This window comes from Nelumbo lutea, chromosome 4 (assembly GCF_056320005.1).
Source record: "Nelumbo lutea isolate HS-2025 chromosome 4, American lotus-T2T, whole genome shotgun sequence".
Taxonomy (NCBI): Eukaryota; Viridiplantae; Streptophyta; class Magnoliopsida; order Proteales; family Nelumbonaceae; genus Nelumbo; species Nelumbo lutea.
In genome coordinates this window covers 87,620,133-87,692,221 of record NC_142687.1, presented here as the reverse complement: position 1 = coordinate 87,692,221, position 72,089 = coordinate 87,620,133, and the positions used below count along the sequence as shown (strand labels likewise).

At 37.3% G+C, this 72,089-nt stretch overlaps 1 protein-coding gene and 1 long non-coding RNA gene across 3 annotated transcripts; one reads left to right on the top strand and one right to left on the bottom strand.

The window, feature by feature from the left end:
• Positions 1-27,409: 27,409 nt before the first annotated feature.
• LOC148861593 (uncharacterized) lies at positions 27,410-29,205 on the top strand. The gene is made up of 2 exons (XR_016094904.1): positions 27,410-28,205; positions 28,959-29,205. It is a non-coding gene; the product is annotated as an uncharacterized LOC148861593 (long non-coding RNA).
• A 5,917-nt stretch (positions 29,206-35,122) lies between these two features.
• LOC148861592 (sucrose nonfermenting 4-like protein) lies at positions 35,123-61,065 on the bottom strand. Of its 2 annotated transcripts, XM_088984637.1 has the most exons (14): positions 60,736-60,990; positions 59,793-60,604; positions 59,531-59,618; positions 47,399-47,584; positions 44,617-44,751; positions 44,448-44,507; positions 43,769-43,858; positions 42,524-42,658; positions 40,208-40,349; positions 39,965-40,135; positions 37,598-37,661; positions 37,441-37,510; positions 35,899-36,016; positions 35,123-35,800 (listed from the first exon to the last, which is right to left on the bottom strand). In XM_088984637.1, the coding sequence occupies exons 2-14, from the start codon at positions 59,927-59,929 to the stop codon at positions 35,709-35,711; spliced, it is 1,488 nt and encodes a 495-aa protein (XP_088840763.1). In that variant the 5' UTR covers positions 59,930-60,604; positions 60,736-60,990; the 3' UTR covers positions 35,123-35,708. The 2 variants fall into 2 exon arrangements, with proteins under 2 accessions (XP_088840763.1, XP_088840764.1); XM_088984638.1 differs by having other exon boundaries at positions 59,793-61,065.
• Between the last annotated feature and the right edge of the window lie 11,024 nt (positions 61,066-72,089).

Sequence of the window (72,089 nt, the reverse complement as noted above, 5' to 3'; positions counted from 1 at the left end):
TTGCCTTCTGAGTAGGGAGAAGATTTCTATTTAGTGGGGGTGGGAGTGGGAGGGAATCGCATGGGAAGACTGAATCAAGCTAACACATTTTCCTTTCATGGGTTTTGGGGTGGGGAGGGTAGGGTCAGGGAGGATTTTGCACTTTCATGTTTGGGGAGGGTTAGGATTCTCAAAATCCAACCCGCTATGGGTTTTGGGGCGGTTACAGGTTGGGAGGTTTAGGAAGGTGAGTCAGGTCTAAAATTTACAAGACCCTTGTTGAACCCACCCCATTGCATTCCCTAGACCTAGTCACCGGATCGAATAGGTCAATGGTCAAATTGGTTAGGTTAAACGGTTCTTGACCAAGACAACGGTTTTTGGGTCTTGACCAACCGAACCCAAAATCTTGGTTGGGTGATGGTTCGAATGATTCAACCGACAAGGTCAATAGCAGGTTGAAACCATTGATCTCCACCATTCATTTTTTTACCCAAAATCATTATTGCCCAATGGATTTGACCATTTTTAAATCCAAATTACCAAATAACCCCCAAATTATGAAAATGCCCATCAACTTCTCAAAAACTCATTGCAACAATGATTTTGAAAGATTATTTAGGATTTAGTTAGATGAATCGTGAGCTTTTTTTTTACGGAAAAGTACAGATAGGCCTAAAGCATATTTCTGATTTCCACTGCAAATTTATAAACATTCAAAAGGTCAAAAAACCACACTCTATGCACCCATAGCTGCTCGTGAATTGGTATCAATTCCGACCTGGCACCTACCCCAATTGTACTTTATGCCTATGAATTTTCACCCTGGGCTAAATCGTCATTTTCCCTTTTTTTAAGCCAAAGCACTGGTTTTTGAAAAACTGGTACTAAACCGATTGGTAACTGATAAGTTCAGTTAACCGTTGGTTTTTCAATTTTAAATTTCATAATATTATACATAATAAATACAAAATATTATATAATCAAAAATAAATAATACATTATATATTATAATTATATATATTTATAATATATAATGCATATATATTCATTTATAATATATTTTTTTATAAAGGAATATATATGCACTATATATTATATACATATAATTATAATATACACATTATATATTTGGTTTTTTTGAAAATACCAAGTCAAAGCCGAACAGATCTGTTCGATTTTTCATGATTACCCTAGATTTGAAAGTGATGAAGGGCGATTTGGCCCAACCTAGTAATAGGGGGACACGTGGACGCAACCTAACTAGTAAGATGACAGTTCAGCCCAAAATGCCAAGTCCGCAACAAATCGAGCACGGATAAACAAACCACCACGGGATGAGTTCACCTTGGTGTATGTTCGGATCAGGACCACTTTGATCCCAAGGCACTTCGGCATTCACCCGAAGCTAGATCTAAAGAGCGGTAGCTCAGGTAGTATTAACAAACCACTACGTGACAACCCCGAAGATCTCATCATCAAACTTCGGGCCTCGCGGGATCACGCCACATAACAGCTAGTGTTATCTCCCCCGACCGATTCGGGCGGACTCGATAAGCCCCGTCAGTTATCCCCATTATCGCAGAAACGGATCTCATCGTGTCGAGGATCCCGGAACCACTCCGCGAAACCCGCGAGGATTCCACTATATAAAGACTTTACCCCCAGAGGTGCAAGGTATGTATGATTTCTTGCTCTCAAGCTCTCTCATTTTCAAGCAATTTCACCTCGCTACTAGCCTACTGACTTAAGCATCGGAACGACCTCGCTGGGTTAGCATCCCGGGGTTCTCTTATATCCTTGCAGGTTCAGTCCGCCGTCCGTCTGGATGCCAGGTCACCTCTAGCTGGGAGCAGTCAAATTGCGTTCAATCAATTGACGACATCTATGGAAAAACTCTACTAGAAGCCTCTTTCCACCAAAAATCTCAAACTCAAAATCAATGGAATCCTCTAGCAATGCCGGACAGAACGGAGAAATGAATGTCTCCGGGGGCCAACCTCAGGTCCCAACTGTGTGCATCAGTCAGTTTACCTACCGCTCTCCACGGGTGAGATCCCTACATTGACTATGCCTCAAGCAACTGTGCCCATGAATGCCCCACTTCCTCTTGTAGTGGGTGCGACCTTTGCTGAACCAACTCTAGTTCCCCCTAGAGTCGGACAGAATCAGCTCGATGGCCTGGTACATTATGTGTGGACTATTCAAGCCCAAATGCAATAGGTCCAGCACATTCAGCATTACCGGTAGCAGGTTTTGCACCACAACTACTAGTAGCAGTTCCCACCACTATAGCAGAATCAACATCCGGTTCCACCTCGGCATCCGGCAACACAGCAGAGCAAGTCTCACCGTCAAAACAATCGCCCTCTTCGCCGGGGAGAGATTTCCCAGTTCCAGAATCCTCTCGGGAGCCAAAGTCTCATCTCGCGGTAGGAGGGAAAGGCAATTTACTCCTCCCGCCTCGCAGCAAGTGAATAGGTTGGTAGACACTCAGCCTGCCAGAGTTACTTCACCTCGGCCCTCGCAACTTGAAGGTTCACTTACAGGGAACTGGTTCGGGGTTCTGGCCGCAGACTCTAGACGAGGCCCCTTTGTCCACAATAGCCAGCATCAGTAGTCTGAGCAACACCATGCTAGGACATTGCCCGACAACACTGAGGTTAGCAGCACCAATGCAGAGCCAGTCAGGAAGTAGCAAAGGTGGCATCCTAAGGCACGCCGAGCAGTAGCTCTAAGTCAAGTCATCGGACCTAATCAGCCCGAGCAGTCGAAAGGTAAAGAGGAGGCAAGCTTCGAAGCCACGAAGACCACTCCCCTCCTCTCTGTGTCATCTCCTTTGTCCTCCAAGCTTTTGGCGGCTTCGATGCCGAAGGTCTTCAAAGTACCTCCGCTGGATAAGTATGACAGGTCATTCGACCCAAATGATCATGTAGACTCCTTCCAGTCCTAGATGCACCTAGCTGGGGCTGACGAAATCTTGCATGTGTGTTTCCTTCTCCTTGACCTTTCAAGGAGTAGCTCGCACATTGTATAGAAACCTCGCGCCAGGGACAATCAAGAGTTGGGCGTAGTTCATATAGATGTTCACCTCGCACTTCTTCACCAGCAAAAAGTGTTCGAGGTCACAAGAAAGCCTCCTCAACATAGTCTAGAGGGAGGGGGAGTCGATTCGGAGCTACATCAAATGCTTCAATGACACTTGTTTATAATCCCCGACCTGGATCCCGCTATAAGACTCATGACAGCGAAGAAGGGTATTACCCACAGGGAAATCAAGTGGCACGTAGTGGCAAACAAGCCCAAAGACATCACTGAATTCCTCAAGCTCGCCGATCAATTCATCGGGACCGAAGAGGAGATGAACCAGAAGATTGAAGCCCCAGCGGAGAAGAGAAAAAGGGAAGATGACAACCCGAACAACGGCGACAACAAAAGAAGAAAAAGAAAGTCCCCGACCGGGGGAGGAAATAAGTCAGATCAACGTTCCCGAACTCCTCCAGTTGAAAGGACGAGCTACACGTCCCTCAACGCGAAGCAATGGGAAATCCTCATGGCGATCAAGGACGCCTCTTATGTGAATTTGCCACCTCGGTTGAGGAGAGACCCTGCCACTAGGAACAGAAATGTTTATTGTCATTTTCATAAAGATCATGGTCATAGCACGAGAATTGTAGAAATCTCCACGATGAGATAGAAGAATTCATCCATCGCGGATACTTAAAAAATTTTGTACAAAAAGATTACAAAAACCAGACTGATCGACAGGAGGAGCAAAGGAGAAATGCTCCTAAGTCCAGCAGCAGACAGAGTGAGCTGCCACAGAGACAACTATCCGAAGAGAGACCGATCTGCGGAGTAATCAATATGATTACTAGCTGGTCCATTGTCACGGGCTGCACCTCAACAGCAGGAAAAGCTCCGGTTCGCGAACTTGAAAGTGAGGAGCAAAATCCACTGGAGCGACCTAAGCTTGAAGATCCAATATTCTTTACAGAGGATGATGCTCACGGAGTTCAGTATCCCCATGACGATGCCCTGGTCATAAAGATGAGGATCAACAATTTCGGGGTGAATCGCATCCTAGTTGATTCAGGCAGTTCAACTGACATCTTGTTCAAGCACGCATTCAACAAGCTCCAGCTCCAGGAAAGCATTCTCAAGCCGATAGACACACCCTGGTGGGCTTCAACGGAGAAGTGGTTAGACCACTAGGTCGAGTCTCAACACCTGTAGAGGTCGGCACGTGGCCCAACATTATGAGATTCGAGCATACATTCCTGGTGGTCGCGACTCCCTCCCCATACAACGCCATAGTAGGTCAGCCTATTATCCACGCACTTCGCACAGTGGTTTCCACCTACTACTTGGCCATGAGGTTCCCTACGGACTACGGAGTAGGGGTAGTGCGAGGCGACCAGCTCGAGTCTCGTAAGTGATATGTCACCTCTCTCAAGGGGAAGGCCAAGCTAGTGGCTGATATTGAGCTCAAGCGACCTGTGGACTATCCGAGGGAGCGAGCTACGCCAACTGAAGAGACGGTCCACATCCTAGTCTCGAAGGAAGATGCAACAAGAACTCTCCAGATTAGTGCATCGATCGAGGAACCACTCCGTTCTCAGCTGGTATATTTTTTATTTAAAAATTTAGACATATTTGCATGGTCCATGGTAGAGATGCCTGGAATAGACCCTAGTATTATAACTCACAAATTGAATACTGATCCTTTAGTCAGGGCAATTATACAGAAATCTGAGAGAATTGTTCTTAAGGAACTTGACAAAATTTGTTAAGAACTCCCCCCTCAACTTTTTGTCTCCCTGTATGTAACTAAACATAGCCTTATAGTCACCATAAAAAACGAAAAACAAAAAGGAAGACGACACACAAAATGTAACTAAACACAGAAGAAACGGTCGCAATCCCAACTTCAGCTGCGGACCCGGCTCGGGCACTACAGATTGGTGCTTCCATCCAGGAACCTCAACGAATCGAACTGGTGAGTTTTTTACTTCAAAATTTAGATATTTTTGCTTGGTCCGCGGCCAATATGCCCGGTATTGACCCCAGCCTTATAACTCACAAACTTAATACTGACCCTGTAGTTAGACCCATTAGACAGAAGAAACGCAACTTAGCCCCAGAACGCTGGAGGGCGGTCGACGAGGAGGTCAAAAAGCTCCTGCAACAGACTTCATTAGGGAAGTTCATTACCCGAGCTGGGTAGCCAACCCAGTGCTGGTAAAAAAGGCAAATGGCAAGTGGCTCATGTGCGTCGACTACACTGACCTGAACCGAACTTGCCCAAAAGATTGCTTTCTCCTCCCCAGAATTGACCGCCTAGTGGACGCGACCTCGAGACATGAGTTGCTTAAGCTTCTTGGACGCCTACTCGGGCTACAACCAAATCAGGATGGACCAGTCCGATGAGGAAAAAACCACCTTCATAACCGAGTTTGGCCTATACTGCTACAAGGTCATGCCCTTCGGACTGAAGAATGCTGGGGCGACCTTCCAAAGACTCGTGAATAAGCTGTTTCAGCCCTTAATTGGCACGAAGGTAGGATGTTATGTAGACGACATGGTCGTTAAGACACTGTTTTCGCATGAATTAATACAAGACTTAGATTCTGTCTTCCAAATTCTGCGTCAATTTAGCATGAAACTAAACTCAAACAAGTATGTCTTCGGAGTCACCTCGGGTAAGTTCCTAGGGTATATCGTTAACCGGCGCGATGTTGAGGCCAACCCGGGCAAGATAAAGGCCATCCTAGATATGAGACCACCCCGAAAGGTAAAAGAGGTTCAGAGGCTAAATGGCCGCATAGCCGCTCTGAGCCGCTTCATGTCCAAGTCGGCAGACCGCTGCCTGCCTTTCTTTAAAGCAATTAAAGGCAAAGGATTCGAATGGACCCGAGACTGCAAGCTCGCGTTCGACGAGCTAAAGAACTACCTCGCTAGTGTGCCGGTCTTAACCAGGCTCGAGGAGGGTGAGATCTTGGAACTGTACCTCTCGGCAAGCGACGAGGTGGTCAGTTCGGTACTAATAAAAGAAGTAGATCGGGTCCAATGACCCATCTATTATGTTAGTAAAATTTTGCAGGGAGCAGAGACGAGATTCTCGCAGATAGAAAAGTTGGCATACGCATTGATAATTGTAGCTCGGAAACTCCGCCCATATTTTCAGGCTCACACTGTCATCGTCTTGACTGACAAACCTCTGAGGCAAGTCTTACTCAAGCCCGAGGTTTTCGGTCGGCTGACGAAGTAGGCCATTGAGCTCAGCGAGTACGACCTCCAATATAAGCCACGAACTACTATTAAGGCCCAAGCCTTGGCAGATTTCATCGCCGAGTGCATGTTTAGCCTCGAAGTCCCTAGGCCGGTTGAGCCCGAGATCCCCAGTTCGGGTGAGCCCAATGCTTCTAGGCCAATAGAGTCTGAACCACGTGAAGTAGCAGCCAGGGTGGCATCTCTCCTAGTTAGGCCAAACGCGAACTGGGATGAGGAGCCCTGGATCCTTCACGTAGATGGCTCCTCGAACCAATAGGGTAGCGGGGCTGGAATAGTCTTGCGCAGTCGGACTGGCCCTAGTGCAAAAGGTAAGAGCGAAACACATAGTTATCTGCAGCGATTCCCAACTTGTAGTCAACCAGGTTACAGGCGAATACGAAGCACGTGAGCTAACTATGATCGCCTATTTGGAAAAGGTAAAGGAGGCTCTGCTCAACTTCCAGTCACACTTCATCAAGCAAATCCCGAGGTTAGAGAACACTGAGGTCGACGCCCTATCCCGGTTAACCAGCATCAGTCACAACACCATGAGAACCGTGTACATAGAGGACTTACCTCGGCCTAGCATTCTCAGTGGGGCCGAGGAGGTCACTCCCGTCCTTGAAGCAGAGCCGAGCTGGATCGACCCACTCACGAGCTTCATGCTAGATGGGACCCTCCCTGCGGACCGCAATGCAGCCAGAAGGGTGCAGTGTCAGGCAGCCATATATGTCATAATAGACGAACGGATGTACTGACGGTCCTACACGCTCCCCTACCTGCGTTGCTTGTGACCTGCTGAAGCCGAGCTCGTTCTCTACGACACTCATGAAGGTCTGTGTGGAGGACACTTGGGTGGCAGGGCCCTCGCCCAGAAGGCACTTTTGACAAGGGTACTACTGGCCAACAATGAAGGCAGAGGCCATCGAGCTCGTCAAAAAATGTGACAAGTGTTAGAAGCATGCCAATATCCATAATCAGCCTGCCGCCGACATCAAGCATCTCATCAGTCCATGGCCCTTTGCATAATGGGTCATCGACCTCCTAGGGCCATTCCCGCCATCAACAGGTGGGAGGATGTTCCTAGTGGTGGCAGTAGATTACTTTACAAAGTGGGTAGAAGCTTAACCTCTCGCAACAGTTACAACTCAAAACGTACATAACTTCTTTTGGAAAAACATAGTATGTCACTTCGGGTTACCTCGGGTACTGATCTCCGACAATGGCAAGCAGTTCGAGGACATCAAGTTTCAGGAATGGTGCCAAGATATGGGGATTTAGCAGAACTTCACATCGGCCGCACACCCGCAAGCAAACGGTCAAACAGAAGTGATGAACAGAGCTATTCTCCACAGACTGAAAGACGGATTGGCGCATTTCCTGACTTTTTGGCGCTCGAGAAACCCGGAAATCTCCTAATGAATGCACACTTCACGCTATCAGTCAAACGGTTCGAAGTATGGGTCAAATCCACCTGCCACCTCGCGAACTCCCTGTGCCAGGGCAAGCCCCTTAGCGCGAGGAGTGGGGGGCAATTAATGAAGGAAGATTTGGCCCAACCTCTTGACCACCCAACACGTGGTAGAAGCAACAGCTCGACAAGGCAGTACACTCAAGGCGCGAGCTCCGAGAGGAGGAACCAGTGGTCCGAGCTCCCCAAAAGGAGCCCAAACTCTCCCTTTGACCCCAAGCCTTACGAGGAGCACAAAGGGCAACAACCCGAACTGGCCCACCCCAGGGCAGTTCGGGCCACACCTCTATCCATAATCAAGACTTCACCCCGCACACCACTCCAGCACTTTGTCTCCAGGCTGCCGAACTGAACAACCGTACCTGACACCAAAGGAGTTCGTATCATGAGGCAGCACACCTGACTGACTTAGGATCTGACGCTTGACAGCCGCACTTCAACCGCCACCCCCAGTCACAGAGACGGCTCTGACAAAGAGAGCAGTGGCGGTTGCCTACCCCAGCAGAGGTGATGACACCCGAACTGGCAGAAGTGCAGAGGTAATGATACCTGACCTGACAAGAGCTTGGGAGTGAGTGTGCGAAGTGGTTATAAAAGGCTCTCTTCCCCCCAAGAAGGAGGTACGTGATAACTTTGTGCCATCTGGTTTTTTATCTTGCCTTTGAAGAAATACTAACTTCAGCTTCGGAGCACTCTCACCGAGTTCCTTCTCGGAGATTACTCGCTTTCTTCCTCGTTTCAGGCACCTTTTGCTCCAGCCAGAGGCAAGATCGTTGACAGCTAGGACTGGCCGGATTGCGGTCCATCAGAATCATTTTGGTCCTATGGTTTGCAATTGATATTCTCTATCATCTAATTCATTTAAATTGAGTTTGGTTTGATAGTAAAACAAGAGGGGAATAGAAAGTTGAGGGAAATTGTTAGCAAACCTAATTAAAATTATTTAAAAAAAACTATCGAGTGAATAAAATCAAAATTTTCTTGTTGATGTGCTATTAGAGAGAGGCCATTTGGTTTTCCAAGGCCTCTTATTTTATTACATGTTATTATTACATTTAAAAAAGACATTTAAGATTAGAGAGACCTTTGGGTTTTCCAAGGCCTCTTATTTTAATGCATGTTGTTATTACATTTAAGAGAGAGAGAGAGAGAGAGAGAGTAATAATAGAAATCAAGGTTTTTAAAACCAAATTGGACATTGAATCGGTCAGAGGTCCAGTTCTCAAGTCAAACGGTCTGGCTGTTCGAATCAAACAGATGACCTATTTTGACAAAAAATTAAAGAAATAAAACAACCAAATCCGTTGGGCAGTTCAAACCATTTGATCGCCCAGGTCAGCGGTTTGTTGACCAAATCAATAGTTTTTGGCGAAATAACAGTTATGGGGTAAAACGGAACTGGTTACCTGACTGGTTCTCAGTTTTTCCAATCTAGTCTGGTTTTGAAAACCTTGATATAAATCAAATAGTATAAATAGGTTGAGGTTAAACAATCAAAAATTTATTAATTTAAAAATCCACTAAACTTTCACTAAAAATAAATAGGGTTAATAGTAGATAAGGGCAACTTTTTGCCCTTAATATCAATAAAAATACTATTTTTATATAATAACCAAAATAGGGTATCTTTTTTTGGGAAAATATCAAACAAGGGCAGTGTCACTGTTGATCGTCTTACTCTGCCTCTATGTAAGTCCTCCGGCAATGGCCTACCAACCTACCCTCTACTCGGGTGCTTGACCTCCTTCTACAAGAATCATTGCCATCTCTTACACTGATACGCAGACCTCCTCATGGAATCCCTGATGTAGACAATCGTGGTACGTCGAACGCAGGGCCTGCATGAGGAAATAGACGGGTTTTGTTCAGATGAAGTACATGATGGATTCGTTACTGAAGCAGTTCGAGTTCAAACTAATTGGGTTGGAGGAGCATGTTTTTGTTCCGCTCTTGATGGCACACATAGCTAATGGATTGAAGGTCCTGGTCCGGCTGAGAGGTCGTCACTTGCCTTAGAGTTATCGACGGCAAACATTAACAGAGAAGGGTTTGCCATGACGAACAAGACTAACTCATGGCTTATTTGAGGGCAAAGATAAAGTGATTTTGAATTCTCTGTAAACGTTAACAGAGAAGGGTTCGCCATGAGTTATCAGCAACAAACATCACTCGCCATGAGTTATTGATGGCAAATGTCACTTGCTCAACACAAGTTTACATAGGAGGAAGACGAATGCCCTTATTTTATATTTTTCATAAAAAGATATCTCATTTCGGTTATTATATAAAAAATATTATTTTTATTGATGTTAAGGGCAAAAAGTTTCCCTTAACGGCAATAAACCCAAATAAATATTAACAAAACTTAGTAAATATTAAAAATGTGTTTCAAACTTTCAATTCCACTTAAAAATTCAACTTAATAAACACTAATAAAAATAAGAAATATAAATATAAAAATATTAATTGATAGTTTTAATAATATTATTAGATAACTTATGAGTTGAGACCTCAATAAACGCTGATAAGAAATATTAATTGATAGTTTTAAAAAACTAACAATTAATTAAAAATCCAAAAAAAATTGATGAAAACAAAACATAATTAAAATAATAAAATTAATTAAAAAATATTAAAAATTAACAATATTTTATATAATGGTACTTATTGAAAATATTTAAAAAGTAAAATTAATAGTATTTTATTATTAAAAAACCGAAAATAAATATTAAAAAAAACCCAAGTCAGAAATTATTCAAAAAACATTGAAAATTAGCTATAATTTTTATTAAATATGGTATTTATTTATTTATTTATTTTATTTTTACTGAAAGCGAATGCAAATTAATTTTTTTGTGACTAATGAAAAAACACAAAAAATTAAATAAAAATAGGAAAATTATTTTTACTGAAAATACTGAAAATTATTGAAAAATACTCATATGCAAAACTTGCTGAATAATAATGAAAAAAACACCAAAAATTAATTAAAATTTCGAAAAATCTGAAAAACCTAAAGCTTAATTAAAATACTAAAAATAATTAAAAAAACTAAGTTAATTGTATTTTATTGCAAAAATACTGAATAATAATGAAAAAATTAATGTATTTTAATTATTAATAGTAATATAATTAACAATAATTATTTTTAAACTGTAATGAACAGCAATTATAATTTATGCTATAAATAGTAGAAAATTACATTTAATTACCAAAAAGTTATATTTAGTCACCAGAAAATTACATTTAATTAGTTTTAGCCATGAAATTAGCAGTATTTCTAAAAATATGATAATTTCCAGAAATTACTGAATAATAATGAAAAAACACCAAAATTTAATTAAAAAGCCAAAAATTCTGAAAACCTAAAGCTTAATTAAAATACTAAAAATAAAAAAAATTAATTTAATTGTATTTTATTGCAAAAAGGTACTGAATAATAATGAAAAAAATAATGTATTTTCATTATTAATTGTAGTATAATTAACAATAATTATTTTTAAACAGTAATTATATTTCAAGCTATAAATAGAAGAAAATTACATTTAATTTCCAAAAAGTTATATTTAATTACCAGAAAATTACATTTAGTTAGTTTTAGCCGAGAAATTAGCAATATTCCTAAAAATATGATAAATTCTAGAAATTACGTATTTTAAATAAATGCAATAATTGAATAATTACAATATTTTAATAATTAAAAATAAAAAGTAACAAATTGTTTACAACTTAACCTAACCCAATGAGATCTACAAATTTGCAGGCTCATGCAATTATTTTCTTTTGTGTTAGGTCTAGCTGAGATATGCACCATGCCTACACATTATCAAGGATAACTAGATCCAAAGTCTAATATGGTATCAAACTTTTAAACTCCAATGGTGGCTTTAGTAGATAAGGCCCAAGCTAAACAACCCCTAATAAGCTCAACTTAGAATTTATATGCAAATATGGTAAATGTTATTATAATATTTAAATAATAAATTTTATATTAATATATATAGAAATGTTATATATTTTTTATACTCGACTATAATTAAATAAAATTTTTAATTTGTAAAAAATCATAGTTTTATAATTAACATGGGCCTCTTTATCAACAAAAAATGTGCAAGCCCAAGATCGAGCTCGAGCCTGGCCCAACCATCGGACCTAGATCTTGAGCTTGAGCCTAGCCGTTATATAAAGTTTGAAGTTCGATCTATACACAAAATGTCTTATTTTCAATATGCTTTTATAAACTAATATAATATTAATTTAGCAATAATTTAATAAACTAATAAAGTAATTTATATTTTGAATAGTAAATTAATATTATTAATAATTTAAGAAGCATATATATGTGCATATTATATTTATTATATATAACATAAGTACTTTTTTATATATAATAGTATTGGGCCGGGCTTATTTGAGAAAGCTCGAGCTCGAGCCCACGAGCCTGAAATTTTGTTCATGCCTAAAAAATAACGGGTCAGATCGAGCCATCAGGCTACCTGTCCCATGAATAGGTCTAATTGTATATATAATTTAAACATATTTTTCAATTTGTAAAAAAAAAATCAAAGTTTTATAATTAACTTGGGCCTCTTTATCAATAGAAAATGTGCAAGCACAAGCCTGAGCCTGGACTAACCATTAGGCCTAGATCTTGAGCCCGAGCCCAGCTTATATAAAGCCTAAAGCTCGAGCCTGATCTGTACACAAAATGTCTTATTTTCAATATACTTTTATAAACTAATATTATATTAATTTATTAATAATTTAATAAAGTAATAAACTAATTTATTTTTCCTAATAGTAAATTGATACTTATGAATAATCCAAGAACCATATATATATATATAAGAAAGCTCGAGCTCGAGCCCACGGGCCTGAAATTTTATCCAAGTTTGAAAAATAATGGGTCAAACCGAGTCGGGCTATCGGGCTATCGGGCTACCTGGCCCATGAATAGGCCTAATTGTATATATTAACAATTGTATACATAAAAAATCATTTGAAATAAAAATTTAAATGTCTTTTTCATTTTCTATAAGGACCTCTCATTGCTTGGCCTGATCCGTGGCCTGGCCTAGTCCAAGGCTTGGCCCATGAACAATTATTAAAATTTTAGATATTAACAATAACTATGAATAATTTTAGTTAATTAACAAAAAAATTTTGATTATTAATTTAATATTAATTAATAGTAAATAAAATTATTAAATCTGTCAGAGTTCCCGTGCATCGCACGGGTCCCTGCTAGTATATATATTAAAACAAGGTAGTGAAGAAATTTTCTCCTTTTTTTGAATTTTTTATGTTTTATTCCATGTCATTTTTAAAGAACCAATGAGATGCTCTCATTCCCCAACAATCTGAGATCAAATCAGCCCTCCACAAAATTCTCCCCCACAACGTCCCACAGCACATCCCCGTCGTGGCAACATATCTTAATGATAATAGAAAAAATGATGATGTCATCATTGGGAGATGTTCCCAATACAAGGCAGAGATGTGCTATGGGACATTGTGGGGGCTGATTTGAACTCCAACAATCTCTTCTCCTAAAGTTTATCCTAAACTACTTCCCCCAATTTCTCCTAAATCATCTCCAATTCCTATTTATCTCCTAACTTGTCTCTAATTTATTAGAGAATTTCTCTCCAAATTATCTCTAATTCCTATTTATCCTCTTTGCCACTTTTTATCTATTTCTATCTAAATAAAGATTAAACTAAAATTTAAAAATTATTTAAATATTTTAACAAATTATACAATAACTATAAAATATTTATTAAAAACAAAAAAAGAATTATAATAGATTTAATAATATTCATATTTTTACAAAATTAATAATGAAATTATGTAATACCAGTATAAACTATAAAATAATTAAGAAAAACAAAAAAATAATTATAATAGATTTAATAAAATTCATATTATTAATAGTTTTATATTATTATAAATTTCATCACAAAATTATGTACTAACAATATAAATCATGATTTTCCAGATTATACAAATAATATAAATTTAACATTAAAAAAATAAAATATTATTTAAATATTTCAATGACTAAATATCTTACATTCAAATAATGAGTATTTTTAAATATTTTATATACTATTTAAATATTTAAATAACTAAATATTTAAAATAACGAAATATTTAACATAAGTGTATTTTAAATAGTTAAAATAACGAAATTATGTAATAAATTAAAAAAAATAAAATAAAAAATCATAACAAAATAATATAACTAATAATAATTTAAAATTTTTACAAAATTAATAATGAAATTATGTGGTAATAAAATAAATTATAATTTTATAGATTATTAAGTTCAATTAATAATTATAATTATAAAATTTAAATAAGGATATTATATAAATAACTAAATAATATTTTAAAAATACCAATTTCACATATATCAATTAATAATTCTAGAAAATAGCTTTCAAAGAAATAATATTCATTAATAATGATTTTAAAATCTTAATCTATATTTATTATATATTTAATATACTAAAATTAATATTTATTGTATTTTCAGAAATTATTTATAGTTTTTTATAAATATATTTTCAATAATTATGTATATATCTATATTTTTTTTGTTATTTAACAGAAAATTTTTAATAGTTATTGGATATTAAAATACTGTTATTTAATTTTTTAAATTTAATTTATTATACTTTTTGTATTTATATATTGTATTATTGAGATTACAATATTTATTGACTAACTTAATATATTTTTAGTATTATTGTAATTATTTTTTATTAGTTATTTATTTTATTTTCATTATCAATAGATTTTCAATTATTGTGCATTTCACTGTAAATTTTTAATAATTATTGGAGATTAAACTACTTTTATTTATTAGAGATTAAAATATTAATTTATATGAAATTAGGAGTGTTGATCATGGCCCGAATTTGTTCGGTTGTAGGGTATTTGGCCAACCAAATCGACATGGTCAAGTTAGGGAGTTGGTTAACCGAAATCTACTGATCATTAGTGAAATCAAACTAAATCGAGTTGTATTGGTTTGGGTTGATTTTTGGTTTGCTCAATTGGTTTAACATATTACATTGAAAACTTAATTTTAAATTTTAAAAATTACATTAACATTATTCAAAAATAAACTTATAATATAAAATATTTGAGACTAAGAAAATATGGGAATTTCCTCACTTTCTTGTCTCAAAAAATTATATTTAAAATATATATATATATATGTGTGTGTGTGTGTGTGTGTGTGTGTGTGTGTGATTGGGTCTTTCGATTTTGGTCAATTAATCCCAATTTCAACCGGAAATATTAGAAACTCAGCAATACGGGTCGAGTTATTTGGGTTGGTTGGTCTCATCAGTTCGATGAACAAGCTTAGCTGAAATAAATTATTGTTATTTTTGTATTGTAAAAAGTTATTAAAAGTATTATAAAATATAAAACAATTGTATACTCTTATGTGTTTTATTGTTTAGCTTTCCTTAACAAGCCCCATTCATCGCACGAGTCTCTGCTAATGTAATTTATGTTTCTTAATTCAGTTTTTTATTTTTTATTTATAAAAATATTAAAAATTGCAATTTGAGGCCAAAAGGGGGGTTTTTTCATGAAAATAGCAAGGCAAGGTGCCAATGGACCGTTGGGATGCATAGATCTCGAAAAATTACCCAAAATAAAAAAACCCTAACTGGACATCTAAGTGCAAAGTTATGGCCTCCGAAAGTTTGCATGCATTAAGTGTGCAGCCCACAACCCAGTTAGGGATGGAAATTTCTACCTTAACCAGTGGGTACCCGCCCCTACCCTCCCCGACGGAGCGGATTTTTTTTTTTTTTTTTTTTTGCTTAAGTGATGGGTTTTGGGGTAGGGACGGGCCCATACAGGGTAGGGTACGGTATTAGGTTAAATCCGACCCGCATATTGTTGGAAAACATATAAAATTTATGTACTAGGTCACTAGGTGTTGAATTTAATAATATTTTGAATCTTGTGTGAAGGATAATTGCTAGTTTATGTGTTTTTTACATATCCTAATCAAATAATTAGAAATCTTGATGTTCATTTGTGTTATTTTAATTATTTATTGCTTATATATGACAAGAAATAATAGAAAAGAAGATGTGGGTTTTAAACTCAACTTGACCCTACCCTTGAATGCGGGGAGGGTAGGGTCGGGGAGGATTTTGCAGTTTCATGTTTGGGGAGGGTTAGGATTCTCAAAATCCAAACCGCTATGGGTTTTAGAGCGGGTACAGATTGGGAGGTTTAGGAAGGCGTGTAGGGTCTAGAATTTACAAAACCCTTATCGAATCCACCCCGTTGCCTTCCCTCGAACTGGTCACTGGGTCGAATCGGTTAGGTTAAACGGTTCTTGGCCAAGACAACGGTTTTTGGGTCTTGACTAACCGAACCCAAAATCTTGGTTGGGTGACGGTTCAAATGATTCGATCGACAGGGTCAATAGCAGGTTGAAAACATTAATCTCCACCATTCATTTTTTACCCAAAATCATTATTGCCCAATGGATTTGACCATTTTTAAATCCAAATTACCAAATTACCCCCAAATTGTGAAAATGCCCATCAACTTCTCAAAAACTCGTTGCGACAACAATTTTGAATAAGATTATTTAGGATTCGGTTAGCCAAATTGTGAGCTTTTTTTTTTTTTAATGAAAAGTACAGATAGGCCTAAAGCATATTTCTGATTTCCATTGCAAATCTATAAACATTCAAAATGTCAAAAAACCACATTCTATGCACCCATACCTGCCCGTGAATTAGTATCAATTCTGACCTGGCACCTACCCCAATTGTACTTTGTGCCTATGAATTCTTACCCTGGGCTAAACCGTCATTCTCCCTTTTTTTTTAAACCAAAGCACTGGTTTTTGAAAAACTGGTACCAAACCGATCAGTTAACTGATCAGTTTAGTTAATCGTTGGATTTTCAATTTCTAATTTCATAATATTATACATAATAGATAGAAAATATTATATTATCAAAAATAAATAATACATTATATATTATAGTTATACATATTTATAATATATAATGCATATATATTCAATAATAATATATATTTTTTTATAAAGAAATATATATGCACTATATATTATATACACATTATATATTGGGTTCTTTTGAAAATACCAAGTCAAAACCGAAACGATCTGTTCGGTTTTTCATGATTACCCTAGATTTGATAGTATCCCTCTTTCCTGGATATCCTTCTTCCATCTCCCCTCCCCCTTGTTTCTCGGTCTAAGATTTCATTGACGATGAAGGATTTTATCCCATTTGTACCTTGGGTTGGATCTGGTTAGAAACCCCACCTACATCAATCGACTGGCAGGAGATCCATCGGCATAGGAAGATCCTGAAATTGTTCGAACACAGCATCCACCATCGTTTTTCTTTTACATTCCAGAAGATCGCCGGTTTTAGGTCACATTGCAAATAAGTCCCCAATCAGGTGAGGTATTCCTTCCCCGTATGTTTTTATCAGTTCTTTTAGTATATGGTATGTATTTTGTTTCTACTAGTGTGATAGGTTCCAATGAACTTGATCTATGTATGTTTTCAAAGAATAGAAAATTTGTTATATATATATTATATAAATTTCTTATGAGAAGAAGAAGAGTTTTAGTAAACGGTGGTTAACCAAATCGGGTTCCTTCTTAGTGAGTCCCAACCCCCATCTCTCCGGAAATAAATGAATAAAAGTAGAAGCAAAATAGTTTAATACAATAATAAGATAATATGTATTTACATATAAAAGAATAAGGTGGACAATAATATATACATCCAAAAGGAAAAATAAAAGTGAAATGAAAAATTGAAGAAAATGATATTAGAGTGGCAATTATGTCAAATAAAATGTGGAAATATAGAAAAATAGAAGTAGTAATAAAAATAAAAGAAAAGAAAAAACATGAAAATAAGAAAAAATACATTAAATATATAAGTAATAAAAAATATAAATAAATGAAGATGTGTAATAAAATAAAAGATAACAAAAAAAAATGTGCAAAAAGATAAATAAAGTAAAAATGACAAGAAAAAGCAAGAAAAGCAAAGGAAAAGTTTTTCTCTTATGATAATTTGTTTTTGGCTTGTTCCCTTGTTGTTGATAGTGTTTTCAACCTGCCGTTAACACGACCGGTTGAGCCATTTGAACCTTCACTTGGTCAAGATTTCAGGTCTGGTTCGAGTAAAACCCAAAGAAATGCCAAAAATCATTCGACCTGGACAGTTGGGCTGTTGATCCAGTCGACCCGGTGACTGGCTCGCGAGTTGCATAATAACAATTTATGCAAACTTCGGGAGGCCATAGCTTTGCACCCCGATGTCCGATTGAGGTGATTTTTTTATTTTGGGTAACTTTTCCAGATCCATGTGTCCCAACAATACATAAGCACCTTGCCCTACCATTTTCATGAAAAAAAAAATAAAAAAAAAACCCTTTTTGGCCTCAATTTGTAATTTTTAATATTTTCATAAATAAACAATTAAAAACTGAATTAAAAATTAAAAATTAAATATAAAATAATACATATATAATATCTAAATCATAGCTATACATTATTTATTGATAAAATATGTATCTGTACATATATATACATATATACACATGTCTTTATTGATAAAATATGCTGATGTGGCATGGTCTAAACCGTTTGGCCCAGTTGGTCGAATTGGTGACCCATGACCTAGAGACAAAAATAGTTCGACCTTTGGGTCGGCTTTTAAAACACTGGTTGTTGCTTAATATTGGTGTTCCTTTGATATTCAATCTGGGTCCCACCTATCGAACCCGGGAGTGGGGTGGGGGTGCCTAACCACTCCCCTCTCCCATCCGAGTCTTACCTAAACTGGTTTAGCCAGTGCCTTGGGTTTGGAGTCAATATTAAATGAGAAATGACTAATATTATACATATTAGAGAATATTCTATATATTATTTATATAAGTATATTATATATAATATTTATATTATATCATCTGGTTTTTTATTACAATTTAAATCAAATCGGATTCGAATTGGATATCTTGTAAGATATTCGAATTTGAATTCAAATCATAATCTTGAAGATCTGATGTATTCTTATCTGATTTCTTATCAAATCGGGTTCGACATACCCTTACCAAATCTAATCTGATCCAATCGTGTTTGGTCTTGATCAAGGTAGATTCAGTCCCTACCTGATAAATAAATGCGTAGATGAGTTCTAATTGTGTTTGACTGTTTCCAATTTGTTGTTGACTCAATTAGTTGGACTTCTCCCAGGACACACTTACCCATGTTCTTTTTTTTTTGTTTAATTTACATGGGTAATTGAGATTCTTTACTTTCCAATGTTCTTTTGCAACACCCACTTCTTTCATAAGTTGTTATTTTTTCACCTCTTGCCAATTTTACCCTTTGTGTTAGTAAACCCCCAAAGAAACTGGTTTCTGCTTACTCCTTGCCTAAGCACAACCAGTGGCGAAGGCAAAGCAATGTCCAGAAATGCATCCTTTCCTACTTAATATTTCTCAAGCATATCCTAATATTTCTCTTTTCAAAAATTCTTTCCAATACCAATTACCGAGCCCTCTGAACTTTGCTAATTAGAAATCATATCGAAACTGATATAGTAAAATATTGAACAACAGTAGCACTGCACCACCTCGTAAAAGGATAAGCCTCAGATAGTGTCCTTGTTGGTGCAATATCAAGTACTTAGCACTTTGGATTCTGTTGGTACTCTTGTTGCCAAACTTGAGATTTATTGGCCAAAATGAATTGTCCAAAAAGTTCCAAGTGTGGATAGAGTTTAAAAGATGAGGTGCTTATAGAACTGAAATTCCTGGAATGCTTCCAAAAAGATGTAAAACATGCAATTAAAATCCTCTTGTCAACATGGTTTTGTCTTCATCCAAGTTCTAGAGACAAATTGGAAATCAACAATCTTCAGTGGCATTAATTTTTGGGTCCAATAGGATGGATGATATGGTTGGGAAAGAAGATAGAACATGATACTACAAGCCTTATTAGTATGGGAAAATATATAATGCAGAAAAGATATTGTATGGAAAGAGTTTTGGCCAATCAAAACCCACTCATGAAATTTAATAAATAACACCATATTCGCTACCACGTTTATAATTCCAGTTTGTCGTTCGGTTGTTTTTTGGATATTATATCTTTTCCATATCATAGTCGAACCCTATTAGTATATATCCAATCAACTCAATTAATTATCATAAAACATTTATGTTTCTTTCTTTTTCTTCCCCTTCCCTTCCCCTTTTCTTTTCCATTCCATTCCTTTTTTTTTTCTTTTTCCTTTATTTTTTTCCTTTTTTTGTCCTTTTATATGAGGTGTGCATGAGGCACATGAGTCGTACGCCTCTAGTATGCCCTATGAAAAAAGCATATGAGGCATACACCTCTAAGGTGTCAACGCCACTGGCCTATGCCTCAGGGTGTTTTGGGGGCGCCTCAACGCCTCTAGGCATACACCTTCCATGCCTTTTAAAACACTATTAGGGACAACATCAATTAGCTTTACTTATCTATCCCCATTTATTTTCATCTCATTTCATAAGAATAATTTGCATCCAAAATCTATTGTTTGCTTTGAAATTGCCCTGCTCTTTTCCACCCTCCACCAACCCACACACACACCCCTTCAGTTCATAGGTTTTACCTCATTCAATTTGCAATTGCTCTGCAAATTATTGTTACATGCCCCTTGTTTGACAGGTACAACTTTCATAGCCACAATTGATATATTATCCTTGTTGATTCGTGAATGAGCTAAGGGATCTCCCCTCTCCATTTTTGTTTCTCAAATTAGTTAGCACCCACCTTTTTCAGCGGGTGAACCAGGTTTTGTTTAGGGTTCAGCTCTATGGGTCAGAGTTGGTATGACCACAACCTAGACCAAAACCAACCCGTCACCATCCCTTAGGCTGAATTAATTTCATTTTACATACTATTAACATATATTACAAAACCAAGATAGAAAGTGGTTGAATTAAGGGGTGTGATTAGGGATAAAACAGTTGAACTATGTATAATTCCACCATTAACATTTTTCTGAGTGGCTTTTGCCTTCTGACTAGGGAGAAGATTTCTATTTAGTGGGGGTGGGAGTGGGAGGGAATCACATGGGAAGACTGAATCAAGCTAACACATTTTCCTTCCATGGCTGTTTGCAAAATATAGTTGGAACCTTATGCAACTGTTGTTCTCCCCCATAACCCACTACAAGTAAGAATTGTATAACCTGGTTGGAATCATAATACAAATTGTTTTTGACAACTGAATTAATAATATTCATATTATTATATAGTTTTATATTTTTACAAATTTCATCACGAAATTATGTACTAATAATATAAATTATGATTTTCCAGATTATTCAAATAATAGAAATTTAACATTAAAAAAATAAAATATTATTTAAATATTTCAATGAATAAATATCTTATATTCAAATAATGAGTATTTTTAAATATTTTATATACTAAATAAATATTTAAATAACTAAATATTTTAAATAACGAAATATTTAACATAAGTATATTTTAAATAGTTAAAATAACGAAATTATGCAATAAATTAGAAAAATTAAAATAAAAAATCATAACAAAAATATATAATTATAATTATAAAATTTAAATAAGGATATTATTTAAATATCTAAATAATATTTTAAAAAAACCAATTTCACTTATATCAATTAATAATTCTAGAAAATAGCTTTCAAAGAAATAATATTCATTAATAATGATTTTAAAATCTTAATTTATTTTTATTATATATTTAATATACTAAAATTAATATTTATTGTATTTTCAGAAATTATTTATAGTTTTCTTATAAATATATTTTCAATAATTATGTGTAAATCTATGTTTTTTTTGTTATTTAACAAAATATCCGTCCACGGAAGGGTGTATGGATTGTTTTTATTACTCAGAAAAGTAAATGTAGTAGTACACAGTAGTAAGATGAGACAACCATATTATCTTCTTCTCCTCCTCATCCTCCTCTTTTTTCTTACTCAACTCTCCCTTTCTCCCGCCTTCACATATATTTTAACCACTCCAAATTGTGTCTCCTGTGGCCAATGATGCTGAGGTAAAAAATGTGGAAATGGGACCATTGTACAAATCCCATTTCTGCAAGTATCCATCATCCCATATCTGATTTGTTGCTGGCTGTGGTTGTAGACATTGTGGTAGTTGTTGCTTGCTGCTGCTACTATTCAACCCCAAATACCCAAATATCATAACATGGATCACATTATACACAAGATACACATCATTATTTTCTTGTTGACTTGCTTGTAGTGTTATCTCCATGGGCTGTGGTTGTGGCAATAGTGGTTGTTGCTGCTGCTGGTAGAACACTCCATCAGAGTAGATATACTCCTGCATAAGAACTGCATTGTCCTCTTGTTGTGGTTGTGGTAGCTGTTGTTGTTGTTCTTCAATGTCTACACTGGCATGAGCTCCGGAGAATAGCTAAGAGAGTTTTCAATCATCTCCACCAGTTCATTCATTTCTATCTCCTCGCCTTTCTTTTTTATCAGCACCTTCTTTGTTGTTCTCTTTAATTCTACAGAGGACCCACTGTTGGAATTTGCTACCTGCTTGTCCATCATCTTCTACAAGGCTGAACTCATGCATAATCCAGTTGGTTTTTTCTCCAGATTTGCTAGATTTCTTAGTATCCTTCTTGTATCTGTAGAACACAAGACTCTTCTTGTATCCCACAATCTTCCTTTTTTCATCAAAAATCTTTTTACTGCCTTGCGTAGCCTTCCACCAACCTCCTTCCTTAATAGGGTGAGTTACCACACGATTTGGTCTTGATGCATTCTGTGATTTTTTCTCTCTTGGAACAAAGTAATACCTTTCCTTTATCAAACCACCGTAAGTAGGAACCACTGTAAATGCATAAATTAATTAAAACATCAATAACATCAACAACATAGATAAAAATCATGAGCTTGCCTTATGGGTCAAGCTCCTATAGTGCAGATAATAAAAAAATGATGAGCTAATCGCTTACAAATTTCCCAAGGAAGCTTATCAGATCTGAAAAGTAATTTGTAAAGCAATTTGGTCTTTGTTGCCAAAACAAGGGATTCAAATTTACAGCAATGCTAAAATTAGCATCTGGAATTGTCCTTGGATCTATGGTGGAAATAATTTTAGAACTCTGGTAGGAGGTCAACCAGTTAGAGGGGATCAAGCTCTAACTGTGAAAGAGCTGATCATGAAGAATGGGGATTGGAAAGTGAAAAAGCTAAATCAGATGTTTTCTTATAAGGAAGTTCAATTCATTTTAGGAACCCATGTCTTCAGAACTCGGGGTAGGGAAATTTTTCTATGGCTAGGAGCTCCTAGTGTTAAATATTTTGTAAAAATCTTTTATGATTACCTTGGGCAGGATTCATTGGGTCGACTGTTTTCCTCTTTGTCTCTGTTAATACAGTTTTTTACTTATCAAAAAAAGACAGAAAAAATATTAAAGGTTTTTTTGATGATATGTGGGATTAGGGGTCTAGAATCAGAATCAGAAACATTCATTCTGATCCCAATTATTTGATTGGGTGGAATCGGAATCATATTCCCTTTCCAAATGGCCATTCCCTGCCCCTCCCCAATGGAATGAGGATCCATTTCAGCCAATTCCAGTTTCAGTTCTAATATGAACCAAACAGTGAAGGGAGTAGCCCATTCAGATTCCCAGGTTAACAGACCCTAATATGTTTGTAATATTACTAGATAGATATATATGTATAATTTGGATTTGGACCAAATTAAATCTGGTCCAATAAATTGATAACCCTACTACTTTTTTATGATCTGGGTGCGAAAAAGAAGTCTAAAGAACGCACATAATAGTTGGTCTGTGATTTTGTGCAAATGGGGGTTAAAACAAGAATCGGTCTAAACTCAACAACACCCCTACTACATATATCTGCTAATCAAGAATCGGTCCAAACTCGGTCCACTTACGTAGGAAAAAAAAAAAAAACACGCAGTGATCGAGAAAGAAGTCAGCAAGAAGTTCAAGAAACGTACTGAAAGATGATCTACGCATATGGGGTGTTAAACTAAAACAAGAAAAAACACAACATAGATTAAAATATTTAATTATTGACATCTATTAATCAAGAATCCATTTGAGGTAGAAAAAGAAAGAAAAACACGTAGCCATTAAGTAATACAAGCACAGAGAAAAAAATATTTAAGGCCAGTTTTGTTTTCAAGAAAGAAGCCAAACCAACAAGAAATGAAGTAAGAAAATCTTACAAGGTAGAAACTGAGGCTCGGAGTGGTAGACATCAAAATCTTGAACGTCAATTGAAGGCATGTCAATACCCAAAACCTTGGGTCTGAGATAAGAATGGATCAACTCTTCGTCAGTTGGCTGAAATCGATATCCAACAGGAATATCATGTATGGACAACATCTTCTTCTCTTCCATTTCTTTCTGCCTCGATCAATGCTTGCAATTCCAATTCCAAGATAACAAGGATCGTACGTGACTGAGCTAAGTAATAGCCTCTACCAACTACGTATATTACGTATTTATAAACAAAGAATTGAAAGACGGTGAACCATCAAACAAACGAAAATTATATTCCATCGGATTCGGATCGATGCCCCACTTCGGGTTTTCGGGTCGGATCATATGATTCGCTTAAAATGGATCTAATATTCGGATCACCCCTATGGGAATAAACCATTGGTGTTCCCCTCATGCAGCCGTGGTTGCGGCTATAGGGGTGCAGACACTTTCTTGGAACTAAACAGTCATTCCTATTCCTGTTTCAACTAAACAAACCATGTGAATAAATTATTTCGATTCAAATTCTGAAAACAGTCATTCCTATTCCTGTTTCGACTCAGTAGCCCTTCTCGCTACAGCCAGAGTGGACACCGTAGTGGACATGTCTGTCCAAAAACATAGGGGAGGCTTAGTTAAATCAAGCATATCAAATCAATTGAACAAAGTGCAATAAGGGCAACCTACCTGAACAAGCATTGGTTTGGCCAAAAATTTCTCATTGAGGGATTGTCATGCTATGACAAATCTAACCTCGTCTGCTAGCACCTAATCGAACTCGATCTCCGGGACTTCCTTAGTTTGGTTCTCTAATAGAGTTCAGGTGAAACTGTCCTACGGAGATGTCGTAATTTGTAAGCACCTCACAAATAAAGTCCAACGATCAATGCTTATTCAAACCTCTGAGGCAAATATTATTAAAGCCCAATTTTAGAAAACTGGTTAGTTTTTTTTAGAATTTTTAGACATAAATGCAATTCAACATGCCAACTCCTGAAGTGGGCGATCAAGCTCGGTGAATATGACTTTCAGTTTGAGCCACGCCCAGAGATAAAGTCATAGGTCTTAGCCGACTTCATTATTGAGTGCACATTTAGCATGCCAACTCCTGAAGTAGGAGAACCTAATACCATCTTGAAGGCCTCGACTAGTGTGGCACCTATCCCGACCTAGGATGAAGAGCCTTGGATCCTCCATGTGGACGGTTCATCTAGCTAGAGAGAAAATGGAGCTAGATTGATCGTCTACAAACTAAGTGAGGTCAAGTTGGAATACACCCTTTGATTCGCATTCCGAGCATTGAATAATGGAGCAGAGTACGAGACACTCATAGCAGGGCTATCACTAGCCAAGGAGGTCTGTGCGAAGCACTTTGTCATTTGCAGTGACTCGCAGTTGGTGGTTAACCAAGTGAACAGACCATACAAGGCACGGGAGCCCGCCATGTTGGCTTATCTAGCCAAGGTTAGAGAGCTCCTCCCTTACTTTCGTTCTTGGTATATCCAACAATTTCCAAGGTTTGAGAACGTCGAGGCTAACACACTCTCCAAATTGGTCGGTGCGACAGACACAACCAAAAGAGTTGTCGACATCGAAGACCTACCATGACCGAGCATTGAGATGGTGGAGAAAGAGGTCACTCCCGTTATGGTAGTAGAGTCGAATTGGATAGACTCACTTACTATGTAATCATAGGCGAGCAGTTGTATTATAGGTCGTTCACGTTCCCCTACCTGCACTACTTGCGGCCTACCAAGGCTGACTAAGTGCTATGAGAGATCCATGAATGTCTTTGCGAAGGACACTTGGGGGTAGGGCATTAGCTCAAAAAGCCCTGTGATAAGGGTATTATTGGCTTATGATGACGGTAGACACAATATAGATCATGCAAAAGTTTGATAGGTGTTAGTGACATGCCAATATACTACACCAGCATGCTGCCAACCTGAGGTACCTGACTAGCCACCAATGTTTTACAAACTGACCCAGAGGCCAAACTGTTTTTGCATCTGGGTTACGGGTCATTGGTTCGACCGATCGGGTCAAACGGTTCAGGTGTATGTATGTATGTGTACAAATATATATTTTAGTAATAAATAATGTATAAATATGTTTTAGATATGTTATATGTATTATATATATATTAAAAACGATTTGTCCATGTAGACGTATCTCTCCTTTGAGATAGGTTATTTGTCCATTTTATCCATTTTTTCTTATTTTCTTTTGTTTAAAAATATAAAATAGTAATCATTGTTTATATTTATTATATTAATAAAGCTGCACACTATTAGAGAGAGAGACTGTTAGCACCCGATTTTTACTCGGTTTACCACTTGAGCCTCCAATTCACCCCAAACACCCGATCAGACCCTACAACCTCACCGAAACACCCAAAAATCCAGAAAATCCGAAATTCACCCCGAGAGCCCTCAAATCCATCGTTAAACCTATCCGATGGCCCCGATCAACCCTCATTTACACCTCAACCATTAGATCAGACACAACCATCAAGCCTGGAACATCCCGAAACATCTACCCATGAAATTTGAACTGAAGATCCATTCATTAACCCTTCCATCAAATAAAGATTCCATTTCGACCATTCTCGTACCCACAACCCATATCCACTTGATCCGAACACATCTAAACCAACCAAACTTTTTCAATCACCCCAAAATGCTAAAAAAACCCTTACATATGAAATTATAGCCCAAAACACCTCCATTTACCCTCGATCACACAAATATTCCATTTCGTGGCTCCAAATTGATCGGATTCCAAATCTGCTCGATCCAGGCCCAATTGGCTCAATCTGATTTTTCCAATCATCTCAGGCTACCTGAAAACCCCACCCGGAGAAATTTCACCCAAAACTGACTTTATTTTCCCCTTCATCACACAAAGATTCTATTTTGAGCCATATATTAACCGAATCGAACTCTTTCCAGATCTGCCCAATCCAGGCCTAGTCGGGCCAATCCGACCTTTCCAATCGACCGAGAATGTCCAAAAACCCCACCCTACAAAATTTTAGCCAAAAAATCCACCGTTTGCCTCTTCATCCAAAAAGATTCTATTTCAGTCAATCTCACTAGCCCTTATGCATAAAAAACCCTTCTCAACCATCAGACCCATCTCAGCCCTTCATCATTGACCCAAAATCTCAGCCACCCATCCAAAACCCCGGTTTGACCACCCTATGACCCGGTTTAGCCCAACTTACCTAAAATTACCAAAATACCCCCTTAAATTTTCTAAAATTACAAAAATAGCCCTGCCCTGAGTTGGCCATTCATGAGGAGGCACTGTTCACTCTCCCTCACCCTTCGACACACGGCGGTGGATTGGCGGGAAACTCTCTCCACCGATCCCTCTCTCTTACCTTCTTCTCCTTCTCCTCTTCCTCCTTCTTCTTTTCCTTCCTCCCACTCCGTTTTCTCTCGTTCACCTCTCGTCATCGCCGCTGCTGGTTGTAGCAGCGGCAGATCTGGATTCACTCTCTTCCCCCCGTTCGAACGCAGAGGCGGAGCAGCAGCGCCGAACTTCCCCATCTCCGGCCTCCATCTCGCACAACTCTCTCCTTCTCTTCTTCTTCTTCTCTCCCCCCATTCCTCTCTCACCCTTTGTTTTGTCACCGCCGCTGCAAAAGTTCTGAAACTAGCCCCGCCTCTTCTGCCGATCCCTCGCCCTCTCCTGTATATTTGTTTTTCGTTTTTTTTTCCTACTACTTCTTTTTCTTCTCCTTGGACTCCCCCCCCCCCCCCCCCGAAATCGACCATTCACCATCTCCTCCCTTCGAACTACAGAGAGCGGCGGCAACGTTCTCTCTTTCTCTAGATCTCATTCTTTTCTCCTCCACACCTCTCTTCTTTGTCTGCTTCTTCTTCTTCCTCTTCTTTTAGAATTTATTGGGGCTCACTGTGAATCGTTCCTGACCTGTGGAGCACGGCGAGCACAAGGTTCTCAGTAGCAGCGATGGCACACTTCCTTTTTCAAATCTTTTCAGAGTAGTTCTCTCAGGTTCATTGAATCACCCAGTTGCAGCATTGGCAGAATTCAGGCCAAAATCCCATCCGAAACCTTCGTTTATTCGTCAACTCACAGCAACTGCGAGGACAACTTAGGTAAAGACGAATTAAACTCTCTTTGTTTTTTTGCTTTGACAGGGAGGATTCGAGGTGTGATTTTCTACGAATTCTTACTCTGTAGCTTAGGATTTCTTTTCATGTTTATTTTGGTTTTTCTTCTTTTAATGTGGAGGAAATGACACCTTAAAACCCATAAACCAAATTGCAACTTAAATCAATGACATTTAGATTTTCACAATTTTTTATAAAAAAAAAAATATAGCTGAAAGGATGTGGGTCCAATTAGGTTGGTATTAGCCAAGTTGAACCCCATAGAACTTGACCCCATTGGCATCCATAGTTCCATTAAACAATAATATTTATATAAATAGTTAATATAATATAAGATAGAACATATACAACTATATATTTAACATATAAATAACAGGCTGCAAATAAATCGGAGCAGATCTTATTTGAATCCGAAGCTGGATTTGGATATCTGCTTTGATCGTAACAAATTGTTTTGAATAAAAAAAGTCCATCCGTTAGTTATGAAATATTATATATTATTTATACATATTATAAAATATTCTATATCATATATATAATATTTATATTATATTATCAGGCTTTTTATTACAATTTAAATCAAATCGGATTCGAATTAGATATCCTGTATGATATTCGAACTTGAATTCGAACCATAATCTTGAAAATCTGATGGACTCTTATCTGATTTCTTATCAAATCGGGTATACCCTTACCAAATCTATTCTAATCCATTTGTAGTGCTAATATATTGTGCAGGACCAGACTTGGTTGGAAGTGATCACTTCAAATAAGATTGTCAATTGCAATCGTGTTTGGTCTGAGTCAAGGTAGATTCAGTCCCTACATTATAAATAATTGTGTAGGTGAGTTTTGATATTGTTTGACTGTTTCCAACTCGTTATTGACTCAGCTGGTTGGACTTCTCCTACTAAACACTTACCCATGTTCCTTTTTTTTTTTTTTGTTTAATTTATCTGGGTAAATAAGATTCCTTACTTTCCAATGTTCTTTTGCAATACCCACTTTCTTGGGTAAGTTGTTATTTTTTCTACCTCTTTCCAATTTTAGCCTTTGTGTTAGTAACCCCCCAAAGAAACTGGTTTCTTCTTAGTCCCCTGCCTAAGTATAGCCAGTGACGAAGGCAGAGCAAGGTCTAGAAATGCATTCTTTCCTGCTTAACATATAACTTATAACATAATTTTTTCACCCTTTCCTTCTTAACAAATAAGAAATTATAATAGGTGCATATATATTAGTTCAGGCAAGCTATTGAAAGTGTGTTTTCTTATGTCTTATTGCCAAATGTGTTATTGATGTGTCTAAGATTTTCCCGACAATATCCTTGTGTATCTTAATTATTGCATAATAACCTAGCATTTCCCAAGCATAACCTAATATTTCTCTTACATTGCCTTTCAAAAATTTGGGTCCAATAGGATGATAAGGTTGATTTCAAGGTGGTAAGATAGAACATGATACTACAAGCCTTATTAGTATGGGAAAATCTATGATGCAGAAAAGATATTTTAGAGAAAGAGTTTTGGCCAATCAAAACCCACCCATGAATTTTAATAAATAACATCATATTTTCTACCACGTTTATAATTCCAGTTTATTGGTTAGTTGTATTTTAGTATTGATGGAGGGTGATTTGGCCCGACTTCGCAGCACGGGTACACGTGACTCAGCGTGACAGCACAACTGACATGACCACAACTCGGGGGGAGGGTCTCATCGAGTTGAGCTCAGCAACTGGACAGATAAACTACTCGCCATAAGTCATCTTGCCTGCGTCTCCTACCCAGGGTTAAGGCACTTCGGGATACCTTGAGGTCGGGGTACCCTGACCTCTCTCTATACCCGAGCTCCTCCCGCTGGACTTCGGGCCGCTCCCCAACGGGAGCTCACCAACCCACCTATAGACACTCCGGAGTGAAAACACTTCAGGCTAAGTAGCTCAGCATAGCTTGCCACAGGCAGCTCGCCGCCTATGGGATACCCTGGCACAAGGTAACTCGCGAAAGGGTAGTTCGGCGCACCACCTAAAGATCTCCTACCCGACCACCGTACCCGACAAATCTGGCGACAGGCACGTACCCTGCAAGACGGCCCCGCGCGTGCCACCTCAGCCTTGCCTGTAACGACTGCGGCAGACTGACAGTGGCAGTTATACCTGCCCTGTCAGAAGCCAGAGGGCCTGAAGCAACGGAATTCTATTATAAGAAGCCGATTTTCAAGGAACAAGGTATCTTCGAACCACCTGCGCAATCTGCACTCTTAGCTTTCATTTCCCTTTGCTTCTCACACAAAATACTAACTTAATCATGAGAGTGTTCCCATCGGGCAAACCCCCCCGGGAGTTCTTCTTCTTTCTTCTCGTCTCAGGTACCTCTCAGGAGCCACGTGAGTGCCAGCTAGGAGTGACCGGATCGCGCTACATCATTTGGCGTCGTCTGCGGGAAGTGCTTCGAAAAGCCTTTCTTCAAACTTCCACGTCTCTTTACTCTGAAAACCCAACACTCATGGCTTCCTCTAGCAATGTTGGACGAAGCAGGGAAATGGATGACTCTAGGGAACAACCCCAGCTTCCTACTGTCTGCATCAAACAGTTCACCGTCCCCCTCTCGATGGACGGAATCCTCAGCTTGAATGTGCCTCTTGTAGTGGCATCTATCATCGCGCCACTCCCTGCTACAGTCGCAGCAATGTTCACCGAACCTTCGGTCATGCCCCCAGCGACCAGCCCAAACCAACTGGAGGACTTGATGCAGTGCATGCGGGCCATGCTGGCCCGAATGCAACAGTTTCCCCAATTACCTCAAACTCATCTTCAACAATCATAGCTTCCCCCTCGGCACCCAGTCTCACAGCGAGCTAGGTCTCGCCGACAGGAGGAACACCCATCTCGCCAAGGAGAGGCCCCCCAGAACCCTCCAAGGAGCCAGGCCTCCACCCACGGCAAACAAAAAAGACCAGCCGCCCCGACCTCGCCATGGGCAATCAGGTCTGGAGGATCTCAGCTCGCCAGGCCCACGTTGCCTCAACCCTCAAGGCCTGGTACTCCATTCCTGGAAAACCGATAATTAGCATGAAATAGACGCACAAGCGAGCTTTCAAAGTATGGAAGCACTTACCGATAATGCATGACAGAACATCATCACGCCAAGCTCGTCGGTATCCTAGTGGCTGTAACACCTGGCATCTTTGGGGAGAAGAATATCACCACTCATTTTGAGCGTGTTATGAGGATCCCATACCCGATCTGTAGTAGTGGCCTTCCAATTCGGGATGTGATGATGCGCAATCTGGCCAGTCCTAGCTGTCAACGACCTTGCCTCTGACTGAAGCAACGGGGAACCTGAAACGGAGAAGATGAGGGAACTCTGGGGGGGAACCCGGTGAGATTGCTCCGAATTGGTGAATAATCTGTAACTTAGCTTATTTAGAGTGGTTCAAAGAATTTGAACCATATGGACAACGACCCTGCTGTCAACGACCCATATGGACAACCTATAACCTATATTTGGTGAATAATCTGTAGGGCCCAAATTGGTTATCAATCCGTTTTTTGAACTTAGCTTATTTGGAGTGCTTCAAAGATTCTGAACCAACTTAGCTTAGCTGAATCTCCAACTCAACCCTTCCCAAACAGGCTAGCACTTTTTGTTGCTTTTCTTAAGGCTCATTTGTTTTTCAAGAAAATTAAGGAAGGGGGAGTTGGTCAACAGGAAAGTGGTTCTCATTGACCAACAATTCCAATTCTTTTTAGTTTTTCAGGTCCCATGGTAAATGACTACCTCTTTTAATAATGACTTTTTGATGGATGAAATCGTCATTGTTTAACTTAGTTAGGAAACAAAAGAACATGGGTAATTGCACTTGTCCAGGTAAGCTTACCTAGGTAAATGAAAAACCAATGGGGCCTTACATGAAAGTGTAAAATGACTGTTAATTTTATCAAAGTAATTAACACAAAAGAAATAACTGAAGTGACATTTTGAAATAAAGAAAATAAAATAAAACAAGGCATTACAAAATAGGGTATGAGACTATTTTGTAGAAATTTAACAAAAATAATAAAAAGTAGGAAATTGTAGAAGATATAGAAATTACCAAAAAAAACAAGAAAAAGAGGGAAATATAATAAAGTACAAAAAAACAACAGTTGCAGAAAATATAACAAAAAAGAGGAACTACAGAAAAATTACCATTTAGAGAAATATACCGAACCAAACAGTTAAATCATGACCCCAGACTGGCCAAATCCGTTAGATCCTAAAACCAGATATCATAAAAAACTAGGCAAAACATTTAGCTCAACAGGTTTCAATTGGAAAACTAGTAAAGCGGTCCCAATTTTAGAAAATAAGTCAGTTTTTTTTAAAATTTTTAAACAAATGCAATCTTTCAAAGATTGTAACTTTTTGGCCTCAAATATTAATTTTTAATAAAAAATGAATATAAAATAAAAAATATATGTTGGAGCAGAATATAATTATATACATTAAATATATGTATATAATTATGATATAATTGTGTGTGCGCGCCAATCATCGTAGTTCAACCTTGGTTAAACCTCTAACTCGTGAATATCTCTCTTTCCATGACAATGCTAGGTATAGTTTTGTGAACATTCAAAAAAAAAACAAGGAAATACAGAAAATATTAAATATTAGAACAAAAATAAAAAACAACAAAAATACAAAAAAAAAAAAAAGAAAAAAAAATACAAAGAAAGAGAGGAAAGTACAAAAAGACAAAGACATAAGCTGATGTTGATGTTGTAGTGCTAGATGGCCTTGTTGTTAACCACTCTCTCTAACAAATCGAGTTTTACTCCAGTAAGTTGATGTTGTAGTTCTAGATGACCAACCGCGGTTCTGATTCCCGGGTCGGTTTTTAAAGGGCAGTAATCACCGTTCACGCCTTTGAGAGGGTCATAAACAGTCTTTTTATGTTACTTTTAATCCAAATATTAAACTAGAGAAAGACATGATACCGATAAAACTTGTTACCAATCAACCGAAATCATAAAAAAAAAATATATATATATATATATATATATATTGTTATTGAATGATATTAGCCAAAGGCAATCCAAAACAAACATACTACATGTGTTCGGGTCAGGATCGGTTCTATTGTTCTATATAATGCCAAATGGTGGACCTGGTTTGGCCAATATTATGACAGAATGGGTAATAAATTTCAGCGACCTGTTGCAATCAAAGTTACAAAAATTTCCATGAAAAGGATGTCATAACACCACTAAGTTCCCACATAAAGCTTAGTCCCAATTTTAGAAAACTGGTTAGTTTTTAAAGAATTTTTAGACAAATGCAATTCAACACGCCAACCCCTAAAGTGGGCGATCAAGCTCGGTGAATATGACTTTCAGTTTGAGCCACGTCTAGAGATAAAGTCACAGGTCTTAGCCGACTTCATTATTGAGTGCACATTTAGCATGCCAACTCCTGAAGTAGGAGAACATAATACCATCTTGAAGGCATCGGCTAATGTGGCACCTATCCCGACCTAGGATGAAGAGCCTTGGATCTTCCATGTGGCGGTTCATCTAGCTAAAGAGGAAGTGGAGTTGGATTGATCATCTACAAACTAAGTGATGTCAAGTTGGAATACACCCTTTGATTCGCGTTCCGAGCATTGAATAATGGAGCAGAGTACGAGACACTCATAGCAGGGCTATCACTAGCCAATGAGGTCGGTGCGAAGCACTTTGTCATTTGCAGTGACTCGCAGTTGGTGGTTAACCAAGTGAACAGACCATACAAGGCACGGGAGCCCGCCACGTTGGCATATCTAGCCAAGGTTAGAGAGTTCCTCCCTTACTTCCGCTCTTGGTATATCCAACAAATTCCAAGGTTTGAGAACGTCGAGGCTAACGCGCTCTCCAAATTGGTCGATGCGACGGATACAACCAAAAGAGTTGTCGACATTGAAGACCTACCATGACCGAGAATTGAGAGGATGGCAAAAGAGGTCACTCTCGTTTTGGTAACAGAGTCGAACTAGATAGACTCACTATGTAATCATAGGCAAACAGTTGTATTATAGGTTGTTCACGTTCCCCTACCTGTACTACTTGCGACCTACCAAAACTGACCAAGTGCTATGAGAGATCCATAAATGTCCTTGCGGAGGACACTTGGGGGTACAGCATTAGCTCGAAAAGCCCTTCGATAAGGGTATTATTGGCTTACGATAGACACAGCCTTGCCTGCATTACGCACTGATTCGTCATTCACTGCCTTCCTTGTATTCGGTTGGCTAGAGAATGTGAATGGCTTTACCGAGGCTTCGAATGATTGAATCCATTCAAATACACTGATTGTATTGCACACTGATATAGGTCCTGATGAATAGTGCAGAACCAACCAAATTGGTACCAGAGGGATTCAGGTTTCCGTTTGAATGAATTAGCAAACGTACCGAGTCACCCATCAGTTAAGTGTGGGTAGGGTTCTTGTATAGTTGATTGCATGACATGGTGAGCGATGCATAATGGGATTAATACAATCATTTCTAGAGGGTCTTCTCTTGGTTCAACTAAATTGGCAACAAACAAACTTGATCCACATGGCTAAAATATCGCAAATTCGTGCTAAGGAAACTTCTCGCGGATGAATTGAGTAATTACTAATTAGGTGTAACCAATTACAACACTAAACAATAACCAATGATCTAGCCTCGAAATTTATAAATTAAGAAAACAAAAATTTAAAGATTATGAAATTCGCAAATGTTAAATGGTTAGGTAGAGAGTTTGAGATCGGTTCAATCATATTGCATTGACAAGGTATTCTTTTATATTTTTTTTCCTCCTCTCCTCTCTTAACTTGTAATCTGCAACCTAACAAATGCAGTACCATACCATTATTACTATACTGTAGCTAGGAAGATGAAGCATAAAATATGTGATCGATAAAGAAAGAATAGACAAATGACCCCCTTTACCTACAAATATGAATTTTCCATGGTGGAGAGGCGATAAACCATGACCACCGCTACAGCAAATGACAGAAGCAACATGTCAATCCACTTCACCACCATCATCCCAATTTGTTTTAACATTTCTTCGCCCCATTTCTTCCCACTGTCTGTTAGTATAAGTAGGTGAACTATTGGGGATTACATGCTTTCACAAACGGCAACCATATCAGCAGCAGAATTTGAGTTGATGACAATTAGGGTAAGGGGATAATGAAAAAGGAGAGGATAAAACCGAGGCATATCAATTTTACAGACCTCCCTCCCTTTAGCCTTTTTATACCTAAAACTATCAGGCTCTAGAGCTTGAGGCCCATCCAATCAAAGACTCGGAATAAATGAGATGAGGTCATCCATCACCCACAAAAGGATAGTGAGGCACCGCAGAGAAGGCCAGGGCAAGTGAAGTGATGAGTAGCATCAACGGCTGTAACTTCTCCAATGCCACCATTGCAGATCCTTCTAAGAAATTCTTCCCCAATACTTTTATACTTCCAGCTAGCCAAGCAAGAACCTTAACACATCACTCAACGAAACAATACCTTCTACACGCTTGCTCCCAGCCTCCACAATGACAAGCCGCCTCACCCCTAAAAACCCACAAGTAATTGGGTGAAGGCATCCACAACAGAGCTAGTCAATGTATAATACCTGGTAAACACCTAGATAAAAAGAGAAAAAAGTTCACCTGGATTTGATAACCGCTCCATCACTTTATGCAGAGGATCAGTGCGCAGACACATCTGGCATCTCTGGCCATTGAAGATGCCATATGGAGAATTTGGATCTTGTCCCAGGTGCAGTGCCTAAATTAACAAGGCAGCGTATCGATTTGAGATCTTGGAGACATGGACAGGAATACATAGGTTATCTTCACCATCTAAATGCACTTCATTACCCAAAAAAGGATGTCATCTAAAACGCCCTCAAACCAAAACAATGCAAATTCAAACCCCCTTCCCTGCCCTTCATACAACTTTCACAAGGTTCACAGCACAAAGGTAGCTAAAATTTGCACCTGTTTGGTCAGACCATTTCCCTAGCACTCAGATAAGTTGTCAAGAAACCTTTGGATAACTTGAATATGTTAACAAGAAGATACTTTATCCATCAAGGTCATTTAAATGCAAAGGATAAAAAAACAAATCTCTAGAACAACACATACAACAAATTTCTTTTATTTGATGGCAACAATCAAAACAACCAATTCTATATGAACATCATACAATAGTATTAATTGGGGGCAAAGGCATGGTTTTGAAAACCGGACCAGACCAGACAGTCGGACTGGTTGGCCCAGGAACTGGTCAGGCAACCAGTTCCGTTTCACCCTAAAACTGCTCTCTGGGCCAAAAACAGTTGATTTGATCAGCAATCCACTGACCCAGGCAGTCAAACCGTCGACCCAGACAACGGTTTTGGTCATTTTATTTTAATTATTTTATATTTCTTTAATCAGAACAGGGCATCCATTCGAACCGGATGGTTGGACCATTCGCCTGGGAACCAGCCCCCAAAACGGTTCAGTGTCCAGTCTGGTTTTTAAAACCTTGAAAAAAGGCATATAAAAGCTTCAACCACTGGATCTGTGATTCAAGCATGCTTTCTTCTCTATTTCTTAAGAGTTTCTTTTCACCTTCTCTATTTCTTAAGAGTTGAGAAATGCTCTGGAGAGGGTTTTATCTTATGAATAAAGGCTCCATACAAGCATCAACACCAATGGTGTTTTCCCTGTTTTTTAGTAAAAAGGAATTTTCATTAAAACAAAGACGAAAAGGTATACAGAAAAAGATGTTCTTATAAAAATAGCGTACATGATATGTGTGTTATTTTTACAATTTGTGACTGCAACCAAGGGGGAGACCAACATAATCCAAGGTTGCAGACACCATGTGGAAGTGGCATCGTCTAAATTTATCTCACTCAGGAACACAAAAATCCTTATAGGCATTTAACTTAGACCTTATATTTATAACCCACTAAATTGGCTGAAACAGCCAATGGCCTTTTTTACAGAAAAGGCAGAGTATTGATATTTCTATTACTAACAGAAAATCCCGTACAGAAGAGGCTGTACAAAGGGAGAGATACAAAAAACCTCTCCATCCCTTACAAGATCACTAACCCTTGACTGTTTACAAAAAAAGACTGTCAAGTACAAAACATGTGTCCAATGAATTAATGGAGAAATCACATGAAGTAGCCATAAAAAGCAAGTATTTACAGTCACCTGACGAATACTCATTCCATCAAGATGGACCTGTGCATAAGCTCTATCTTTGGCCAAAGCAGTTATATCACTGTAAAACAAACAACGAAATAATTACCAACAACAAAGCAGACATGCAATATTATGTCTGATAGTGGAATAGGAGACAGAGAGTTACCTTCGACAATATATATCCAGTAGTGAATCATTCTCATCAACTATAGGTATTGAACTAACTCGAGCTGCAGAGACAAAAGTGCAATACAATAAGAAAGTCAAAAGTATGAGAGTCAAAAGCATGAGAGCATTGATAGGAGAAACCTTGCTGTTATTAATAAGAAAGCAAAAACACATCTGAGCTTCAAAGATATGAGAGAAATGTACATCCATTCATTTTAAAAACTTCAGAGATGAATGCAAAATAAAGAAAAAATTCATTATTAACTAAAACTATAAGTTTCATTATGCTCAGATAGCACAAATCATGAGTCGCCACCATGACTCAGTGCACCCCACTCAATCCTGTTCAGCCCACATGCTCCACCAAAGAGCAAAAGAAAAGTCATATCCAACTAACAGAAGTAAAGAACTGAACAAAAAGCACTTTTTACATCAGCTGATATTTAAATAAAAATGCTATACAGAAAATCCAGTAGTTTCACCCCAATCAAACAATATGCTTTGTTTATATCTCTAAGATAATTTTATCAACATAATAAATCCTAATCTCTCCTCACGTATGAGAGCATTTATGCCCCAAATTCTCTATCAATTTATCATATTCAATTTTATCATTAAGTCTCTACATGTCCAATCACTAATGAGATTAAAACATTTTATTAATATAGGAAAATTAGTCAATGCTTCAACATGCTATCCACCTATAGGGACATCAATAAAACAGAACCTGAGTAGGCTGCCCATATACAGTTTTGTTCAAAGACTACACTGCACAGTCCAAACATAGTAGAAAGTGTCACTTTCAACTCCCTCCCAAGAAAGGATGTCTGCTAATGCAATGGCAAATAATCACAAATTTAAGACTGCAGTTGAACAAGATGTTCATCTTAGCATCCACCCTTGTGTCACTCATGTGGTGTCAAAGTGCTCAATCAAGTAATCTCATCATCCCCTGTGGCAAGGATAAAATCTCTGCCCTTAATGCATTAGGCTTCGTTAGGATCCGGTGTAAAACGTCATCAGTGTAAAAGTACACTGATGTCGTTTTACACTGAACCATATATATAAGTGATCGTTACATTTTGAAAACCAGTGTGAAAAAGTGTAAAGTTTTACATTGATAAAATCGATGTAGTTTTTACATCGATTGTTGATGTAAAACTTTATGCTTGATGAGGTTTTACATCGATTTTTTTTATTATTTTTTTCCACTCCATCCAAACGCCAACAAATCTAAACCGGAGTGGAGTTTTACGTCAATCATAATTACACGCTCCTTCCAAACGCCTACAAAACCGAACCAATGTAAATTTCACATCGGTTCTTGATTTACATCGCTTCCAAATGCAGCCTTAGTCTCTCCAATAGGACAGGCTTAAGCTGCAGTAACCTCTCCAAACTACCACTAATGCCCAAACACCCGGGGTTTCCTAAGAAAACAGTCATCAAATTTGACTTTGTCCAGCCATTTGGTTCAAGGGTCCACCTTGTGAAAATAGAAATAATGACAAGTGAGGAATCCTCTAAATTCCTCTGTTGTGGAGATCCAATAAATATTTTTTATTGTGATGGCCACTACTTTAAATCAGCTCCTCTTTTTTATCTCGGAAGGACTGCTACCCTTGTAAATAAATCTTCAAATTATTTTCCCCCTCATTGAGGATAATAAGAAGAAAACTAACTCAAAATAGCCCGTCACATCCAATAGGGGACTAATATGTCACCAAAAAGAGGCAAAAAAAAGCTTCCATATCATAGTAGCAGAAGAGCAGGAGAAGAAGATGTGGTTTAACCAAGACTTTCTTCTCAGTCAGCAAAGTCATCAGTGTTAAAGGCTCTTTTTCATGATACTGGTTTTAAAAGCTCTTGAGAATCACATTTCAACAGAAAGCTCTAATCTCTAGTGGTGTCCTCTAGATTGAAAAAAAAAATATGTCAAACTAGGAAGTCCATTGGCAAGATGTTGCATGTATTCTTTCTAGGAGCAATTTTTGAAGTAAGAGATAAAAGGACAAACATGTATCAATCTCTCTTTCATTCCAAAAAGAGGAGATGAGGATAAATGACGCTTGGAAGGCAATAATTTGAAACATGTAACAAACCATTGTCAAATACTAAATGAAGAAAGACATCCCTTAATTTCTTGAGACATAATACTGTATGGTGAAGCTATCAATTTGAAAACAAAGACCCCAAAAGAGTAGTTGTATAGCACAAAGGCACCGCATGATATAAGGTGTATGATTATGAAGCAATCCAGTACAACTATGATTCAAGGCCAAGTTTGTAAAGGCATGAAACACCAGCATATTATATTTTCAAGAAACGGATGAGAAAATACCCATGAAGTTAAAAAAGAAACTACCTTGAACCAACAGAGACAGAGCAGAACTAAGAGAAGCATTAGGTCTCAGCATTGCCAATGGCCGTCTTGCTTCCCCGATTTTTGGAACCCATGTGCCCAAAGGAATTGAGCAAATTGGTTGTTTTAAGATTGGCAAGGAGCTAGAAGAGTGTCTAAAATTCCTGCAAATACCTGAAAATTACATGGTTTAAGTCAGTAATAGAACATTATCCCTCAATTAGAAAAACCAATAATGATGCTTACATTTAAGTATTCCTGACAGGGAAGCAAGATGCAGTAGCTGTGGAAATGATCCATCCTGTGAAGAATGAATAATAGGAACTGTGGCTACCTCATTTTGAAGAATTTTTAAGGCAACATCTTTCAAAGAATCACAAGGTCCAGCCTGCACGTATATATATACATTGAAGACAAAAGGAGCTGTTTGAATTATTAAGCCCTCACTCTAATTAAACTGAAAATACTGCAAAACACAAAATAATTCAAAAAAAAAACTCAGCTTCAGTGAAAATGAGCAAGAAAATTTCTCCAACGCTTCATACTTGACTAGATTGACATTGAATTAGGATGTCTGTGTCATCTTCTATCCCATTTAAGTAGGATTGCCAGTGTACAAGTCCTTCCCCCGATTCTTCTATCTAGAGATCATAAATGAGCTAACCAAATTTACTCCCCACCGATGCACTCCACTCTTATCAATGCAGTGAGCTGATGACTACTAGTTTTGGCCCCTCTAGTAGATGTGGTGACTAGTCGATTTTTCATTTTTTTTGTTTGATAAAGTGGAATCATGAGTGGGTCATAGCAGAGTGAACGTAAAACCCACTGCCCAAACTACAAAGAACTTGCGGATCCATGGGTTTGATCCTGCGCCTCCTAAATGGAGGGGTTTCTATGCAACCATCTCGGCCAGCATTTCAAAAGCACAAGGCACACGTCTTTTTTGAAGCAATGTGGTACAAAATTTTTTAAAATTCAAAATAAACTAAAATAGTATTAATTAAGAAAAATCCTTAAACGAAATGTTTTAAAAAGCCTATTGGCTCAAAGTAAAACACATAAACATAATATATGAAATATAATCTAAGTGAAAATGTAAAAATAAAATCAAATATTTACATATAGAACATATTCAGGCACGTGAAACTTCCACTCTATTTTTTTTCCAATCACATTTTAAATAGCTAATGTGATGTTAAACATCTTGCATTCTTAATTCTACAAACCACCTTTGTATCAAGTGATAAGTCCGTTGAGGCAAGCCCAAACAAGTCTATTCAAGGGTCATAGATTCTTAATCTGTACATAAAAGATTGGTTTTGTAATTTTAACTATAGTTACTTTCATATACAGGTTAAAAATTTAGGCCCTAGCATGAAGTTGTTTGGGTTTGCCTCAAGGGGCTTGGTCAGGATCCAGGGGTGGAGGCTGCAGAGCCCCCAGCCCAGCCGCTACTTAGAAAAAGAGCAAAAGCACAAAAGAGATTGAGGCACACACCTAGTCTGAGGCGCAAGGTGCATTGAGCACATACCATTTCAAAGGAGTTGCACCTGGACCTAGGCAAGGCAATGGCTAATGCCTTGAAATGCACCTGACCTGTGAGCAAGCGTGCCTTTCAAATCACTAATTTTGACTACTAGGTCATTGGCAAGGAGATGACTAGTCGGTGCCTGAAAGACAGAAATTTAAAAGCTGAACCTCAGGTGCACATAAGCATACAAGTGAGGTGCACTTTAAAGTCTGCACCTAGGCACTGCACACATAGCCCCACTATTTTTCCCCAAATTGGCATGTAAGCCCTATATTTCTGTTCTTTCCCCAAATTCCCACCTACTCCATTTTCTTGAAACAAAAAAATAATAATAAATTGCGGTGCCAATTAATAAGTAGAAACTTCCAGACTCCACACACACCATTGGATCTTGCCACTCATAGTAAATGCTTTTTCACATGTTTTGAGGGATAAATGTACTCCTCAAAGAGAGATTACTGCTTTGCTAAATCATGAAACTGTACTTGTGCTAGATAATTGAATAAGCACATTAAAACAGCAACCATTATGTACATCAGAAGACAACCCTTTTGTTAGGCTCATTTTGGGTATGTAAGCCCCCATTTTTTGTCGTTTACATGCTTTTTTTGATGGTTACCCCCCCCCCCAAGTACAACTATTCCCTGTTCACCCCTTGTTTGACCAATGAATCAGTCAAGCAGTTTGTTGATCCTTGTACCCAAAAAAATCCAAGTTCCTAACTCCTTTTCCAGCTTACATGCATGTGCATATGTCCCTATGAATGCATTTATTTCTATGTAATCTTCCATATCTAATTGTGATGCAGTAAATACACTTGGTGGAATGTACAAATCCAAGAATTGTTATATGGGACTACTTACCTTTATTTATTAATTAATAAATTTACCAAAACAATAAAACTTTATGTTAAAAAAATCAAAACTGCATTACTTGGTATAAATTTATTTTCCATTTCCTTCTTCAGCACCAATGCGTCCATGTCAAATGACAGAGAATATTGGATAAATGTCACAACAAATACTTACATGGATTAGGCATTTTGGTAATGCTCCCCCATGACCATCAACTTGTCCATTAAGGAACATTTTCCCCTCTTTCCAAGCAGATATAGTGTGTGTTTCAAGCTCTTCCTCACTCAGATTTGACCCATGATTCCCTAGCTGCAAGTTAAAATATTTGATAGCACTCTACCAAAGAAATGCCCTCTATTTTTATCAAGGACTAAAGAACATCTTGAAGACACACAAAGAAAAAAGTCAAGAAGTCATCTAAATGATAATAATTACATATAAAACATGGGATAAAATAGATGCTGTTGTTCCAAACACTGCAGAGAGAATATTCAAGCATCCCATGAGAACATTAATCTTCCTGACACATGGAGTAAGGAAACAAATTTTTTTTATTCATAAAGAAACATTAGAAAGCCATATAACCTGTTCAAGCATTTAAAAGAGGGGAAAAGGGAAAGATATGCTTTGGAAAAAGAATAGGACAACTTTCTGTTGCTCTTCAAAAAAGGGCAATTTGCTTACAATAAGGTAAAGAAATTTAAAAAAGAAAATTGAACAAATATGTAGTACTTGCCAAAAAATGTTTAGAAAAAAAAAAATTTGGCCGTAAAAAGCTTCATGTAAAAATTTGTGTAGCTTCAAAGCATGAACAAGCAGGGAATTGCTGGTAAGTAAAATATGGATCAATGCTTCACAAACCAATAATCCTGTCACTTTCTTATTAAACTGATTAATCCCTTCAAGTTACAATACTGTACTTCACCACAGTTGCACCTTCTGCTTTCATTTCTACCTGTCTTATCGTATACAAAGTACGTGAAGCCAAAAAGATCATCAAACAAAAGAATTTCTAGAAAGCAATGACAGAGCTTTACAACAACCTATGAATTATACTTCCAAATATATGGCAATCCCCAGAACCATAAGAAAGAATGTATTATCAGTTTCCATCAGGAGAAATAGATACATGTTCAGATGTTCTTCATAATATGAATTCATAAGATCCCATCAATTTGTGGCACAAAATAAGCACAAAAGCAAAACTAAGTCATACTTAAAAGTGCTTTTGGAAAAACTATCATTTATGGGCACAAAATAGTCATCAAATTAAAATTCATTATCAGTGATGAAGTCTATGGGTGATTTTAAAGGTACATAAACTACAAGTAAGCAAGATCTCTAGGCAAGGTATTATACTATTCCAAAAACTATAAATTTGCATTTGAATAAACAACTATGAAAAACTTGCACACATACCTCTTTCAAAATTAATATGAAGTCAGATGCACTTAGGACTCCAACAAATTGGCCCTTGGAGAAGTCCCATAGAGGAGCCACAGAAATTCCCTGGAAATAACTTAACTCAGGAAAAAATTATATCCAAGCTTCTTATAAGAAAAAAGTTAGCATTTAAAAGAAAAAGAAAAATAAACTCTTAGAAAGCAACCCAATAGAAAAATGGCAACAATATGGGTTACAGAAAAGGAAAATTGATCTAATATGACAAAACCAGAACATATTCAGTTATTCAGCATTCAAAATAATTATTTTACATATGAAATTGAACCATGAGAGCCTGAAGCCCCAGCAATGTAAAAGACCTTGGTCACTTTACAGTAAAAATTCAGCATTTCCATGCAAAAAATCTTAACAATGAATTGTTAACCACCGATTAAAAATTGTTCATATTAAAAACTTGTTCCGTTGTTTAAACTAAGGATATGCACTGAACAGAGTGAAGCAGTAGAACAATATTCGTCTAGCCAACACCGTATGGTTGGGGCTAGGTTTTGTTGGGTTGAGTGAGCTACTTTTGACACTACAGGAAATGGAGAGTTCTGAAAAATCAAAATAATACAAGCAAAAGACACCAAGGGACAATTCACAATAAGTATATTTTACACAATTCTAGACCTCAGAAAAATAAGAGATATACCTGCTCATAGAGAATGTGGAATGCTTGTTTCACAGGTAAACTCACGTCCAAGGCAATGACCTGTAATTTTAAATAAGCATTATCAGAACATGATATGATGAACGCCAGGCAGTATTAAGTAGCAAGATTTTGAAATAAATGGTCAAAAAGGTGGGTGAAGCATCCAAACCTTGCCCGACTCGGGAAGCAATTCATAAGCTGTATGTGTAGACAAGAATACAGAAATACGTTGTCGAGTAATCTCTATATCTGCCTCTGAAATTCTTGGAACTGCTTCCCGCAGGGTACCATCTGACAATGTAACCTGTTTTGTATTGCAAATAACATATAGAAAAATATTAAAACAAAATTATTTGACACAACTGGAGTTACCTTTATGCACATTTTAAGTCTCCAATCAAAAATAAATAAATCCTCTCATGCATGGATAAAATCCCCTCTATTTCAAGACAAAACTCCATTTTAATACATGCATTCTCCTCCCTTATATTCTTTGGACCATAAACTACATATTACCTTGTAACAGTAGTTCCCGGAAACAACAAGTTACAACAAAGGCTGAACATAGGAAAAGATAAATAGAAAGTTAATATCTTTGGGTATATTAACAAAAATATCCATTCTAATTTAATATTAGTATCTATATGTGAACTATCTCAGTTAACTTTGTTTTACACATTTCACTACACCCAATGCTATTGAAGACAAGTTTTATTTGAGATCACTGAATAACAATAGTAATTATAATAACACATAAAAAAAATAAAAAAAAAAACATTAACAAGAAGAAGAAGAAGAAGAAGAAATTGCTCAACTATAGAAACTTAGAGGTAGAAGGAGATTGCAAAGTAACGGTGAGCTGGGTGGAGGATGATGAGTTTGCCCCATTGGCGTAACAGGAATATGTAGAGGGAGATTAAAAACTTGAAAAGGGAGACGGCCATTTTTAGCAAGTAAAGTATTTATTGAAATTCAATAAATAAAAATTGTACACTAAGGAACTATACAAGGAATCTGTATGTAAATCAAATCAAAGACACAAACCAGTCCACTTCACCCATTACAAAGCCTCCTCAAGAAAAAAGAAAATGGGTATCAATATGGGTATACCCTTTAAATCTGGTAAGCACTGCATTAATGGAATTAACTCAGCCCTCTAAAATTCAGCCCAAATACACCAAGATAGCACGAGGGGTGTGATTCCCCAGTCCCCACAGCACTTTACCCTTCTCATTAAGACCCGCCAACCTCCAGGACCTCAAAAGGACGAAACACAGAATTAGGGATACATCCCTTCCTTAAACCAGAAAGAGCAGAAACAGTATTGTCCAGGGCCGTGTCTATCCTCACCAACCTGTCCCTAGTTACGACACGTGTCTAAAGTCCAACCAGCACAAGAATGCCACCTTTGAGGGGGTCAAAGTTGTCCAGATTCTAATATGCGAAAATCAACAGCAGGCTGCCTACTAAGGTTCCATGATTCACAGAGAAGTTTGATTTGTCCCATAACCATATTCCCATATCCTCTTCAGTCTTCACCCACCCCAGGAACAATGCCCTTAAACCCATAAAAGGAAATGGTCATCAATGTAAAATGGGTACACAGATCTATTAATGGGTTTGCAGATGTAATGGCAAAGCAAGGCGTAGACAGAGAAAACATGTATTGGGGCATACTGAATACTATTATATGGTGTGAAAAGCAAAATGAAGGAAGAGATAGTTACAGAGGGTAAGGTGGTTGGCTACGTAGGTTAGTTGGCTATGGCCAGACCAAGATTAGGGTGGCATAAAACTTGTATATATTATATTCTTTGCATATAAATAATAATAAATTCTATTTTCCACTACTGGTAATAATAATAAGAGGATTTTTTCTTCAACTAATATAAAGTACCTTTCTCTTCATCTATCTTCATGCAATTCTCACCAGTCATCAATTTGATGTAGGTCATTTTTTTATAATTGTCATTTTGGTATAGGGCCATAGGCCTTGGTGAAGATAAGAGAATATATATATATATATATATATATATATATATTTGAGGCAAACCAAGTAGCATAAAATGGTTTAAATAAATGGTCTCACAATCTTAAAATAATGTAAAACCAAGCGAATATCAATTTGATCAATTTCTTATATGTATTTACACCTAAATAATAAAGAATATAGGTCCAGCTACCTCAGGAACCATAAATGCACCATGATTACGTAGAAACCTCAGTGGAATGATGACATATGTAGTAAATGACTATTATAAAATAAAAAAAAAAAATAGCAAACTGCTTTAAGATGGTGGTTCAGTACAAATCAGTTAGATGGTTAAAAAGTCTTGAAAGAAATCCAAGGTTGTTATCTTAAATGTACAAGATAAAACAGCTTCAGGTTCAAAGTTTCAAACAGCACTTACTCAAAACAGATTCTGAAGGAACTGCATGCAATAGCTGATGAGCTCAAAAATATCAATTGCAGGGGAAAGAATCTATAGACAGGTATCATAGAAGTGGAGGGAGACTCAAAGTTAGCAGTAGGGTGGGTGCAAACAAATAGTCTTGGAACTTGGTCCCTAAGACAAAATGTAAGAGAATTATTGAGCCTTACAAGGGAACTGGGTGTAGTTGTTAATTGGACTAGAAGGTCAGCAAATGCTTTAGCTGACTTACTAGCAAAGCAAGGGGTGAATAGAGAGACTTTGTTTTGGGCTGTGTTGTAACTTGCTTTTTGTTTCAGGGGTCACCTTGTCCTTCTGTAGGTGACAGTTTGTAATTTCTGATGTTCTATTTAATGAAAGTTACCGTTTCCTATCAAAAAGGTATCATAGACACAACTTTATGTATACCATATAGCTGTAGTGCATGCACAACTTTAAGATGAACAGGATCATAAACAAAGAATAAGAGCTCCATCTACCTACCCCATCAACAAAGGAAGTATAAATAGATGCACTTACCACACGCTGAAAGGCATCATTGTCCACATCCATGTTGGTCCTAGAGCCAGGTGTCTCTGGACTCAAGATTGAAGGATTTAGCTCAGGTTCCCTAGACAACAGGACAGTGTTCACAATCCCATAACTTCCTGTCTCAACAGGTTGTCGCTCATCATGCCGCCATTCTCCATCAACAAGAAACTTGTACTGCATGCAGAGGGACATAAAAAAAGGCTGAGAGTTAGGCATGCCCAAATACTCGGTGGTGTATATGCATGCGGAATTGTGGGTATCATATATATTATGCATTAAAATTAACACATATATTGCCCCCGTAACATCCATCATTCTTACCAATGCCCTGGCAGCTTAAAAAAAAAACAGATTCATATATGGTTCAATAAACTCAAACCATTTCTACCTCACAAGCATATTGATTTAATAAACAAAATGATTGGTATTCAGAATTTGTGGAACTGAGCTGATTTTTTTTTTGAAGAAGGTAAAGTAAATTTTATTAGAACAAAACCAGATTACAGAATTCAAGAAGCCCCAAAACCATAAATCCAGGGACCAAGAAGCCAGAAAATAATAGTTAGAAACTTCCAGCAATCAGCTGGGCTCCCAAAACCCTTGGTTGAACCCCTAAAGCTACAGCATTCCAAGAGATTAGTTTTCCCATGGTACAGGACAACAGTTGATCCACAGTTTTGTGCTTATCCTGGAAAATTCTTTTGTTTCTTTCAGCCCAAATGGTACTATCTACAGCTGCAGGAATTAAGAGCCAGACACTTTTTCTTAACTTAGATAAGCCTCTCTAGTCCCAGCACCACAGGAGATCCAGAACAGTTGCAGGCATGGCCCAAGATAGCTGCCTAGAGGAGAAGAAGTGGTTCCAGATTTTACTGGAGATAGGACAATGCAGAGATAGGTGGTTGCTGTCATCCTCCCCTTGGTTACATTTTTTTCTATGAATGAATATAATTTATTAATTCAGAAATAAGAGGCAATACAGTAGACCCAGGAGGAGGCACGAGTTGTTACCTCTTCTAACAAGTATTACATCAAATTAAAACAGAATTAACCAGAACTAAAATTACAAAGCAGCACAAAATAAATGTTCCCCTGAAGCCCCTTGCTTAGCTAACCCATCCGCTAAGGAATTTGCTGATCTTCCCACCCAAAGAAAGGAAACAGTCATGTTTCTTGTGATACAGTTAACATATCTCTATGTCGCCACATAGCCAAAGCTGGTTCTGTCAGCCATCCCACAACAATCTCAGAGTCCCCTTCAACCACCAAGTGCTGGTCCTGCTGGACTCCTAATTGTTCTGCAATCAGAATACCTTGTACCGCCGCTAATATCTCAGCTCTATTGGAGTCTCCTATTCCCACAGGGCCTGAAAACAATGCTAATATTTTGCTTTCATCCAGAGCCACAGCCCAGATCAAAGCATTAAGCTTTGAAGGGACAATCTGGTTCCTGACTTTATCAGCATGGAAATCAGCACCTTGATCAGTTCAAAGGATCCTGGCAAACAAAGTAACAGAAAACAGACCATCTTTGCTCCAAGACCACATCCAAGAATCTTCTTCTGATAAATCCAGAGACCGAGTAGATAACATCTCCAACAGCCCTGAGACTTGATCTAGTTCCCAGTCCTGGAAATGCCTTCTGAAAGAGGGGTTCCAAAGACAAGTGTTGTCTCTAATCTCGTAGCAGTCAGCAACCAAGGCTTCTTGGTTTTCTGCCATTTGGAACAGCTGAGGGAACACCTCGGCAAGGGGTCTATTAGTGCACCACATATCCTTCCAGAACCTAATCCTCTGGCCATTCCCCAACTTTACCAAAAGACCATTACTCAATAAAGGGAAGACTTCCATGATTTTCTTCCAAATCGAGCACCCAAGAGAGATCAAGGAATTGGTAGTAACCCAGTCCCCGTTGTCTGGATTATACTTGGCTGCAATTAATCTCCTCCACCGGCTTCTTCTTTCTCTGCCAAATCTCCAAATTTATTTCCCTAAAAGAGCCTTATTGAAGACCTTCATTTTTCTGATCCCTAGTCCACCTTTGTCTTTTGGAGCACAAACTTAATCCCAGCTAACCAAGTTGTTTGCTGGAACACAGCTGCCGAAGGAGAAGAGAAGAAGAAGAAGAAGAAGAAGAAGAAGAAGAAGAGAAAGTTTTGAGAATGGCAGCACACATCACTCAGCCGACCCTACTCTATTATATACAAGTGTATTACATAGTGTTACATGAATAGACTAGAATGCCCCTGATTAGTGATGGGACACCTAGATAAATAGAAAACACTAAATAAGATTAGGCCCAATAATTAATGACTTAATACCCAACAAAGATAAGCATACACATTAAGACATCCGAACCAACACTCCCCTTCAAGCTAAGCATGGAAGTCAATCATGTTTAGCTTGCCAAGTATGTCCAAGAATTTTATTGAAGCAAGCCCTTTTGTTAGAACATCTGCGATTTGCATCTCAGAGGGAGTATAAGGAATGCAGAGTTCTCCTGAGACTATTCTTTCTTTGACGAAGTGTCGGTCAATCTCAATATGTTTCGTTCTATCATGTTGCACTAGGTTGATTGCAATGTTGATGGCAGCCTTGTTGTCACAGTACAACCTGAGAGGACACTCGATCTTTATTCCAAGTTCAGCAAGAAGGATCTTAAGCCACAGAAGTTCAGCAACACCATGAGACATAGCTCAATATTCAGCCTTTGCACTTGATCTAGCAACCACATTTTGTTTTTTACTCCTTCACGTAACCAGATTTCCTCCAACAAAGGTGCAGTACCCGGAGGTTGACTTCTTGTCTCCAACAAAACCAGCCCAATCTGCATCAGTATATGCTTCAACTTCAATTTTATTGTGTTTTCTGAATAGAATTCCCTTCCCCGGGCAAGTCTTCAAATATCTAAGAATCCTTTCCAAAGCTCTCATGTGAGGGATTTTAGGAGAATGCATGAACTAACTAACAACATGTACAACATAAGCAATATATGGGCGAGTGAGAGACAGATAAATCAACTTCCCCACTAGCTTTTGGTACCTCTCTTTATCAAGGTAGTCCTCTCCTATTGATTCATGTAGACCATGGTTCTGCTCTACTGGAGTATCTACTGGCCTACACCCCATCATACATGTTTCTTCTAGGAGATCAAGGACATATTTCCGCTAGCATATATAGATCCCCTCTTTTGACCTAGCAACTTCAATCCCAAGGAAGTATCTCAGATGGCCCAGGTCTTTGATCTCAAACTCAGTAGCCAAGAACTCCTTTAGTCTTTTTATCTCTTCCTAATCATCCCCTATAATCACCATATCATCCACATAGACAACTAGTGTTGTAAGTTTGTCATTTTTCTTCCTTATGAACAAGGTATGATCTGCCCCACTTTGAGTATAACCCACTTTCTTCATGGCCCCACAAAGCTTCTCAAAGCTCAAGGAGACTGCTTAAGGCCATATAATGCTTTTCTCAATCTACACATTTTCTTGCCAAACTCGTAACCTGGTGGAGGATCCATGAATACCTTATTCATGTAGGTCGCCATTTAGGAAAGCATTCTTTACTTCCAACTGATGTAGCTCCCATGAGAAGTTTGCAGCTAATGACAGTAGAACTCGGATTGTGTTGAGTTTCGCTACTGGAACAAAGGTTTCTTTGTAATTAATCCCTTCCTTTTGAGTAAACCCTCTTGTTACAAGTCTGGCCTTGTACCTTTCAATGGACATGTCCTCCCTATGCTTTACAGTGAACACCCACTTGCATCCAACAGTGTTTTTCCCTTCCGGTAGATCCACTAATTCCCAAGTCCTTGCTTTCATTAAGGCTTTCATTTCTTCGTTCATAGCCTCTTTCTATCTTGGGTCAGACACTGCCTCTGAATACCTAGTAGGGACATGCACAGAAGAAAGAGCAAATACAAAGGAACAATAACGAGGAAACAAATGTGAGTAAGACACAAAATCAACAATGGGGTGTTGGATAGTACAAGAACGGGTAGGCTTACGAAGGGCAATAGGGAGATCCAAATCAGACGTATGTGTGATAAGATTACCTGGAGGTGCTGAGACAGGTTAATCCAAGTCCAATTGGTTGCAGTAATGAGTTAGAGGGCCCTTTTTCCTTCTGTTGTAGGTGATTCTTATATCCTTTTGTTGCCTGCTAGAGTCTTCAGTAGCATCTGCAACATCAAGAGTGATAGTTGGTACAATGGGAGCCTCACTAGGTTCACCCGGGATACTACAACTAGGAGGATCAGGAGGAGAAGATGGAAGGTCCAAGGCAGAAAGAGGCACAAAAAAGGAAGGAACAGAGGAATCCTCTTTCATCCCGCTAGTCTCCCCCTGAAGAGGATTCTAAGAAGAATGAAAATAGGATTGAGACTCAAAAAACATTGCATCCTTTGTGACATATTTTTTCTTGGTGACTGGATCATAACACTTGTAACCCTTTTGTGTAGGAGAGTATCCCAAAAAGATTCATTTCGTAGCCCTAGGATCCAGCTTGGTCTTCTTTGGATCATTTACATGTATAAAACATACACAACCAAAGACTCTAGGTGGAAGAGAAAAATCTGGAAGATGAGGACAAAGGACAAAGAAATGAGTTTTCATACCCAATACTTTGGATGGCATTCGATTTATCAGATATGATGCAGTAAGGACTGCTTGAGACCAGTCGTGCTTGGGAACCTTGTGCTGAAATAGTAAGGCTCGAGCAGTCTCCAATAGGTGTCTATTCTTGCGCTTAACAACCCCATTCTGTTGGGAGGTACTAGCACAAGATGATGATGTATCATTCCAACATCCTCCATAAACAAGTTCAAGGATCTTTCAAAATATTCAACAGCATTGTCTAACCGGAATTGCTTAACTTTCTTGGCAAATTGTGTTTCAATTATTTTGTAAAACGCCATGGTTATCCGTAGCACTTCATCGCATCCTTTTAACAAGTAGATCCATGTGCATCGTGAGTCACTACTCACTTGAATAATTCCGAATAAACAGAAACAAGGGGTGAAGGGCCCCAAACATTAGAGTGGACCAAATCAAAAGGAGCTTGAATTTCATTACTAGAAATTGGATAAATAGTTCTACATTGTTTTGACAACTGACATACTTCACAAACTAAATTTTGACTTGAAACACCCTTGAATAATTCCGGAAACAACACTTCTAATGATGAAAAAGGCAAATGACCTAGCCTAGCATGCCACAGATGTAACCTAGCTATTGACTCCACATTGGACGGACTACTAGTAGCAGATGTTTGTAAGGCCGAATTGATGTCTGCATCAAGGTAGTAGAGACCTCCATACTCATGACCGCTCCCAATCGTTCTCTTCGTCAATCTGTCCTGAAAGACACAATGAGTAGGAAAAAAAGATTATGCTACAATTCAAATTCTTGGTAAGCTTTGAAACAAATAAGAGATTTGAAGAAAGATTGGAAACATGCAGAACAAATTTGACTGAGAGGTCCTTGCTTAGATCAACCACCCCTTTCTCAGAGATGGTGGAGAGAGAACCATCAGCAACCCTCATCTTATCTTGGCCAGACAATAAATGATAGGAAGAAAATAGAGAAGACATATGTGTCATGTGGTCAGTTGCATCAAAATCAATAATCCAATAAGCAGGATCAATAGAACTAGTTGCACTAAAAGCAGAGACATTACCTAATCTGGCAAGGGAGGTGGAAGCAAGAGAATTGATCCTTAGACGGGCTAGGGCCCGACTAAGTACCTCTACCTCATTAGCAGTGAAACCCAAGGACCCTGGTCCGGAGGAATTAGCTATCTGTCCCATGGGAGAAGAAGTAACTGTGGATGAGTGTTTTGAGCTATCATCACTATGAATGGCAACAAGATTCCCACTTGCAGCTTGACCCTTCTGGTGCTTCTTATCTTTCCTCAAGGCAGTTGGTTTCATACGAGGATAGAGAACCCAACAAGTCTCTTTCACATGCCTTTCACCTCCACAGTGAGTGCACTTAAGATGCCTCTTGTCCGAGTACTTATTCCCCTTTTGATTTGTAGAAATTAGGGCCGAATGTTCAACAGGCTGTTCAGTTGGCTTAATTTGAGTATCAACTTTCATCTCTTTTCTTCTAACCTCTTCATTCCTCACGAGGTAATAAACATGATGTAAATCTGGCATTTCATCCCTTCCCAGAATTTGAGACCTTATGCTCTCATATATTGGATCTAAACCAGCCAAAAATTTAAATGCTATGCCCTCTTCAATTTGTTTATCATGCCTTTCCTTGTCTTTGGCATTCTCCAATCAAGAATAAGGTGATGATCAAGATCTTCCCATAGTCCTTCTAAGGTTGCAAAATATGTTGCAACAGTCATATCCCCTTGTCTCAAGGCAGCAATGTCTTGATTCAGTCTATAAATTCTGGCATTCTCCTTACGCCAAACTGCATATTCCACACTAGCCACTTCAGGTTCCTTCTTCAGCCCGTCCAAATACCCAGTGAGTTCCCAGGAAGTGATGAAGAGCATGACTGAAACAGACCATTCTCTGAAGTTGTACTCATCCGACAACACATTGCTGTGCAAATTTGGATTCTCCAGATTAGGAGACCTCCCACCAGTCCTAACATCCCTAGAAGACACTTCCCTGGATACTGAAGACATCTTCTCCTACTTGCAAGAATCACAACTGCAAACACAATATACAGAAAGTTGTTTCAGACTTACGAAAATTGTTACACTGCAAACTCAGTCCTGAGAACCCGTAATAGAGCTAAAACCATGAGCAACACACGGCTGCATTGTGCTGACTTCTGCTGTGTTTTAACCTCTACTATCGCAGACTGTAATCACCCCTATGACCTTCTCTAGGACTACCGAAATCAGTCCTCCCACCTGGATATATTCCACACAAACCTCTCTTAGCCGAATAGCTACAATCTACTGTAATAAGTCTAGTAGGGCATCAGCTTCTGGGACAAACTCCCCTTGGGCCCTACAACCAAGGGAAACCCTAGATGTAGGTCCTGTTGTGTTCTACGACCAACCCTAGGGTTTCTTTGCAGCAACCAAGATAGAAAAGAAAGAGAAAGAGAGTAGATAAGAGTAGAAGTGGAGGCGGTTGTAACCAGGTGATAGATTAGAGCTCTAATACCATGTTTGCTAGAACACAGCTGCTGAAGGAGAAGAGAAGAAGAAGAAGAAGAAGAGAAAGTTTTGAGAATGGCGGCACACATCACTCAGCCAACCCTACTCTATTATATATAAGTATATTACATAGTGTTACATGAATAGACTAGAATGCCCCTGATTAGTGATGGGACACCTAGACAAATAGAAAACACTAAATAAGATTAGGCCCAATAACTAATGACTTAAGACCCAACAAAGATAAGCATACACATTAAGACATCCGAACCAACACAAGTGAATTTTCTTCTCTTCTTCTCACCCTTTCCATAAAAAATCCCTTTGCAGTTTTTCCACTCATTGGGCTACTTTTCTTGGCATTGGGAAAAGAGACAAAAAATAGGAAGGAAGATTTGATAATGCACTCTTGAATAGAGCAATTCTTCCCCCGAAAGTAAGATATTTGGTCTTCCAACCTGCCAGTTTCCTTTCTAACCTCTCCACCACCGGCTCCCAAATCAAAGATGAGGTACATTTAGCTCCTAGAGGGAGACCAAGATAAGTAGTTGGAAGGAAACCAAACCAACTTGGCAGGCCAGCACCTCTGCCAGGTTTTCTATATTTTCCACCATTCCCACTGGAATTAACCTGCTCTTGACCTAGTTGACTTTCAAGCCTGAGACTACTTCAAACCAGCACAACACCCCAAGAAGCACACCCAATTGCTCCAAGTTAGCATCAATGAAGCAAAGGGTATCATCAGCAAAGTGAAGCAACTGCACCTTTTCCCCACTCGGAGTCACTTCAAAACCTTGCCAAAGGCCCTCCTCTCCCACCCTACTTACAAAGGCAGAGAGAACCTCCGTCACACAAATGAATAGAAGAGGAGAGAGAGGGTCTCCTTATTGATCAAAAAAAGAGAGGGGGTCTCCTTGCCGAAGACCTCTAGAACTCTTGAAGAAGCCAGTCGACTGACCATTAACCAAGACTGAAAATTTTGGAGAAGTGGTGCATACTTTAATCCAATTTCTCCATTTTTGCCCAAAATTTATTCTTTCCAAAACAAAATCCAAGCATCTCCAATTTGAGTGATCATAGGCCTTTTCCAAGTATAACTTGCACAACAGCCTAGGTTTTCCGTCTCTTTTCCTTGAATCAATCAGTAGTTCATTTGCCACTAGAACACTATCCAGCATTTGTCTTTCAGGCACAAAAAGCGAATTGATTCTTGGCTATCACAGAAGCAGTTCAATAAGCTTATAGGTCTGAAATCCCTCATATTTCTTTGATCAGGTCAAGGCACTTTTTCTTTTCAGATTCCAACTTACCTCTAAATTCCTGCTTCCAAGATTTAAGAAAATCTTTAATTGAACTTAACTTCTTTGCCAAGATAATAAGAGCTAGAACCGTCAAAATCTAATTCTGTCCACTTTGAAGAAAGTAGAGGCACTAAGTTCTCTTCTTCGAACCAAACATTCTCCATCTTGACTTTCATTCTCACCCATTCACATGTATTCAGCTCTTCCGCACGATCGTTTGTCCCCAGAAAATCCCCACACAGATTGCCAGTCCCTTCAATCACGCTCAGGCACCACAAAGGGAGTGGGAGCCCAAAGACTCTTAACCAGGTCTCCTTCAGGTTGTTCGAATTGTTCAGCATTTCCAGTAGCAGACTTGCCGCCGTTTCCGTCCACCAATCCAGGGCCAATCTGTTCTGGTCGATATACCAAGGTCCATTCAAGACGACCCACCGATGAAAAGGTAGCAGTCCTCGATCAATTTCTTGACTCTCACCCCTCCCACCGCTCTCCAACTTCTTGTCGCCCACACTTCCAGCTCTTCTATTGGGATTTTCCAATCCAAACATCCCACCAAGCACCTTTGCAAGAAGAGCTTTCTCACCTGTACACCTTCAGTCGTCATTTCCAAGAATGATCTAGCTCCCGAACTTTTTAAGGAAGTTTCCCCAAAACTCAGCCAAATTCCAACTGCAATAGCCATTTTGAAGGAAAGGTTTCTTCTAACTCCTCCACCTACATGAGCTGGGTTATACAATGCTTCCGCCCCCCATCTTCTTCCTCCTCTTCCCTTTTCCCACATCCTTGTTCCCACCACTCCACTCCAACCAGATTCAAAACATCCTTAACCACCTACAAGCATGAGCAAGGAATGAGGAAACCAGCCGATCTTGGTTGTTGATGCCATTCCATGGTTGGGGTTCTCTAGAGCTAGGAATCTCCACCTGACGATCTTATTTACAAGTAAATAAATAGACTTGTTTCTAGTTTTAACATTGACTAACTAAAACATGTTTGCATGCAAAGCCTAGGTGAAGTTAGGTTATGGATCTTACTAGTTACTCAGGCACCAAGACACTGAGTTGATTTATCATTCCACAAGTAATATTCAAAAGAACCTTAGGAAAATAAAATAAAAATTAACACTAAGAAGGTATAACATGGACCTTTATTTGAATGGTTGTTGGATCCTCTATTGAGAGCTGAGAATTGTAAAGCAGAACCAAAATTAACCGGTGACAAAGAATAAAGAAAAAGCCACTGAATAGTGATGCTTGATTGTCTTCAATCATTAACAAAATGTATCAATGAAAGCAACTGCATATTATCAGACACAATCCCAACAATAGAGCATACTCTCTTTGTAACCATCTCGGAAGTCTTGAAGATTCTATTGTTTCATTCCTTCAAAATACACCATACTACAGCAAGTATAATACAACTTCGGACATCTTTGCTTTCTTTCTTCTTTGGATCCTTGGCTATGATGAAAAAATGTTACTTGAATTTGAAGGTTGGAGAGAGTTCTAGAGAAAGAAAGGAAGAAGCCCCAAATAAATTTAGAATAAGTGCAAGAAATAAACAGATGTTAAGTCCTCTTCTTAGCTGAAACACAAATAACAGATGCTAGGAAACTGAAAACCCCTCTTCTTCAACTGGTCAATAGCGATAACACTTCATCTCTATCAAATGCCTCTTACCTCAGTTCTGTTCTGTCAATCTGGTTACCAATTAAAGCATTACAAAAGAACCTCACCATAAATTGCCCATTCTTACATTCCTTCCACCAACTAGCATCAGGTTCCGAAGGGGAGACAACTTCTTTTTCTAGCTTTTTCTAGCAGAACCAATTATTCCTCTATTTCCCTCTGTCCAGCATTAGTCTTCTAAAGTTAGGGCGAAAAACCATTCTTTCATTCATCATTAAAAACACTGATTTACAGTAATATGCTTCTAACTCAATCTATACAACTTAGGGCAAATATCACGCAACTTATGAGCACAAATCCGATCATCTTTCTAAAAATAAATACTAGATCAATTCTCAGCTTTGACTGTTGATCTGTCGGGGCAACCTACTATTCTTCCTTCATTTATTTCTTCCTTTTATTTTCTGATTATGAATATGGACCTATAGCTCTTTTCTTTGGTTCTTTTATTTCTTTAGTTGTGCAGCCACTATGCCTATAACAGAGTGAATTTGAATCAAATCAGGCCATATTTGAAATCGATTTCAATTAAAAAAAAAAGGTGATTCGAAATCTATTCGATATCCATTGGATATTCAAATGTCCCAATTAAACTCAGATTCAATTAAAATGTCAAATATTCAATTCAATTCGAGTTTAACCGGTTTTGCAGAGAAATCCCTAAATCTAAAAAACAAACTAAGGAGGAAGACACAACCATCACCCGTGAACAGCACAAAAAAAAAAAAACTCTAAATCTAGAACATGAAAGAAAAGAGAAAAAATAATTCATCATCTAGAACTCTAGAAGAAACAATTGAGAGAGAGATAGTGGAGGGAGAGCAATCGATCATGGATGATGGCCCCAAACAAAAGAAGCTGAAGTTTGAACTTCAGAACGCCATGAAAGCCCCTTTATCTTCGACAGAATCTAGTTCTCTTTACCTTCTCTCCACACTACTCATCCCTTGAGGCATTAGAACTCTGTTCTATGAAGAAAGAAAAGTTGCAGAGGGTGAAATACAGGAGGATAAGCAGATAGTGAGAAGAAAGAAGAAAGAGGAGAGAGGAGATGGAGAAAGGAGGGGTTTTGGTATCTCAGTAAATGAAAAAAAAAATGACAAGTGGCCTGGTCAACTGGTCTTAACTATCAATCAGGATAACTTTTGTTTGTTTTTTATAATAAATAGATACAATGGACAGTTTGAATCATAAATAGTGTAAGACACATAATGGATAATAAATATATCAAATCAGAATATGATATAATATATTTATATATACTATAACATGTATTATTGAATTCAAATATTTTTCGAGCCGAATCAGCACAGCATCAAATTCAATTTGATTAAATAATTGGAACAAAAATTATATTCGAATTTGACCATTTATTCAATCCAAAATCGAATTCAAATTTCCAGATACCATTTACAGGCCTAGCAGCCACCCTGTGATTTAATATGATAGTAACTCATTTTCTCTTCCAGCAAGGGCAAATCATAATAGCTTTTTAAGCTTCGTAGGAAATAGGGAAAGAAGTGAAACCCTGCATGATGATTCCCCAAACCATTTCTTCTTGACTAAAATTTTTTTATTGCAAATCCAAAAAAAAAAAAAAAAAAACTTCTATGGACCTGATTTCTCATGAACAGCCTAGATATCATCTTGAGCCTCAGCGTCATACCATATGTCTTAAGCTTGACAAAATGAGTCAATTTTTGTGCACCTCATAGATACAAAAGGTTGTTTTATCATGATCTATCTTATTTATTATATATCTGACTCCATTTTCCCCTTTGAGATAGACAAAAAAAATAGGAACATAGTAGGGAAAAGCACAGTGAAAATCAAGTAGCTCAAAGGATCCCACCTCGGATGAGAGTTATGAAGCAAGAGTCTACTATAAGTATGAACAAAATTCCACATCTAACTGCATGGCCCTCTTAAGTTTCTATAATTATTAGATTTGATAGGGAGGCACCGGACAAATAACAAAGAAACGAGCAAAAATCGTATGAAATTACCTGATGATATCCTGGCGTTAAATTGCAAATAGCCTGAAATACAGTAGGGCAACCCTCAACGGGGGACATAGGCAAATGTTCTGACCATCTGAAAGGGATAGTTACCAATTATAGTTCTTATAACAAATATATGTGAGAATAAGAAGCACTTGATGACAATTCAAATAAAGAATTTCTAGCTGGATAGCCAAGCTCAAACCACATTTAAAAAAGGAACAAGAGGTAGTTCCATTTAATATTAGAACATACTAACAAATCTCACCTCGTGAAAGAACCGCTGAGGAACACTCTTCTTCCCCCGTAAGGCCACACAAACCTCATAGGAATCAACACCGTACCTGCAACTCCACTAGTCTCCGGCATAGAATCCGTACCCGAAGAATACATTTCTTCAATCATACGAATAAATGGATGAAAGTAAATCCTTGGAGAGAAAAATGAACAGTTCCCTGTTTTTTATTGTTCTCTATAAAATGCACAAAGACCCAACTCACACAACCATCACACAGATAAAAGCAACTCCTCGCCTGACAGAACCGCAGAAACATAAACGCCCCTCGTATCAACTGTACAGGCAAACCTCTCCAAACTCCAAGGTTGGTACGTTAAAAAACTGTGATTCTAACTCCGTCCAACAGGGATCCTCCACAACACAGCAGAGGACCCCTCAGTAATTACACATTGCCAGCCAGCAAATCGAACCCCTCTCCCCACAGAGCTTCTAACGCAACCTACAGTCAAAAGTCAAAGCCACAAACTTCAACGCTGAAACGCCAAACAATCAATAGCAGTTTGCGCCAAATCCGAAGCAAAGCTCCACAGTTCTTCTCGCACAAACACCGGCAGGCCCTATATCCGATAACCCTAATTCCCCGCTTTCTCCAGCGAATTCAGACCACAGCCAACCAAATCAAATACACAACGGAAAACCCCGAACTGTGTAAGCTCTGCAGTCACCCAATCCACGAAACAGAAACCGCTTCAAATCAGCCAAAAGGAACCACTCTGATCTGCACCGTACCCACGCCTAGACAACCAAATCTCGAGCCCTAAATAACCAGAATTCCAACCCTCCTACCAAGAAAACAAATAAAAATAAATACGAAAAAAAAAGTCCCCCTTTCCAAGAAACACCCAACAAGAATAACGAAGAACCCTAACCCTAGGAAAAGTTAAACCATAGGAAGACAAGAGAGAAATCTCACAGGATATTCGACATTGTTGGATCTCGAAGCTTTGCTGCTTCTTAGTGAAAATCAACACATAATATAATTAATAAAAATAACAAGAAATGATAGATGACAAACCAAAGACGTGGAAATGAGACGAGAATAATATAATGGCAGTAAAAATGCGAAAAATATGAATAATAAAAATATAATTAATATCGATATACTTTCTATTTTCGTTATTATTATATTATTAAAATGCCCCACGGAGAAGGAGAATATGTACAATGGTTGGAGAATCAGAACGGGCAGCGAGCTAGGAAGAGAGAGACCCAATGGCCCATGAGATCACTGACCGCGATTCCCGGGCAGCTCCGCTACCACCGGAAAGGAAAGGAAAAAAAAAAAAGAAAGAAAAGGTTCACCATACCGTCCTCGTCGAGAACACAACTGGGTCTGTACTTGCAAATCTGAAACCGTTAGATTGGAACTTCTATCCTTTGGCGATAAAGACGTCGTTAATAGAAGGCTCTAATTGAACGGTTAAAACGTTGCGTGGGAAACCGTCACCAACCCAAAATCATTATAACACGATAAAGATTGATGCTTTACAGAGCTCCTACCGGAGGAATATATGTGTGCCCTACGCCGAGGGATCTCAGACGTCAATCTTGATGCTCCGTAGCGATCTACCCGTCTGATCGAAGTAGGGCCCGTGATAAGAAAGACATGTCCATGTAGGTCCCACCGTGTCCGTAGGAAGAAGTTTCATCATGGTAAAAAAAGATCAAGTACCAGTGTACCATCATTGTATGATTGAAGGAGATCTTTGTTACCAAGGTGGGCCCATGCAATAATCAGCAGGTGAGCCATGAAAGGAGGATGTAAAATGAATTTGGGTGAATAATGGATATGATTTTAATCTACATCTGCTCCATTTTGTGGTTCTTTCTTATCACTCTTCCATTTGACTCAGGTCTGGTTGTTAGAAGACAGGAAGATAAATGAATCGAGCTTGATGGCAGATTCTTGGGTCACGATTGGACGGTATGGATTAGCTCAACCAACTTAGATTCCATTAATAATGTTTTTGTAAGTAGGGTTCGAGTATGATATGGAAAAATATATAATATCTAAAAAACGTCTTATATTTTCATTAATCAATTGGAATAAACATGATAGCCAAAACTTTTTGTATATCATGCTTTTTTCGCATTATAGATTTTCCCCTGAAAGTAATTGAGGGAATAGAGTACTATATAGACGGAAGTTGCCCATGTAGATCCATCCCTTAATCATGTATCAAGGGATAAGCATTAGTATGGTTTTGTTAAGGTTGTGTTTGGTTTCATGAGGAAATAGAGTTGAGGGAAAGTTGTCCAGCTTAGGGTTTCTCACCAAAATCCAATAAGTTGTGTTTGGTGAAAACCCATGAATACTGAAAAGCACTATCATTGGGCCAAGAAATTGACTTTTTTATGAAGCTGGTTTGGGTAGCTTCTCTAAAGCCGCTTTGTTAACGAAACATGGAAGACCGTAGGAACAAAAAAAAATTGATTAAACAAATACATCCAAGCAAACACTCCATTGATTGTTGCTTTGTTGGTGTATTGATGCTTGGATTTGAAGTGATGATTATATGCAATAAAGTTCGCATTTGCTACATCTATTGTAAATAATGTCATGAAATTTTCTTGTTATTTATCTTAAATTCAAAACATCAAATGATATATTTTATAATTCCGTCGCTATTGTGTGTATGTATTATTGCACTTGGGATTTGTTGTTAGTCAAACAATGTATAAATGGCTACATGGCCAATCATGAGTGAACACACCAATGTTCCATATTGGGAGTGGCAGATCTGGACTCATTTTATTGTGCATTCATGACAAAAAAAATGACAACTATGATCAGGGTTGTCCTATATAATCAGGTTTAAAACAATTTGAATTCTCATATGCATGCACTCATTTGAAGGACGGACTTATAATTTCACTATGCATGGTACACTATCATAGATAACCAATTTCCTTTGTTTTCAATTGATGTCACTGGTGGTGGCTATGTTGAATGTCACGAGTGAATGATAAGTATAATGAACTTTTTTCGCATATAATACTAGCAAGCAAGCCCATGCAATTTAGTTAGGTTTGAGTTGGTAAATTTGGGTTTTGATATCAATTTGGCCACATGATAGGTTTCGTGGTAAGGTTGGGTTGGCTCTTCACTTGGCTCAAATTCATTTAACTTATACCTCTGCTTTATTAAGAGAGTCAACATTGGAGATTTAAGAGGAAAGTAGGGGTTTAACAGTAGAGGGGAGATGTTACAAATATTAACTATTGGTGGGAGGGTGTTAATAATGATTTTATTAGAGAATAATTGCAGAATTTATTAGAAAAAACCAATAGGTTTTTATTGTATTTTATCACATTTTTTTTAATTTATTTAAAACTAGAAAACCAAATGCAAGAAAAATTAGACTCGAAGGAACCTAAGCCCTGTGGCTAGAGGACCCCTCACCTAGTCTCCTCCTCTTTGTAATATAGATGTAGATTCACTAACTTTGTAAAATTGTTGATAAATAAGTGTATAATTTAGAAGGATATCAATAAGTTGTTTTCTTGGTAAAACATATATGATTGATAATTTCATGGTTAGGGAAAGAGAGATGGAATTTGTTTTTTTATAAGTATGCATATATTTATGTAAGTATATGAGACTATATTTTTTAACACAATCGTTTAAATTGAACATATATTAGTAAAAATGTGCATCAAATTGATCTATCATCATATTTAAGGTTTAAACTATCGATACATTGCAATACACAAAAATTGTGTATCATGCAATTTAAAGGGGTGGTATGCTTAAATTTAATTTTTTTTATAAGTTTTAATAATTGAACCAAGAAGTCTATAGGACAGTCTTGGTCAAGTAGACACACATGGTGAGCACATTGAATCAATACTTAGGAAATTTTTTTGCACTTTACCCTTAAAATACCTCCAATTTACCATTGAAAAACATTAAAAACAACTTTTGATACAGTTGTCAGAATATTTATTAAGTGCTCATTGAATGTGCTTACAATGTTGTACCTACTAGATCTAGACTCTCTATAAGAAGGGTATTAACCTTTAAAAGTGACTACATATCCCAACTCTTTTTATTTAGCATATATGTGAGTTAAAAAATCGATGCACATGATATGATAACAATATTCTCTCACGCCTTGATCACATTACATTTTGTGAATATATTCCTTATTCTTAAAGCTAAACAACAACATTTGACTTATTTCGCACCTTAAGCTTTGTTTGTTTGCAATATCATGAATTTTATTACATCAATGTAAATGCAATGGAGTGCAAATCTTGGTTGCCTCTCACTTCAAATTTGACTATGTCCTATTTGTTCATGAGAAGCAAAATGATGCAGTCACCACTTCATGTGAAAAAGGGAAATGAGGTATGATGAAGGTTGTTTGGTTGAAAAGAATAAAGTACAAAGCATTGAAGCAAAATGATGTGATCCCCACTATATACAAGATAAAATAGAGATAGGAGAGAGGTAGTGCAAATTTTGTAGCAAATGTTTTAGATGCAAAAATTTACACTATCAATGAGTGCCAATAAGACAAAAAAGTTCAAAACTTAGACTTACAACAAACAAAAGTGCAAATTATGGATGTAGGAATGAACTAGGTGAAAAATTTTATACTTGGTTCAGATCTACACCACAATTAATAGCTTTTCACCTATATCAAATCACTAACAAATGGGATTGGGATAGATTAAAATATACGGAAAATGAATATAAAAAGGGGGATATTAGTAGACAGACAATAAAAATGAATAACGGCAATGGGCTGTCATTGGCCCACTTGGCATATTAAACAAGAGATCACATTGGCGCCCCACATGCACATCGCAGTGTGCATTGGAAACACCTTCCGTACTTATCATTGTGAGATGTTTCCAATACATGGGTGGGAGATGTTGTGGGGTGCCTAGGTTTGTCAACATATTAGTTGGACTGAGGCCATTACTTGGCTTTCTTTCCCACAATAATACTCATCTTTTTCTTGTTGCTAATTAAAAAAAAAAAGTCAAAACCATCTTAGTTTAAAAACAGATTGTTTTCAAAACAAAACACACACACACACATGTTATTGACTGTGTACATGTTTTTTGCTTTTCTTTTTCAAAAATGAAACAAAAAACATTGTTCTTATATTTTTTAGTTTCAAAGACATGCTTTAACCTAGTTATTTAATATCATGTCCTATGAATCATATAATTTATACACTACAAATTTTATTCTTTCTTTAAAAACCATTATATTAATGGTTCAAAAACATGTAGTGTTTATTGCAAAAAAACCATATTGTTTTTTTTTTTTCTATTTGAGAACAAAAATAAAGCACAATAACATATTTTGTTTTTTTTTTTTTGCTAATGTGAGTGTTACAAAACAAGTGAAAATGAAAAACATCCATGTTGTAGAACCCTCCCATATAGCAAATTAAACTCTCAATTATAATCTATAATCCAATGCACTCATCCATTGTCCAACCTCACTATCAAATCAGGCTAGCCACATCAGATCATGCTTATAAATGGAATTTACAAACATAGACCAAAAGATATGCTAATACAAGTATTTATCAAGGAATTTTGTTTTTTTCGGGGGAGGGGGATCTATGATAACGGAACGACATGATACCGAAAGAGCTTTGACCAATCAAAGCATCATGTGAATTTTGATGAATACCACCTGATTGTTGGTTACCCTATTTACAATACCAATTGATTTGAGGCATAAATGCATGACCCCGTTTGTCTACTAATGTGGTTCAAAATTAAATGTGTTTTTTTTTGGTAAAAATAAAATTAAATGGGTTGGGGTATGAAGAATGCTACTAAATGAATTAGTGTTCTCATTTGGACCATAAATGCGTGATCCCGTTTATTTGTACAAAGTTAAATGAATGGAGACATAAAGAATCATAGTAATTGAGTTCATGCAACTATTAGAATTGATGCTATAGATATGGTGGGACCATGAAGAAAAAAAAGCAAAGGACAAAGTTGTTGATTTGTCTCAATTTTTATGCACAATGCATCAATAACAAGACATTGTAAAATTTGAAATTACAAAAAAAAAAAAAAACACTTTGAAATAAGGAATCTAAACAAGTTTAAGAAAAAAAGATAAATCTTTTTTTTTTTTAGTTCAGAGAGTGCAGGTAAGGGTGTCAATGGACCCGTTTTGGACTGGACCTGTCTAGTCCAAAATCAATTAGGATGGATTGGATGGAACAATCCGGCCCAAACTATTTATTAAATTGGACTGGACCTGGTCTGTCCATAATAAATTTTTATTAGATTCGATTGGATTAAGTCAATATCCAGTTCATTGATATAAGATAAGAATATAGGTACCAATGGACCGGGTTTGAATTTAAACCAATCTAAATTAAAACGGATTTGAACAAATAATACAGTTTGGACATTGAATTGGACCGGTCCAAAATATCCATTGGATTGGACCTGGTCCATTTGTAATGGACTCACATTGGACTGGATCGAATTGGACCACATTCATTCCAATTGACACCCCTACGTGTGGGTGGTTAGATGGAAGGTAAGGTATGGTTGATGATCATTTTAGTTTAAGTATAAATCTACATACATGCCAAATTTTTTATGGAATACTTGTTTGTCATTTCAAAATTTACACAAATAATAAGGTGGTGTAAATATTGAAATGATGAATCTAAACATGCTCCTGAACAATAGGTGCCTTGTTTTCTTAATTGTTCAATTTATTTATTTTTTCCTATTTTCTTCTCCTTGTCCACAGAGAGAGAGGTGGGGGTGAATTCATATGGCAGGGAATCAATGTTTTAAAAAAGTTGGGTCTAAGCACATGGAAGGAATAGATGAAAAATAACTAGGGGTGATCATGAGTTGGGCCGGGCCTATAAAATTTGAGATCACATCTCCGCCCCACAACGCCCCATAGTATATTCCCACCATATATTCGGAGCATCTCCCGATGATGACATCATCAAAACCGATACTATCATCGGGAGATGTTACCAATACACTGCAGGAATGTGCTGTGGGGCATTGTGGGGTGGAGATGTGAACTCATAAAATTTATCTATAAAACATTGAATAATGTCATGTATAACATGTATTATAGGTGTCATTTTATAATATTTGCATACAAACTATAAAATATAACATAAAATAAAAAAATATGTGTGGGTTGGGTTAGGCTTGACATTGTGGGCCAGGCTGAAAATAATTACTTGAACCATGCTAATTTAAGCATAAATCCACATACATGCCAATTTTTTATCCAAATTATGTAATAATATAATATAGAGTTTTTCATTTCAAAATTTATGCATGATATACAAAAAGAAAATGCCAAACCGTGCAAGCTTTGCATCAGGCAAGAGTGCATATCACAAGAAATTAGCGTAAGGGCACTGTTACAAGTGCAAGTAAGTATTGACCATATTGCTGTGTTTGGTTGCAATGCAAATAAATGTGCACTGATGCAAAATTATAGCAATGCAAATGGTTTGATTGTAAATTATGATCTATCAAATTTTAGTTTATTTTATTTGATTGCTGTAAAAATTAAATAAATTAAGACATGAAGTAGAATAAAGTAAAATCCAAAATAAAATTAAACGAGAATTTGCATTTTCTTCATTTGCACTTCCATACATTTATACTAATGCAAATAAATTAACACTGCAACCAAACACAGCCTATATGATATAATTTGGGTTTAGCTTTTATGACCCTCAAAGAATTCAAGACAAGTATATCTTTTATATAGTATAGATGGTTGCAATGCTAATACAAGTACCAATATATTTGGTTCAAATAATATTTCTTCTTCCTTTTATTGTTCTTATCGAATTGGGTGTCGAGGTTTCAGTGGTATGCATTCAGAACATGGGAGTGAAATGGATTTGAAACTATGCCTTTTATTTCAACTCCATGTAAAAGAAGTGATCGGGTATCCATAAATGCTATTCTGAAGTTTGTTAGCATATCGGATTTTTTTAGGCTCATCTTTAAAAATAAATTTTTATTGCATTTTGTCAAATTCCATGATATGCCAAAACAACCTAGTAAATTGATTAAAGTTCAAGGATTAACAATTTCAATTTCACTTCCAACTACTTACCCTAGGGTTGCAGGTCAAGCAAAAAGAATTCCAATTACATTGGGCTCATGCTAGAGTTTAGATCCATTAAAAATTTGACAAATTTCCAACTCAGCTTGACCCAAGTTGCACCCCAAACCGCATTCACTCGCTACAAGAGAGAAGGAGAGGATGGATTTGTTCCTCTCAGAGCATGCCTTACACCAACTTCACGTCAATTCTCGTGAATGACAAAATCAAGTACAAAAATTGTTCTCAATATCCACCCCATCTCCATATTAGAGAGAAAGAGAGCTCCATCTCCAAATCCACCCCATCCAAGTTGCAACCTCAAAAGAGTTACATGTATAGACTGTATGATAAGGGAAGGTGCTTCATTTTTGTAGACAAACTCCCACATATTAGTCAAAATATGCCATATAGCATCCAAACCTAATTATATTATTTTTTGACCATGCCAGCGCGAGCACCAAGATGTTGTGAGTTGTGACTCGGGGATATCACAAACTTGGTGCAACATTTTGGACTTTACCCATGTAATCATTCCATCCCCTTTATTCCAATTAGAGTACGGTAGTCAAGTAGTTTGGGTCTAGATAAATGCAGTCTTGACTCAATTAGAAATTACATGAAATTAGCCTTGACTCAATCCCTAAAAGGATGGCAAGTAGTAGACCCAAAACCAGTTCTATTAATATTGACCACACTTATCAGGTTTGACCTAAAAATACAAAAAATCCAAATTCTAACTCACAGGCAAACCTTCAAATTGACAATGAATATGATAATTCTCTTGTTCTTCAAGTATCTTACATCAATGATGATGTTAGGTATCTCATATGGGGTCATTAAAAGTGGATGTGACACCAAGAGGAATGGCAGTATAAAGTTTACACAATGGACCCCATTATTGTACATACGTGTATGTGCATGCGTACACAGGAAAAATTTACAACCAATCAACTGACATAGTGAAAATAATAAACAATCAGGTGGGTTTTCATTAAATTTGTGAGAGGTTATGATTCGCCAAAGCATTTTAAGTATCATGTCAATTCCCATATCATATATCCCTATCCCTATAGTTGAAGTTCAATTTTAGGAGTGCAATTTGAGTTGCCCAAAGAAAAATAATACCCACAACAAACTTAGTATTCAAATGATCTTACTTGGTCTTGAATCCCCCATACGGGCCGTTACTTTTTTGAATAACATAGCATCCAACCAGCATGTCAATTGAACCGCCACTCAGCATACTAATTGAGAACAACTTAAATGTGCTATAAAAATAGGGTTCCACCATGATACTAGGGATGCAAATGGATTAGATCAGATTCAAAGGAAGGTATATTTAAATCCGATTCGACATTGTTCACGTTGGGTCCAATCCAATTCAAAGATCTTATCAGATATAATAGGACTCGATTTGAATTGTCGGATCTGATCCGATCCAACTTGTTTTCTTTAAAAATTAATAAATTATTAAAAGAAAAAATATTAATTTAAATAAAGTAACAACAAAAATATAAGTATTTTTTAATTATTTTCATCATATATACATGTTTTTTATAAAAAAATAAATAATATAGCAAATTTATAAATAAATAAATAACATATATATGTATTGTATATATAATATTGGATCGAATCTTTTTGGATTGGATGGGGGATCCGAGTCCAATCCAATTATTGATTGGACCATAGTATCCGATCAAATCCAAATATCCGAACATAGATGACCTGAATTCGATCAAATATGATCAAATCCGGTCCATTTGCACCCCTACATGATACAGGGAAAACTTATAACCAAACAATTTATATCATTCCCGACAAAGTGGTATATATTAAAATTCTCTTGGGGATGAGGTATGATTAGTCAAATCTCATTAGGTATCATGTATTTTCAACATTGTAGACTTTCTCAATAAAATGAAAGGAAATAAATAGTTTACTTAAGAGGAGATAAAACCATCTAATACTATACTGTCAATTATACCTATTCATGGGTCGGGCTTTTACTTTTCATTAACCGGATTTTTTCAGGCCTGAGCTTGAGCCCAGTCCGACCAATGAACCTACAACTTTGGCCCGAGCCTGGACTTCATAAAAGCCTGAATCTCAGGCCCAAACCCGAAGCCATTACAACAGGCACTTCGTTATAGTTACAAATGGTTGTTGCCAAAAATTAAGCATTGACAACAATTCATGAACGTTGTTGCTAAATCAAATGAACTGGCAACAAAGGTTACCTAATTGTTGCTCATTTTACATATAACTGTTGCTAAAACAATGAATTGGAAACAAAGCTCACCACCGTTTGCTTATTACATATCCAACTATTACTAAATTAGTGAATCGGAAACTAATGTGAATCAATCATTGTGAATTATATCTAACTGTTTGCAATGCCATTGAATCTTTAGGCTTAATTTGGAAGTAGTATAAATGCAAATATATATAGCGTAAGTACATACAAAATATAAGGTTTTGCACTCTACATATCTGCATTTGTACTCCTTCCAAACTCAGCTTTAGCAACAACCATTGAAAATTTTAGTTACAAACATATTTAATACATTGACAAATGGAATAAATAACAAAAGTCCATTTTAAGGAGTCAAGCTTGGATTAACTCCAATGATTTGATTGTTTGACAACCAAATAATTAATTAATCGAAATATGATCAACTTATGACATCACAATTAAAATAATAATATATAGAAAAAACTATTAAATAAGATAATAAAATATAAAAATTTGAAGAAACATATAAAAATTATATTAAATATTTAAATATAACGATTGAAATGTTTAAAAATGTAGAAAAACACTAAAAAGGAAGAACACTCAATGCTTTTAGGTTTTAACCTTTTATTTCCATTTTTGGAATTCAACTATGATAACAAACTTAACTAGTAATGGGACCTTAACCTCTAGGCTAGTTTTTATCAATGTTGAAAAAATCGACTCAAAGGGAGGTTGAACTATTTTTTCCTCCAGGTCATGAGTCACGAGTAGTTTGACCATTTGGGTCAAATAGGTCAGACCATGCCACATCAACATATATGGGAAATATCCCAATGCTTGTTTGGTTTTTAACATTTAACCATCAATGAACCAATATCATTAACCAAATTAATTAACCAACCAAGGTCCTTGGGTAAAAAATTACACACTAAATTAAACTTAAATCCTAATATTTAGAATTTTTGTCTAAATAAACAATTAGAATTAAAATATAAATATAAACTACACAAAAATAAAACTTATATGCAGTTTTTACTTGTTTGTACACTTGTGATACACTATTTTGGTAGCTGGTGGAGAAAACTTCAGTTTGTACACTTGTCATACACTATTTTGGTAGATGGTTGTTGACATTATAAATTAAAGTCATAATATATATAGATGAACTTCAATTGGATGGAACCCCATTTCTCTTGGGTTCAAGATTGTAAATTGTATTTATGATTATAGTATAATGGGCAGCTTATGATTATGTAGATGAACTGATCCTTATAACTTGCAACCAGTTTTAAATTTAGGGGCTTTACAACTTTTTGATTTCTTCAAAGTAATGTATTCATTTGATAATTTTCTTTTTTTTTTTTATGTAGAGCTTTTTATAGCTAAGTTTTCTTTCTCTTGTTTTGTTGTTTTTTGAGTTTGATCAAATTTAATCTTTCTTTCTTGGTATGATGAAATTTAATCATCATGGAGTAGGCTCTTGTTCATTTCTTATAATTCATAACCACTTGTTTTTGCATCACAGGTGCTACCACTGTTGTTTATGGTGATGGTCACTATTTCTCAAAATATGCCAATGAGGTATTTTTCTTATTAAAGAGAAGCAGATTTGCATATACTTTCTTCCTTTATGACATTTTTCTATGCATTTCTTTTGTCAATGATGTTTTCACTTGATAAGTGGCCTCAGATCTTATTATTTTGTAATATGAATTTCAAATTTAAACCATAGATCCTTTTGAAAGTGAAAATCATCACAATCAAAGCCTCATCTTAATTATTTTGGGTTAATGAGTCATTTCATCAAACCTGTTCTACCATCTAAAAAGTTGGATAGTTGAAAGATGTTTGGCATCACATAACACATTGATGGCTTATGGCCACCGGATTGCATGTGATGCATGTGTACTATAGTACTAATGTAGTATTATACCATTGA

Bases quoted from the DNA above. Each gene is read 5' to 3' on its own strand.
- LOC148861592 (XM_088984638.1), bottom strand. From the start codon at position 59,929: ATGATTGAAGAAATGTATTCTTCGGGTACGGATTCTATGCCGGAGACT. The intron at 44,752-47,398 runs GTAAGTGCATCT...AATACAAAACAG, and splicing joins ATGATGCCTTTCAGCGTGTG to GTTACATTGTCAGATGGTAC. The intron at 43,859-44,447 runs GTATATCTCTTA...AGTTATTTCCAG, and splicing joins TCCACATTCTCTATGAGCAG to GGAATTTCTGTGGCTCCTCT.